This window comes from Apium graveolens, chromosome 4 (genome assembly GCF_009905375.1).
Source record: "Apium graveolens cultivar Ventura chromosome 4, ASM990537v1, whole genome shotgun sequence".
In the NCBI taxonomy this organism is placed as follows: Eukaryota; Viridiplantae; Streptophyta; class Magnoliopsida; order Apiales; family Apiaceae; genus Apium; species Apium graveolens.
Genome location: NC_133650.1, coordinates 181,599,768 through 181,671,856, shown reverse-complemented (window position 1 = coordinate 181,671,856; position 72,089 = coordinate 181,599,768). Strand labels below are relative to the sequence as shown.

Sequence of the window (72,089 nt, the reverse complement as noted above, 5' to 3'; positions counted from 1 at the left end):
GAAGGGATAGTTGCTGGGGAGGATCTCGTGGAGGATCCTGACGAGAATGAAGAGAGGACCGCTGAGGAATTGATGACCGTAGTCAGGGCGACTACCAGAGCAAGAATGGCCGTGAGGGTGGCACTAGAGGATCAAGAGTTACCAAGGGCACAAAGGTTAATGAGGGCAAAAGGGGTGGGGCCTTCCACGGCACCAATTATACCAGTATCAGACCCTCTTCCAGAGGTTCCTGAAGACATCCATGAGGTTCCACCAATTTATGTTCCCTCCCCTGTACAGAGCCCAGTACCTACTGAGGAAATGCCACCTTTATCTCATGCACCATTGTCACCTGATATCGTGCTTGGTTATCCATTTGGATCCCCCGGGCCTGCACCACCTGCACCCCATGGACTGCTAGATGCTACCACTCAGGCTTCTCTTATCGCCGATTATTATATGACTTTGGGTGGCCTGTCTGAGGCCCGTAATGTTAGAAGTGATCTGTTGGACCGACTTACTGCACCAAGAATTGAGGGTGGGGTACTTCCGACAGAACTAGCTTTTAGCATGGAAAGGATTGAGGCTACCACCCGAATTACAGCTAGAGGCCATCTTGAGGGTCAGGTTGATCCAGCTCTACTTGCAACTATCTTAGACCTCATCACCTCTGTGATGGAGCAGGTTATGGATGTCGTGCGTGCCCGCATTTCTTGATCCATGGTAGTGTGTAGAGCCAGAGCGATCAGACAAGGGTTTCATGTAGCACCGCTTTTGGAGGATATGCCTAAGTTATGAATGATTAGTTTTAATGACTAGATGATTATCTATGGTAGTACTTTTGGGATAGAGGCGATCAGATCAAATGATGTAATTCTCTTTAATGTGTTCAGTTGTTGTACCCTCGAACAAATGGTTATGTATATATTCGTTAATTTCAGTTCAGATCAGTTTGTTTGTGATAAGTTCATATTGTTAATTGCACTATTAACACTTAAGAGAGTGTCATAAAGTTTATAGAACTTGAGAATTCATAATTTGCAATCATGCAAGGACTGAACGAGGGAAAGACTTAAACAAAGTAAGTAAGACAAATATCCAGAGATTCTCAAAATTTTTCCAAGCATTATGCCCCCACGAGGAATAAGATTAAGGGCAAAGCTTGAATGTGATAATCAGGGAGGTCGCAATTAAGATATAAGGAACCCAGAACATAATGAAATGGAAAACAAGGATTTTAACGTATAAGATAACTCCAAGTATAGGAGAAGGATGAAACATTTCATACTAAGGAAACAGAAGGTCGAGTAAGGAAAGGAGACCCGAGACGGTACTCCTATGTGGCAATTCATAGACCTGTCTAAAAAGAACTTAGACTATTATCCCCAACCACCACCCTGAGGAGACAGTGCGGTGGGAAATTCTTTCAGGACCTTTAAGTCGCTAAGCTCTCAGAATTCCCAGGAACAAGGAACCCAGTAGAGGCGAGAGCCTGGCTAAAGGAAATATTGGAATCATTTGAGATTCTAAATGAGTGATGAAGCACAAAAGACTGTTTTTGTCACTTACCCTCATAAGAGAGAGACCACCCGCTGGTGAAAGACCAAGAAAGGCACGGAGCCAGAAGATATAATAAACTGATTAAAGTTCAGACAATTATTTTCGGGAAAGTACTTCCCAAGGCTATGGAGGTAGTGTAAAAGCTTTAGAGCCAGAACAAAAGCGGACGAGTATGATGAATTAAGAATCTAAGTTGTAAAAGTTGTAAAGATTCTTTCTGAGGACAAGAATCCCAGAACGACGTGATGTTTGAAGTAAATAACTAGTGGGTTCATGAAATGATTGTAAAAGAAAGGAAAATAAAAAGAAACTGAAGTGGAAAGGAATATAAAGGCGATATAGTTTGAGGAATGATAAGGGAGTGGGGTGTGAGGAAACCCTAAAGAATCATAGTAATAGAAATAGAAAAGTATGTGATCGTCAGGATGAGGATGATTCACTATGAGTTAAAGTTGATGGTTGAAGGCATAAGAGATGTACATATTGTACCCCCTTTAAGTTGGGAGAATTCGAGGAAACCTTGAGATAGTTCGAAGGATAAATAATGAGACGCGGATAGACTGAGGAGACAAGGAAGTAAGAAATTAGGAAAATTGGATGAAGGAAGTGACCTTCAAGAATGTGAAGTGTAAGACCGGTGGCATGATACCCAGGAAGGGAGACGCCAGGAATGAGAGATATCCCAACATTGAGATGACTGTTGAGATAAACAACAAATGTAAATACGGAATTATTAAGAAGAAGTTCACGTTGAACACGACCAATATCTTCCAGAACATCCTTGTTATCATTACCGAATTAGGCAAGAAAAGTGGATAACCGTATTGTCTTTTGGAGGCCATATGGATTGACCTCATTTTGGATAAGGATATTATTATGAAATTAGGCATATACTATGGAGGTGGGAATGATTGAATAAAGACACCCTCATCAGGGATATATGACTTGATTTATCCATGGAAGGATGTATGTACCTTTTTAAAGTTTGAATTAAGGATAGAACCTCGATAACTTGAGATGAATCCTAGGGGAATGCATAAAGGTTGGCATTTCGCCCTTAATAGGGACATCATGAGTTTTGACAGTATGAATTGGAAAGGATTAAGGTAACAACAACCTTTAAGGATCAGTGGAGAAATTTTTCAGAAGTATGTAGACAATGATTCTGGTATTAATAAATGGTATCTTGATATGCTCTGTGCCTAGGGTGTACCTGATGAAGGATTTAAGGATAACCTTAGAGGTTTTACAAGGAGAAAGGTAATATTCAAAGTTCTCAAGAATAGAAATTTTGATGAAGGAAATATGATGTAATTATAATAATGCCAGGTGGGGCACGTGTTGAACCATAAGAAAGTATAGATCGATCCAATGAGGGTCGAGATTGGTGAAAACAAGAAGGACCCAAGATAAGAGACATTCTAAGTTTGATCGAGAGTCAGTCGTGGCAATATTCACATCTAAAGACTAAGGCAATGACTTATGGAAAAATGGTGATTTTTTTTTTCTCACCAAGACTTAAGAGAAGCATTTTCACATAAGCAGTGATTGAAATGAGGTAGAAAATTTAGTTGGAGGTGGTTAAAATGACATTGATTGTAAGGAAATTTTACTATCAGGAAAGGCCAAAGAGGTGGCCAACACTTTAAGTGTAAGAGGACAATTATCGGCGCTCGTGCCAGAGGAATACAGTGATAATGGTTAATTCCGTGAAGGTTGTATTATGGTGTGAAAGATTGACATTCCTTCTGATGACTGTGCGCTACTCAACCGTAATAGTAGTTTGCTAAAGATTTAATTCATGTAATCGCCGTGAGCGGGCTTTCTATCTTAGAAGGTCCTATCTTGAGATAAGCCACAAGCATGTTACGAAAGGACTAAATGAACCTTTGAGCTTCATGTCTCCCAGTAAAGAAATATGGTTAATAATGGTATTAGCCTGCTATCGTTGCTTTGATTGAAACTCTTCTGTAATTTTATCTGCTTCATGTCATGTATTTACGTCAGGATCAGGAGTGTTCTTCACGAATCATGAATAGTGATTATGTTACCTCCTTAGAAGGATTCGATATGATATGAATGGACTCCGTATGGTTAGCTATTAAAACTTCATGGAAAGCGAATGACTACAGTAGGTCAACGGTGGGCCATAGTAATGCAGGAATGATTCTGCGAGTAATGAGCTGATTACTTACAACCGTGAGAGTTGTATTGGAATGGATGTTGAGAGTGAGTACCACTAATCGGGTCATGGTGGTGTATAAGTTATCATTGATAGGCTAATTAAGTCAATTATCTACCTATTGAATACTTATTTATTCTTATCAATAGAGAGTCATATTACTATACGAGGAAGGTTGCGATGCAAGCATAGAATTCTAATAACGATGACGTCTAGAATGAAATCCCATATTCGATTTTCGATGTCGAGGGAGTTTCAAAGGTGATTGTTTATAAGCTCGAGCAAGAGCATGGGTCCATAGAATGATGGACGGAATAGTAAATATTCAGACACGTGAAATACGATGCTATAATACTTGATGTTGATATATATACGTATATGTTTTTTTCTCCTATGACAAACCTCTATAGTTCAGAGGTAGATTCCAAGCCAGATATTTTGTGGCAGTATATTTTATATATATACAATTCTCTTCGATTCGTTATTTTCTCTCCTTTTCATTTCATATAAGCTGAGAAGAACAACCCTTCTAGAAGGGGAGGTATGGCCGAATGACTATCTATCTGTGTGATAGAAGCCTAGTAGGATACCATCTATTGTTTAATTGCTTGTCAATTACTAAAGGCTGGCCACCTTCTGTACTAACTATGCAATATAACAAGTGTTCATGATCATAGTGATCTCTCAATAAATTCTTTTACTTCTATATGAAGGACCAAGCTTTCGAAGATGGAGGTAGCTAGAGATGAAGTGGTACCAAGTATTGTGGTATTCCAATTCTAACGCGTTCATGATACTAAGGTTGACCCGATTATTAAAAGGTTATAGAACGCTAACGAGCAAAAGTGTAATCAGTATAAAATTTGGTACGGAAGATAGTAACGATTACGAACTGGAAAAGAGTGGATATTGAGAAGCAAAAGCTGTAGATCTAGATGAGATAATGAGAGTCTGTACAATAGACTTGAAAGAAATTTGGAATGATCACTTAACGCGGATTGAGTTTTCTTACGATAATCGATCGTATGTCAGTATCGAGGTATCGCCTTATGAGATCCTTGAGGGAAGACAATGTCGATCTCCCTTATGTTAGGATGAAGATTGCAGAGCGCAAGATGCTCGGACCAGCAGTGGTCCAAAGGACCAAGGATATAATAGATCTAATCAGAGGACGGCTGATAGTAGCCAAGATGGACATAAGAAGTATGTTGATTTGACACGAAAGGACAAAGAATAGGAAGTAGGGGACCTAGTGCTATTATAGGTATTCCCTTGGAAAGGATGGATGAGGTTCGGGAAAAAAAAAGAAGGGGAAACTAAGCCCAAGATACATTGGACCTTTTGAGATATTAAGAAGGATTGGAAAGTTAGCTTACGAGCTAGCCTTACCCCCGAACCTACAACAAGTTCATAACGTGTTCCATGTGTCAATGCTAGGGAAGTATCATCGGGATGCCAGACACATAGTGGAGTACGAGCAGGTGGATATGCAACCAGATCTGACTTACGTGGAGAAACCAGTAAAGATTCTGGATAAGAAGGAGCAGGTGCTTCGGAACAAAGTGATCAAGTTAGTCAGAGTGCTATGGCAGAATCATAATGTGGAGGAATCAACTTGGGAACTAGAGAGCGCAATGCTAGAAAAGTACCCCCATTTGTTTTCCAATCTGATTCCGGGACGGAATCCTTTTAAGAAGGGGAGACTGTAATAACCCCAAAATTTTTGAACTTTTTGTAACCCTTATGAATAGTGATTTTGCTGATTATGCTAAATAAAAAAACTTTTCTTTCCACACTATGTAGGGGTTCTTTGATTGATATTCTGAGATTTTATTAGTACTTTATATGGTATATAAGTGTATGTAAAGATCGTCAGAATCCAAATCCGAACACTTTGATTTTTCCCGAAAATCCACCAGATACCGAAAGAATTTAGTATAAGGTAACAGGATAAAAAGGATTTAAATTCAAGGATTTAAGAGAGGATCATAAAAGGAATATAATGTATTGAGAAAGGTTAAGGGAACCCAAGTAATAAGATCCCGGGTATGATCCCTCAAACGATAAACGAGAATGAAAGTTAAGCGAACCGTATAACAGATCAGCGGTCATTAGGCAAGCAATTAATAGTTAATCAAGGAGGTTAGGGATGATGATGTCATCCAAACTAACAAGAAGAGGACAAGTGTGGGAGGGTGACATCACATGATGACCTAAGCATGACATAAGGGAAGGAGGTGTGGTTGATTAATAACCACACAATTTTTCATGGTTAAAAAGGTAATTAATCAAAAACAAAAGCTAGCAACCAAGCAAACAAATCACAAAACACAAAAACACAAAGTTTATTTCACTTTCTTCATCAAAGCTCTCGGCTTTCTTCTTCTTCAAAGAAAGAAAAAGTCCAAATCCTAGATCCAAGCTTTGTTAATTAGCAAGGTAATTATCTAAGGTTCCTTGTGTATAGATATATGTTAGTCCCTTAACAATATAGCAAGAATTACAGAAGGGGGGTCGAATGGAATTCTTGAACCTTTTTCTTGAAATAAAAATGTTCAACTCGATTATGGATATATTTGTTTTGATTGCACAATACGGAATGTAAACCTGAATGAATCAAAACATAAGTAATTAAAAACAAGAGTCTTTAAAAACTTTCTGGTGGATTTAAACAATTCCACCAGAGATATATATAATATACCGAGAGGACTCTGTGTCCAGAAATGCTCACAACTGCTTACAACATAGAACTGCTGAGAATACAAGAAATGCTAAAGATTGTGCTTACAAAGATTTCTCTGTTTGTATGTTTCTCAGCTATCTCAGTTATTTTTCTATTTGCTACTCTCTTGGTTTATATATTACCAAGATTACAAAGTCAAAAGAACTGAATAAATATAAAATCTAACAGTCTTGATCTTTGCTGCTTTTCGTCCTCTATTACCCAGTTAATGGGCTTCCACAGTGTGTTTGTATCCAACTCGACGGCTGTGTATCAGCTTTCACTGTTCAACTGATGTTTGAATCTTGATATGATCATCCGTCGACTTTCAGATCATCCGTCGACTTTCAGATCATCCGTCGATGACTTAATTGATCATCCGTCGACTGCTATGTTAAACATCCGTTGATAGTCATTTGATCATCCGTCGAAGCTTTGTTAATCATCCGTCGGTAGCTATTTTGGCACTTGACTTCATTTCACTTATACAGAATTATAAGACATTGCTTATGTACAGTTAATCAACCTATTCCGCATATCTAGTTAAAGTCAACATGACTTATATGCTACTACAGATTCTATACAAAGGTGCATACATCACTGTGCTACAAACTTATTATTACATAAGCTACTCACTCGATGGATAATAAGTTAATCATCCGTCGGGACTATAATGAGTTATCCGTCGGGACTAAAACTCTTATCCGTCGAGTGCTACATAATTTCACTAAGTAAAATCTACTTAGACATTTTGTTTAAGTGATCATCAAGTACACAACATATTCACAACAATATAGATATCCTATAAGTTTAAGCTTCAATTTCCTTCACAATCTCTTCCTAAAAATCATGGAAGAAGAGGGTGAATAGTGTTTTTCAAGAACTTAAAATTTTGTTCTTAAGTTTTTGTTTAGATTAAGCTTTGGTAAGGACATTCAAGGGTGATTCCAAGCTCCTTAGTTACTTTTACTCACCAAGGAAGGTATAACCTCATACCCTAGCCCTACTTTTGTATATTTAGAGTTTTGTGTTTTGTATGGTTCATAAGATGTTTGGTTATTGTGTATTTAGAGATGGGTTGGTGTTATGATGTGTTTGGAGTTGTAAAATCTTGGTAATTAGTTAAAGAACTTGAGTAAGCTTTTAGTTCATGATTGGGAAGTAGTATAAGTTGATAATATTGAGTTATTGGGGCTGTTATGGTGAAGTATGGATGGAGTTTGGTTGTGATGTTGATTGTGGGTTGATTTGGAGTGGTATAAATTTGGGTAATCACGTAAACATAGCCGTCGTAATGCCCGATTTACCTTAGACTGTTTTTGTTCTTAACATCAGAATCCTTGAACTCACTGTTAGTTTTTGACCATTACCATGTTTAGTTAGTTCATGTTACGAGCTTCGTTTTGATATGTGGTTCGTTTGATTCCGATGTACGGTTTAGGAGAAACGACTGTTTTAAGTAACGGCGTTTCGTGAATGAAACATTTCCCCTTGCCTTACTTTGAAACCTTTGTAAAGGACCTTAAATGACTAATTGGGATATGAAACAATTATGTTAAGTGGATTAGGCAGTTGGTAAGGTACTCATGAAAGAATCGTTTTAAAATTCTTAATGGTTAATTTATTAAAAATGGTGGAGCCGAGGGTACTCGAGCGACTTAAGTGAATCATTAAGCGCATAAGCGAACGTTAGGGGTCTAATTGGTTAAAGTCTAGTTTCTTAAGCGACCGGGGTTTAATTTCGACTTATGTTGTTGTTCATAGGTTATCGGACTCACTCTAAGCTTAAGTCTATCCGGGAACACTCAGGCAAGTTTTCTACCCGTTATACTGTTGTTGTGATGTATACATATGTATATGCATTATCTTGTGATAGATGCATGATGGTTAATTAGCAAATTCTTGCGATATATTGGAGCATGTGATATGGTATATATGCATGCCTGTTTCGTAATCTTGATACATATATCTGTTGATTCAGTTGCATAATACCTATGATAGAGATAAGCAGTAGTTGCGTATACCCTTAGTATACGAGACCCAAAGGTAAACATTTTCTAAACCGGGAGTCGATGTTCCCGAGTATAATATATATATTTATATATATTTATATGAATAGGTTTTAAAACTATTATTCGAATAAGGTTTATTCGATAACTTTATTTTACTTAATGAATATTATTTTGAATATTCATTCGAGGACTTATGACTCCGCTTATTTTATTTAATGAATATTATTTTGAATATTCATTCGAGGACTTTTGACTCCGTTTATTTTATTTAATGAATATTATTGTGAATATTCATTCGAGGACTTAAGACTCCGTTTATTTTATTTAATGAATATTATTTTGAATATTCATTCGAGGGCTTATGACTCCGCTTCTTTTATTAAATTATATTCTTTATTTTATTAAAGAATAATGTTTCGATAATCAAACTTATTTTCAATTATTCAAATAAAGATCGTACTTTCGTATAAGTATATCTTTGGTTATTTATTATTCATTTTAAGTATGAGTTTTAAAACTTCTACTTCAATTATTTTTATAAAGATTATCCTTATGGGAATATTATTTAAATAATAATATTCAGATATTTTCATATATATCGGGACTGATTTATTTTATTAAATCAGCATTACTCCAAACATTCTTAAAAATGTTTTCGAGTCTTCAAAATGATTTTAAAAGTCAGAGCGGATCCCAAAACTCGTTTTCAAATTTAAGATCTTCCTTTCGAAGGGGATTTAAATACTCGCTTAAAAATCTAAGGGATCTGGCTCCGTAATGTATTTTTATATTCGCAACAAGGTTGCTGTTTTGATAAAAAGGGTTTTTGATTACTTACCCAACACTCGGGAAGTAAAATTCTTGGAATGAGTTTAATCCATTAACAGGCATCGCCTGGGAAATATCGGTGAGCTTTCCTTTCCAACTAGATACGACTTCTTGGTGGAGCCGTATCAACAAGTTTCTACTTGGGAAAGGGGGATGAGCTTTACGTTTCAGAGTCATGGATTTCATCTGAACTAGGAGTGGCGTAAGTGGTCGAGTGGCGCCGACCCAACCTTATTATATTGGCCCAAATGGCCTGGAAGTTCCGCTAAGACGGTCCATTCCTTAGGAGTCCAGGGTTCGGTTGACAAGTAAATCTGACTGTTCTCCTTAACATGTACAAAATGGTGGGGTTGCACTACTGCGACTGATCATCGTAAGTGGTCTTCCTGGCGCAGCAAACTCCTGTAATGAGTCCATCATCCAGTTTGGATATTTCTGCAACACTACCCGGAGCATTAGATCGAAAGGCTACGGATGGGTGATTGCTGAAGCATTGACAGGGTCAAACAATTTTAATGATATTTCCCTCAAATGAAGTATCTCGTAACTTCATTTCTTTTAAACAACATTTCAAAGATTGAATCTATTCAAGTCTTATCTTGTAGTCTCATCTATGTGATGAACTTTCGAAACTGTTTATACCTTGAACGGTGGTGGTTCAAGTAGTATTCGGAAAAGATATAAGTATATTGGAGTATCTTTTAACTTCATATATCTAGTTAATGATTATCTTATGCATGACAAAGATTTTCAGAAAAATGTTGAGACAAGGTTAGATATATGAGAACACCTTGCAACGATATTTTTATACAGTTATAAACTGGAACTCTGTGTATATTATGCATGGCAGGGGATTTCAAAGATTTTGAAAAGTATATATATATACTAAATATTTTGCGACTTGGTCGCATTAAGAGGTCAAACTTGGTTCATTTCTTCTTGACCGAGACTTTCATGAGTACTATGAGAATGCTCATATATTGTTAATTATTATATATATTATTTCGGTGGGCTTGTTGCTCACCCTTGCTTTCTTCTTTCATCACACAACAACAGATAGACAAGATGAATATGACCAAGCTCCCAATTAGCGAGCGGATAGAAAACGTTCCGCAGTTTCCTGTAGGCGTTGATACCGCTGTAGCTGAGGTAGGAATTACCAATAGGCTAGGCTTTCAACTTCTGATGTACCAAACTTATGTATCTATATGAATTGTAATATTGTCAAAGAAATGTAAATTTATTCAGAAACCCTTTTGAGGTGTAATGGCTTATAATTGTGGAATAAAATGACTTGTGTTATTTTTGGTATTCATCTCTGAGACTATAACTTGTGGTGTGTGTGTGTGTGTATTGTGGGGTCACAGTACGCAGTAGTTGGTTGTTTATTAAGATTAAGTATTATTAAGGAAAATGGAACTCGTGACAACCCGGATCCCCGACCCCGGATTTGGGGGTGTTACATAAGTGCTCTCTATCTGGAGAACTGAAGTCTATAATTATAGAGGTGCCAATGGAACTCCAAGTCTTGTGGTTGAATTTGATAATAAAATAAGGACAGTTACTCCTCAAACTGTAAGGGATGCATTACAGTTGCCTACTCATACCTCCTACACTAGATTCATGGGAGATATTGAAATGAGAAGGTTCTTTATTGAGAAAGGCTATGACAAGGATTTGAAGAACCTTGTTCAATTGAAAAGGAATGGGCTCCGGAAGGAATGGAATTTCTTCTTTGATTGCATCACAAAGGCCTTCAATAACAAATCTTCTAATTTTGATGCTCTGCCCATCATGACACAAGAGATAGGGTACTCTCTGATCCATAGTTCAAACAATGATTATGGTAGAGTAGTTTTATCTTTTATAGGTGATAGATTAACTGCTGATAGGAATATAGTGTATTATGCTAGATTCTTTCAGTTGATTTTCAATGTTTGTTTTCCTGATACCCCTATCCCCTCTAATCAAATAGTGTCAGTATTTAAATTGATAAAAAAGGCCTTTTCTGATCTCATTTCACAAGATGAAAAGAAGGATGATTCAGCTCCTTTGAGGTTGCCTTTGGTTGCTAGGAACTTGCTCATTACAAGGCTCACTGTGACTTATGGCTTACAAAATAGGTAGAGTGCTAAACTACAGGAAATCACCATCGGTAACCCCCTGTAGTTAACCCAAGCACAACAACCCAAGCACAAGCCCAAATATAAACTCAACCATAAATAGAAGCCACCTCAGGTGTCTCCCAAAAGACACCTGTTATAAAAAGAAATAAAGAATTGGCTAAAGAGGGCTACAAATCCTGATGTAATAAAGCCAAAAGCTGATGCAACACAAGTTCCTCATTCTTCTAAACCTTCAGAATCTGTCAAGAGGAAACTTGTGCTTGCTGGATTAGAATTATATTTAGATGAGGACAATGCTACCTTATCTTCTAAATTTTCAAACCTTTCATCTGATTCTTCTCCAAGACCAGTTGTACTACCTACTGAGAGGGGCACAACTACTGATGTTATTCATAGTGCCAGAAATACTGAAGCTGGTACAAGCCCAAGGCAAAAGAAAAGAAGACTAGTCAAAGCTTACTACAATTAGAACTTGCTCAAGATCAAACAGGAAATTGCTGAGGAGACATAGGGGACATTTACATCAAATTCTGATTTTCAATCAAATCATGATATACTTGTGAATTTATCTGATTCTCCTGTCAAGTAGCAAAGCAAAAGAGCAAGGGAAATCTCTCATGAGCAAGTTGAAGAGAGTGTCAAGAGGCTACAAGGGAAAGGTCTTTTCCCTGGATCAAGCACACAAAAACCTGTATCTCAAAGGGATACATTAGCTACAACTCCTGATCCAATCCCACAAGAACCTGCACCTCAAAATGGTGCAGCAGATATTGAAGAACAAGAGCCTCTAAATGAAAAGTCCATTCAACAATGGAATGATGAAAAAACTGCCAGAATTCATGCAGAAATCTCTCAGATCAAGGATTTCTGTAGGCAATTTGATCCTGAAAGATTCAGTCAGACAACTACTTTTCAAGAAGAGCCTGCTCAGGAGTCTAACAGTGCGATTGTGGAGAAGAGTACGCAAGAACCTGGGTGTCAAAGTCATCCATCAACTCCTAATTCTCTATCCATACAAGAACCATTGCATCAAAATTGCAATGAAGGCTTCAATCCTATTACAGTGACTCTGGTAATAGATGCTGAAGGCAGAATTCACCCATCACCACCATCTACTAATATCTTATCAGTCCCTCCACTGAATGTCTGCACAAAAGCCGAATCTTCATATTCACAAGGTATAAATACTGATTTCACTTTATCATGATTTACTTTAAATACGGATTTTGTCTTATCAATATTTATTTTTCATATTATAAATCTTGTTGGTATGATTATATCTAGACCTTTATTTAAGGACTACCTCTAGTTGTATGACCACAAACCACATTTCTTTAGCCACCTCTTATTTCTGTAGGACTAAATATTTATCAGAGCCTTTTATGTGAGTTGTGTGAAAAGATTTAGAGAAAAACAGAATTACAGAGAGGCGGGATCCTTCTTGGCAAAAGAAGAGGTAGATGAAAGTCAGGATTTAGTAATCCTTGTGAGGAAACTGTAACTATTAAAAGTTATAAGCTGTGTGGTGTGAGGAATAGTGAGACTACTTTAAAAGAATATATAGAGATTAAGTGTTACTTGTTATATTTTACAGGTGCACAGAGTATAAAAGAAACAGTTGCTGAACAACAGTCTATTGACCCTCGGTTTAACTCTGATGTACCAAGTGCTGATGAAATCCCTGCAGGTCTAAGTACTGATACTTTCCTGCATTCCATCCACTCTACTATTCCATCACCTGAAATTCTCCCTGTTGTTGCTGAAGATGTAGTAGCACAATAGTCCATTTATAAAGATCTATCCACTACATGGTCACCACAGCACTCCACAGGTATTGAGGTTCCAGAAGTAAATTCTGAAGCTCCAGTTCATCTTTCTATAATTCTTGAAGATGTGGAGTTAAATGTTGATGGTATGGAAGTTTCTGAAGCAACTGGATCACATACAGCTCCAATTTCTGATTTTATCTTAAATGATGAAGCTGGAGATGAAGTTCAGTAGATAGTTCAAGATCTAGTTGTAAATGAAGAATCTAATAATGGTGAAGAAACCGATACTTCGAATGCTATTATAGATCCTGAGGATGATCTACTCTTCCCTGAAGATATGCCTAAACATGTGAGACAACAAAAGCTGAAGGAGTTAGATGCTAAGAAGAAACATGATTTCTTTGATGAAATCTGGAACAAGAAGTGGAAGGATTATTACTATCCTATTTCAAAGACTTATGATATTGATTATCTGGATACAGATGAGAAGACCATTTAGAATCCTGATATGCTTAATCATATGAAAGCATCTACTCTTTTGGTCAGATCTCTGCATACTGCTCAGGAAGCCACCACTTCTAAAGTCAATCAAATCAAAGAATCTTTCCTAGCTACAAAGCTGACTACTCATCATGAGATACAGAAATAGCTTGGACCAATTCTGGACCGACAGACTCAAAGCCAATCAGGCTAGATTGGAAGCTAAACATACTCAAATGTCTGGACAACTTAGTGAGGTTCAAAATTTAATGGAGCCGATTATTTCTTTACTGCTTGGTGATGATGCCAAAAAGGGGGAGAAGATTGCTAAATCTAAATGCAAACAACTGACTTTGAAAGGAGCTGATGACACAAATCATGATGGAGGAGATAAGGGAGGAAGGAAGGAGATTGTGAAAAGGAGAGGTGAAGATCTAGTTGGAACTAGTGGTTCATCAAAAGCCACTAGAAATCAATCTAGACACAGTGGATGAAGTAGGAAAAGTGAGAGAATAATTTAACAATCAAAGGAACTGACTGTGACTACAACAACTCAACAAACTTTAAAAGTCACAACTGCTGATGATGACCAAGGCATTCTGGAGATAGAAGCTGGTGCAGAAGCAAGTCACTATCTTCAAACTCTGAAAGTTAAAGGCAGGAAGACAACTATTTTCTACAAGGACCCAAAGATTCAAGAATTTGATTCTGAGGTGAGTAGAAGAATCTTTGAGAAAGAAAATCCTGGAGTTGATCTAGAACATTTAAGGCAGATGGAGGAAGAATTAAAGAATTCTAGGAAGACATAAAATATTGATGTTGTTATCTCTCAAGATCCTTATGAAGATAATCCTTCCAATAGACCAACCAAAGGGGTAGTCATAAAGGAGGTAAGTCACGCAGATGCTGAAAGATCTGTTTTGTCTCAAGAAATTTTAAATGCTGACAGGAGTCATAAAGAAAAAGAGAAGATAAGAGAGAAGCCCAAGCCTCCAAAGCCTAAAGCCAAAGTTGTTGCTAAGAAGAAATCAGTATCTAAGACATCTAAACATCAAATACTGATATATCCAGTCTATATAGTAGCTCAAGCTTTTTCTACTGAAGAAAGAGTTGAAAAAGAAGAAGAAGTCAGTCAAGCTCATCAAAGAAGGAAGATTCATGGAGCTGACTGGGCTGAAAAACTGAAGTTAACCTCTGACATTGCTTAAGTTAATGAAGAAGCAAATGTTGTCGTTCAACCAATCAAAATCTCTGACACTACTTATGTTGTTGATTCTTCAAACCTAATTCAAGCCGAGTTATCAAATTCTGATTCTGAAAACTTAAACTCTGATAAGCCAGAACTTACTTTTGAAGAAAAGAAAAAGTTACTATGGGGAAGCAAGAAACCTGTACCTAGAAGAGATTCTTCTGAAACATTAAAGAAGATTTATAGTGGAAGTTCTCATGCTAGAAAACCTGGAATCACAAGTGGTCTGGGAAGTTTAAATGTTGATCCATCTGTAGGTGATGCTTTGATTCTAAGAAAGCATGTGAATCTGACAGAAATTGGAGACAATGTGATGTTGAAGACTTACAGAAGATCATATCAGTACAAATTGTTATTGATCTTGTTGGAGAGAAAATGATTTATTTTTTGGAGTCTGGAAGAAGGTTGAGGTTGACACAAGAACAGTTAAGAGACAAACCATGACAAGAATTAGAACTTGTTGCTATAATTCTCAAGGTAACCAATCCTATAATTACAAGATGGTTTACATTTATAATGAACCTGATATAGTTGAAGCAGAGAGGGATGCCTTACAGATCTAACTACATTCCAAAGTACATTAATCAAACTGAATATGTTGTTGATATGCCTATTGGAGGAGCTAATATAGAAATAAGTTTAGGAAGAAAAGTCATAACTTTTAATCATGATGGAAAGAAGATTGGATTTTTAAAACTGGATGATCTATCTCTTGGAAATTCAAAGCTACATGATCTCAGTGCTGCCATCTATCTGAATGATGAATCAACAGATGAGCTGAAAGAACACAAATAGAGGATGCAATGGTACTTGGGTGTAATGGAAGAAAATCTGCTAAGGAATTTTCTTGAAGAAGCTCCAGACTATGTTAGAGTTCAAAATGAAGAATAAAGTCTGATAATCACTATTTGTAAGATTGTATATGTTTATTTCATTTATGCATTTAGATAGTTTTGACATCATCAATTAGAAACTTGTACATAATTACATGATGCACAAGTTTGGGGAGGTTGTTAGATATAATTGATGATATCAGGAGATAAACTATCAGGATTTATTATCAGGATTTACTAAAGGTGACGTCAGCAGTTTTTGTCTATCAGTACTTGATGATCAGCATTTGATGTCATCAGGACTTAGTCACTTTAATAGATATTCGAGAAGGAAAAGGATTACAGAATTCATGGAAGTGAAGGAATTTATATCAGAAGCAATCATACGTGGATATGTATTAGGTTTCCTTATTATAATATAATAGGATTCCTTATTGATTGTGTAACTGTGCACTATATAAGCACATATTAGGTTTAGACTATATGTATTGTTACAAATTGTTATAACTTTCATATAACCTAGCAGCTCTCAAGGATAATTATTCATCCTTTGAGAGAGTACTTGTGTAACAGTTTATATCAGATTAATATTAAAACTATTGATTCTGTTAAAGCTTATCGAATTGTTTGCATAAACTGTATTCACCCCCCCTTTACAGTTGATTACAGACCTAACATCAAGAATAGCAGCCATATGAAATGGAGCTTCAATATTTATCTCCAAAACTTTAATGCATGTAGAGTGTTGTGGTGATTCAGGAATTGTGGAGTCAATATGAGTGGACTGTTCTATATCTTCATCAACAACAACAATAGGGAGGATAACAAAAGGTGGAATGATAGATTGAGTGGACTGTATGAAAGTATCAGTACTTAGACCTGCAGGGAGATTATCAGCGCTTGGTATATCAGAGTTTATCCGAGGGTCTACAGACTGTTGTTCAGTAGTTATTTCTTTAATACTCTGTACACCTGCAAAATTGTTTATAAAAACACTTAAATCTCTATATTCTTTTAAAGTAGTCTCACTACTCCTCACACCACTCATCTCATAACTTTTAATAGTCAGAGTTTCTTCATAAGGATTAACTAAATCCTGGCACTCATCTACCTCTCCTTTTTCCAGGTACGGATCCTGCCTCACTTTAATTCTATTTTTCTCTAAATCTTTTCTCTCAGTCTCACAAGAAAAGCTCAGAGTTTGTTGTCCTACAAATGTAAGAGGTGGTTGAGAAGAATTGTATGTGATCCTATGACTAGAGGCATTGTAATATCCGGGAAAATTATGTGAATATTATATGTTAAATAAATAAATATTGTGTGTTTTATAAATTTAAAGTAATTGTTGCTATGATATGAGATGTTATAACTGTTATGTGTGTTTCTGTGCGGGCCAGAAATTTTTTTCGATTGATTAAAATATGTTTAAACTGCAATTATATGAACTTATATGCAATCGGGACGCGTATTTATTAGCGTCTTTATTAAGATACCTGTTTTATTTGATTTTATGCGCCTTTGAATGTATTTTATGTGTTTTCGGGATTTTTTGGTAATTTAGGGATCATTTCCGTTTTTCAAAAATCATCGAACCGGGACCCCACCGGGACGACAAACCCCACAAAATCGATGTTTTTATTTTTATAAAATTATTCGTATTTCAAATAACCATTATTTTTGTATTTTTGAATTATTCGCAATTTTCAGGGAATTTTGACATTAATTTTGTATTTTATTTTTTTTTAAATTATTCCCCGTAATTATTATTTTGGGGCCCTAATTATTATAATTAGAGGATAAAAACACCCTTAAATTATTCTGGGGTATTAAAATTTCTGTATATATATAAATACCAGAATTGTTTTATTTTATTTTACTTTAATTTCAGAAATTACTAAAAATAAAACAAAATTCGGAAAATAAGAAATGGGGGTTAGGGTTCGTTCTTGAACAGATTCAATCAATTGATCCATCTGCAGTAATCGTTTGTTGACGAAACTGATATCAAATCAAAGAGCATCTCATGGCCGATCTTTTGGTATAATTATCTCGATTTAAGATTGAATATTTTGCAGAATCGAATTTTGTATAGTTCGTTTTAATTTTTGAATTTTCTGAATCATTGTTGATACGTTGAATGATTTTGAATATAGGTAATGAATTTAGATACCCATAGCTCTATTTTGATATATAGTATGTTTAATTTGGTGGAAGATTCAGTAAAATCGAAGTTTCCGATTGGTTCATCGGAAATTCGTTGATGTTTAACCGGAGATTCTTGTTCTGATTTGATATGACTTGTTTGTTAGAGTATTGAGATATCTGGGCAAGCTAGATGCGATTTGATACTGAAAATCTGTCGATTGGCGTTGATTTGAGTACGCCGGATTTTTCGAGTTCGCCGGCGTTCGGCTGAAACTCGACGGAATCGAGGTTTAGAGTGTCGGTTTCTGTTTTTGTTGATTCAGTCGTGTTGTTGGTTTGATGTAGAGCATAACCCAGCTAAGAAACGGATGAAACAGGGACGATTTTGGCCGGGGAACGACTCACCGGAGTCGGTCAGCCCCGCCGGAAACTGGGTAAATTACCAGAATCCGGTGGGTGTTCAACCCGACCCGGATTTGTTCTTATCTGACCCGTTTCATTTCTGTCCTGACCCGGTTTTGATCTTTATTCCCCAAAACCTAACCATAAAATCTGTTTGTGAAATTTTCTATTTTATTTATTTTCAAAATTCATTTTCAAAATTTTAAAAATCATTTATTTTACTTTCAAAAATCATTTATTTATTATCTAAAAATTATTTTCTTAATTATTTTAAATTCCTAAAATTATTTTCTTTAATTATTTTCAAAAATACAATTTGATTTAATTATTTATAATTCATTTTAGTTAATTATTTATGAATTTAATTAATTGATTAAAAATCAATTAATCAATTAATTTTATTTATAAATAGTTAAATAAATGAAAATTATTAATAATTAATTCAAATAATTCCTAAAAATTATTTTTAGGTTTTAAAAATTATATTTTGGTATTTAAAAATCAATTAATATTATTATTAATTGATTTAAATCTATTTATTTCTTATTTTATTCATAATAATTAAACCGTTCGTCCGTTTAATACGAAACGAACGCGTACAGACTCAGAAAAATATTGCGCTTCCAATAAAAATACTTTTGAGACCTAATTTCTTTTATATTGCAATGTCATTTGGTTTGTGTATCAGTTTAAGTCGGTATTTGATCGGTAAATGCTAATATTGACCTAATTTTCATTCTGAATGCACTGAGACATATCTTTTAATGATTTGACTTATGTGTTACATAAAATATGTGAGTACGTATTATATAAATGCCATGATTACGTGTTACGTGATATACATGCTATCTGTTATAATTTTAAAATGCCATGCTAGTTATAAACGATCGGGTAGATGTCAAGACGTATAGTTACGTCGATTGAGTTTAGTTCTGTCACTTAAGATAGTCCTTTTGTTTATAGAATCGAGTAGCAAGGAGCGCAGTCAAGGGTTAGACGGAGATAGTAGCCAGCAGTTAGAAACAGAGTTAAAGTAAGAGGTTATTGAGCATACCAGGCAAGTAACCCTAACTTCACTTATCGTTCAAGTGATGTTCATTTCGAATTATATTATGCAAGTACCCTAACTTCACTTATTGTTCCAGTGACGTTTATTTTGAATCTTATTATGCAAATATTTATATGTTCACATACCATTCAAGTATTATTTACTCTGAATTTATCCTTTCAATTTCTCTACTATTCTAAGTTCAGAATAGTTAAATATTTTTACATTTCGCTATAACTTACTCTATACAGTGAAGCTTTGAATTGAGACTAGCGAATAACTAATTGTTCTGGTTATTTCGCCATTGGTTGTTGAGAAAACTCCGGACCATGAGAAATGGGGAGTTATGTGGTTAAGGATGTTATTTGATTCGACTCCTTTGACGGAAAATGGTTTTATGGGTTGGATGGTTGCGTAAGAGACCGTGGCGGCGGTCCAGTGTGAGCTATGTGTTATACAGGATATAACACCTTGCTAGGCCAATATGTGCCTTGGGTACCTTTTGTTTAGTTGGATATGCTTCGGCATACCGGTGTTGCTCCGCGGCTGATCACCGGCGGCAACACACCGTCGTTCGAGGATTCCAATCCCAAAACATAATATATTGCAAATGTTGTTTATTATCAAATTTATATCAGTTTTGATACTGTTCAGTTATTGTAGTTGGTTTTGTTCATCAGATATACTGTTGTTATTCCAAATCATAAGCTATTTACTACTTGCTGAGCATTTCTTTCGCTCATACTTGTTTCTTATCTTGATTCTTTCAGCTAGGCCAGGGCAAGCTTAAGTTCCAGGTCTGACCAGAGGTTATGTGTTTGTAAATAGTTGGTGTGTTTCCAGATAGACAGTTTGAGATACTTAATTAGTCTAGAGGTTTGTAATAAAATTTGAATAAGTTGTAAAACTAATTAGACTATGGTTTGTAATAACACTTGATTTGTAGTAGTGTCTGTTCCATACTATAACCTGTGATCGATCCAGTGCAGGTAAAGGGGTCGTATTTATTATATTATTCCGCTGTGATTATTTTATTTTAGTTTATTGGCGAGTAACCCCCAAATCTAGACCCCGGGTTTGGAGGGCATCACAGGTTGGTATCAGAGCTACAGGTTATGGTCACTGAAACAGGCGTAGGATTGTCATAGATGAGTCATAGGAAGATCACATAAGATAGGCGCGTGTAGTTTAGCTTTTATAGGATTAAATTTAGGATATTGGGCTGGGTTATAGTTAAGTTGTTTAGGTTTCCTGTTTTGCGTTTAGCTTTAGGCCTTGTGTCATTGCCCTGCTATTTTGTTGGTTTAGTTAAGATTTCGAGCAAGGATTTAAAAGGTTTGGATAATTCGGAGTAAATTTTCTTTATGTTATTATTCTCGAGATAATAAGCAGGATTATGTGATAATTATGTCGCTTGTGTTAATATGGTAGCAAGTTTATGATATTTTGAGAAGAGATAGTGTTTGCCAACTTTAATATGCTAAGGAATTGCTACATATTTGACACAATGCTTGACAGATTATTATATATATTGCTTGTTTCTTACCAGAATAATGGCACCAAAGAGAAGAAATAATTTAGGAGAGGATCGTACCGAGAGTCGTACAGATCCAGCGATTATCCAGATGTTGGGACTGATGCAGCAGCAGATGTTACATCTTACGCAGCAGCAACAACAGCAACAACAGCAACAACAGCAGCAAGCAGCAGCACCACCTGCAGTGACTTTTAAGCAGTTTCAAGCAGTGAAGCCACCTGAGTTCAAGGGAAGTGTTGATCCTGTGGAAGCCAATGCATGGCTCAAGGAAATGGAAAAGGCTTTTGAATTAGTCGGAGCAGGAACTGAGCAGAAGACCAAGTTTGCAAGCTACTTTCTGAAGGGCGAGGCGAACTATTGGTGGGAATCCACGCGAGCCTTGGAAGAAGGTGAGTTTATAACTTGGGAGAGATTCATAGAGTTGTTCCTGGAAAAGTATTTCCCGAGGTATATGAAGAATCAAATGGAGATTAAGTTCTTGAATCTGAACCAGGGTGATCTTACTGTGGCTGAGTACGAGGCTAAGTTTACTGAGTTAGCAAGGTTCGTGCCAGACCAGGTTGATACAGATGAAAAGAAAGCCAGAAGATTTGAACAGGAATTGAAGTTTTGGATTCAGAACAGAGTGGCCATGTTTGAGTTGACTTCATATGTGGCAATGGTTCAGAAGGCAATGGTGATTGAGAGTAGGAGTGATATGTCTCAGAAAGGAAATGATGGGAAGAAAAGGAAAATGGAAACCTCAGAGGGAGGTCAGCAGTCAAGTAATTTTCAGGGCCGTTTCAACAAAAGGCCAGGATTTCAGGGTAATAGGAATGTGGGATTCAAGAGACCACAATCAGGAAATGGAGGACAAGGCAACCGTTTTCAGAATTCAAATCAACAGAGACCCAATCGTCCACCTGCATCAGAGTGCAAATTTTGTGGTAGAAGGCATTTTGGGATTTGTAAGGCTAATGTGTTGTGTTATAAGTGCAATCAGAAGGGACACTATGCTAATGAGTGTCGAAGTCAGACTACAGCTCAGAGATCAGGGACAGTGTGCTTTAAATGTGGAAAGATGGGGCATATTGCCAGGGACTGCCAGACAATTGAACCAACTGCTAATGTGCCAAGGATTGAAGGACCACCAACAAAGGACCAGCCAAAGGCTAGGACATTCAATATGACTATGAAGGATGCTGTTCAGAGTTCAGACGTGGTGGCAGGTACGCTTCCAGTCAACTCCATAGATGCTAAAGTTTTATTTGATTCTGGAGCTACAAGATCATTTATTTCTCAAAGTTTTGTCGATAAACTGCATTGTGAAGTTAAGTTGTTAGAACAAGCATTAATGATAGAGTTAGCTAATAAGGATCAAGTTTCCGTCGACCGAGTGTGCCCGAAGTGCGATATTAAGATAGGAGGACATCATTTCTATGCCGACTTAATACCTTTTAAGTTGGGAGAATTTGATGTTATTTTAGGAATGGATTGGTTGTCAGAAAATAATGCTCAGATTGATTGTAAGAATAGGAAATTAAGACTTCAAACTTTGGATAGTAAGAAGAAGATAATATTTCGAGGAAATAGGCAAGAGAAGAAGTTCTTAGCGATCGCTCAAGTGAAAAAGTTATTGCGTCAGAATTGTGAAGCATATTTGGCCCATGTGGTAGACACCAGTAAAGAAGTTCCAGCACTAGAAGCGATTCCAGTTGTCAACGAATTTTCAGATGTTTTCCCAGACGATCTACCAGGATTACCTCCCGACAGAGAAATTGAATTTGCGATTGGTCTAGCACCCGGAACAGAACCAGTTTCTAAAGCCCCGTACCGGATGGCACCAGCGGAAATGAAAGAATTGGCATCTCAGCTGCAAGATCTTTTGGAGAAAGGAGTTATAAGACCCAGTGTATCCCCATGGGGCGCACCAGTACTGTTTGTCAAAAAGAAGGATGGGAGTATGCGGTTGTGTATCGACTATCGAGAACTGAATAAGCTAACCATTAAGAACAAGTATCCGTTACCAAGGATCGATGATTTGTTTGACCAATTGAGAGGCGCTGTATGGTTTTCTAAGATTGATTTAAGATCCGGATATCATCAACTAAAGATCAAGCCTGAAGACATTCCGAAGACCGCATTTAGAACCAGATATGGGCATTATGAGTTTCTAGTGATGGCATTTGGATTAACCAACGCACCAGCAGCTTTCATGGATCTGATGAATCGAGTATTTAAAAAGTATTTGGATAAATTCGTGATCGTGTTTATAGACGACATCTTGATCTATTCTAAAACAGAAGAAGAGCATGTAGAGCATTTGAGGATAGTTCTGGAGATACTGCGACATGAGAAGTTATACGCAAAGTTTTCCAAGTGTGAATTTTGGTTAAAAGAAGTACGATTTCTTGGGCACGTGATTAGTAATAAAGGAGTGGAAGTGGATCCAGCAAAGATTGAAGCCGTGATCAACTGGGAGAGGCCAAAAACACCAACGGAAGTAAGAAGTTTCATGGGACTGGCAGGTTACTATAGAAGATTCGTGCAAGATTTTGCAAAGATAGCTACGCCATTGACAAAGCTCACCAGGAAGAATCAGAAATTTGAATGGGATGAGAAATGCGAAGAAAGTTTCCAGGAATTAAAGAATAGATTAGTATCTTCTCCAGTGCTAGTCTTGCCAGATGAACAAGGAAATTTTGTAATTTACAGTGATGCGTCGTACAAAGGATTAGGATGTGTTTTGATGGAGCATGACAAGGTGATAGCCTACACTTCAAGACAGTTGAAATCACATGAAGAGAAGTATCCAACGCATGATCTGGAATTGGCAGCTATAGTATTTGCATTGAAGATTTGGAGGCATTATCTTTATGGGGAAAAGTGCGAGATCTACACGGACCACAAGAGTTTGAAATATATTTTTACCCAGAAAGAATTAAACATGAGACAACGAAGATGGTTAGAACTAATCAAGGACTATGACTGTACTATTAACTATCATCCAGGCAAAGCAAATGTGGTGGCCGACGCGCTGAGCAGAAAAGAAAGGTTGAACATGATAACTTCATCTGAGGAATTAATCAGGGAATTTGAGAAGCTGGAAATAGAGGTTAGTATTCCAAGTATGTCTACAGAGGTGTTGTGTGCAATGTCTTTTCAACCAGAATTATTAGAGAAAATAAGAAGATGTCAGGAAGAAGTAATGAGCCATGAACGAGACAGTTTGACAGGAGAAGAAATAGGGAGTCAAAAGGATGATAAAGGGATATTAAGATTTTCTTCCAGAATATGGATACCCAACATAGCCGAGCTGAAAGATGAAATTCTTCGAGACGCTCACAACTCCAGATACTCAATTCATCCCGGAAGTACGAAGATGTATAGAGACTTAAGAGAAAACTTTTGGTGGCCAAGCATGAAGAAAGAAATTGCAGAATGGGTAAGTAAGTGTTACACTTGCCAGCGAGTCAAAGCGGAACATCAAAGGCCCAGTGGACTGATACAACCATTGGACATTCCAGAATGGAAATGGGAGCATATAGCGATGGATTTCGTAGTTGGATTACCGAGGACCAGGGCAAATCATGTTGCTATTTGGGTTATTATCGACAGATTGACGAAGTCAGCGCATTTTCTTCCTATCAACGAGAGATTCTCAATGGATAAATTGGTACGGTTATATCTTAAAGAAATTGTGACAAGACACGGAGTTCCAGTATCCATAGTTTCAGACAGAGATCCTCGATTTAATTCAAGATTTTGGAGAAGTTTTCAAGATTGTCTCGGAACGAAGCTGAACATGAGTACCGCGTATCATCCGCAGACAGACGGTCAAAGTGAAAGAACGATTCAGACTATTGAAGATATGCTAAGGGTATGTACACTAGATTTTGAAGGGAGTTGGGATGAGCATTTGCCATTAGTTGAATTCTCCTACAATAACAGTTATCATGCCAGTATTGGAATGCCGCCTTACGAAGCATTATACGGGAGAAGATGCAGATCTCCAATATGTTGGGAAGAAGTTGGTGAAAGAAAGATTTTGGGTCCAGAATTGATTCAACAGACGAAGGAGAAAATAGAACTCATTCGGAAAAGACTAACAGCAGCTCAAGATCGTCAACGCAAATATGCTGATCCTACCAGAAAAGATATGGAATTTGAAGTTGGTGAAGCAGTGCTATTAAAGGTCTCACCTTGGAAAGGTTTATCAAGATTTGGGAAGAAAGGAAAACTGAGTCCACGTTATGTTGGCCCTTTTGAGATTTTGAAGCGTGTGGGAAAGGTTGCTTACGAATTAGCGTTACCACCTCACATGCAGCATATTCACAACGTGTTCCACGTGTCAATGTTGAAGCGTTATTTGCCTGATTTGAATCATGTGATAGAATACGAGCCAATCGAGATTCAGCAAGATTTGTCTTTTGTAGAGCAACCAGTGCAGATTTTAGATAAGAAAGAAAGAGTGCTTAGGAATAAGTCTGTATCTTTAGTGCGAGTCTTATGGAGGAATCCCAAGGTTGAAGAGTCGACTTGGGAATTGGAAAGCGAAATGCGATCCAAGTATCCTCATTTGTTTTCCTAGGCTGATTCTGAGGACATAATCCTGTTAAGGGGGGAAGGATGTAATATCCGGGAAAATTATGTGAATATTATATGTTAAATAAATAAATATTGTGTGTTTTATAAATTTAAAGTAATTGTTGCTATGATATGAGATGTTATAACTGTTATGTGTGTTTCTGTGCGGGCCAGAAATTTTTTTCGATTGATTAAAATATGTTTAAACTGCAATTATATGAACTTATATGCAATCGGGACGCGTATTTATTAGCGTCTTTATTAAGATACCTGTTTTATTTGATTTTATGCGCCTTTGAATGTATTTTATGTGTTTTCGGGATTTTTTGGTAATTTAGGGATCGTTTCCGTTTTTCAAAAATCATCGAACCGGGACCCCACCGGGACGACAAACCCCACAAAATCGATGTTTTTATTTTTATAAAATTATTCGTATTTCAAATAACCATTATTTTTGTATTTTTGAATTATTCGCAATTTTCAGGGAATTTTGACATTAATTTTGTATTTTATTTTTTTTAAAATTATTCCCCGTAATTATTATTTTGGGGCCCTAATTATTATAATTAGAGGATAAAAACACCCTTAAATTATTCTGGGGTATTAAAATTTCTGTATATATATAAATACCAGAATTGTTTTATTTTATTTTACTTTAATTTCAGAAATTACTAAAAATAAAACAAAATTCGGAAAATAAGAAATGGGGGTTAGGGTTCGTTCTTGAACAGATTCAATCAATTGATCCATCTGCAGTAATCGTTTGTTGACGAAACTGATATCAAATCAAAGAGCATCTCATAGCCGATCTTTTGGTATAATTATCTCGATTTAAGATTGAATATTTTGCAGAATCGAATTTTGTATAGTTCGTTTTAATTTTTGAATTTTCTGAATCATTGTTGATACGTTGAATGATTTTGAATATAGGTAATGAATTTAGATACCCATAGCTCTATTTTGATATATAGTATGTTTAATTTGGTGGAAGATTCAGTAAAATCGAAGTTTCCGATTGGTTCATCGGAAATTCGTTGATGTTTAACTGGAGATTCTTGTTCTGATTTCATATGACTTGTTTGTTAGAGTATTGAGATATCTGGGCAAGCTAGATGCGATTTGATACTGAAAATCTGTCGATTGGCGTTGATTTGAGTATGCTGGATTTTTCGAGTTCGCCGGCGTTCGGCTGAAACTCGGCGGAATCGAGGTTTAGAGTGTCGGTTTCTGTTTTTGTTGATTCAGTCGTGTTGTTGGTTTGATGTAGAGCATAACCCAGCTAAGAAACGGATGAAACAGGGACGATTTTGGCCGGGGAACGACTCACCGGAGTCGGTCAGCCCCGCCGGAAACTGGGTAAATTACCAGAATCCGGTGGGTGTTCAACCCGACCCGGATTTGTTCTTATCTGACCCGTTTCATTTCTGTCCTGACCCGGTTTTGATCTTTATTCCCCAAAACCTAACCATAAAATCTGTTTGTGAAATTTTCTATTTTATTTATTTTCAAAATTCATTTTCAAAATTTTAAAAATCATTTATTTTACTTTCAAAAATCATTTATTTATTATCTAAAAATTATTTTCTTAATTATTTTAAATTCCTAAAATTATTTTCTTTAATTATTTTCAAAAATACAATTTGATTTAATTATTTATAATTCATTTTAGTTAATTATTTATGAATTTAATTAATTGATTAAAAATCAATTAATCAATTAATTTTATTTATAAATAGTTAAATAAATGAAAATTATTAATAATTAATTCAAATAATTCCTAAAAATTATTTTTAGGTTTTAAAAATTATATTTTGGTATTTAAAAATCAATTAATATTATTTTTAATTGATTTAAATCTATTTATTTCTTATTTTATTCATAATAATTAAACCGTTCGTCCGTTTAATACGAAACGAACGCGTACATACTCAGAAAAATATTGCGCTTCCAATAAAAATACTTTTGAGACCTAATTTCTTTTATATTGCAATGTCATTTGATTTGTGTATCAGTTTAAGTCGGTATTTGATCGGTAAATGCTAATATTGACCTAATTTTCATTCTGAATGCACTGAGACGTATCTTTTAATGATTTGACTTATGTGTTACATAAAATATGTGAGTACGTATTATATAAATGCCATGATTACGTGTTACGTGATATACATGCTATCTATTATAATTTTAAAATGCCATGCTAGTTATAAACGATCGGGTAGATGTCAAGACGTATAGTTACGTCGATTGAGTTTAGTTCTGTCACTTAAGATAGTCCTTTTGTTTATAGAATCGAGTAGCAAGGAGCGCAGTCAAGGGTTAGACGGAGATAGTAGCCAGCAGTTAGAAACAGAGTTAAAGTAAGAGGTTATTGAGCATACCAGGCAAGTAACCCTAACTTCACTTATCGTTCAAGTGATGTTCATTTCGAATTATATTATGCAAGTACCCTAACTTCACTTATTGTTCCAGTGACGTTTATTTTGAATCTTATTATGCAAATATTTATATGTTCACATACCATTCAAGTGTTATTGACTCTGAATTTATCCTTTCAATTTCTCTACTATTCTAAGTTCAGAATAGTTAAATATTTTTACATTTCGCTATAACTTACTCTATACAGTGAAGTTTTGAATTGAGACTAGCGAATAACTAATTGTTCTGGTTATTTCGCCATTGGTTGTTGAGAAAACTCCGGACCATGAGAAATGGGGAGTTATGTGGTTAAGGATGTCATTTGATTCGACTCCTTTGACGGAAAATGGTTTTATGGGTTGGATGGTTGCGTAAGAGACCGTGGCGGCGGTCCAGTGTGAGCTATGTGTTATACAGGATATAACACCTTGCTAGGCCAATATGTGCCTTGGGTACCTTTTGTTTAGTTGGATATGCTTCGGCATACCGGTGTTGCTCCGCGGCTGATCACCGGCGGCAACACACCGTCGTTCGAGGATTCCAATCCCAAAACATAATATATTGCAAATGTTGTTTATTATCAAATTTATATCAGTTTTGATACTGTTCAGTTATTGTAGTTGGTTTTGTTCATCAGATATACTGTTGTTATTCCAAATCATAAGCTATTTACTACTTGCTGAGCATTTCTTTCGCTCATACTTGTTTCTTATCTTGATTCTTTCAGCTAGGCCAGGGCAAGCTTAAGTTCCAGGTCTGACCAGAGGTTATGTGTTTGTAAATAGTTGGTGTGTTTCCAGGTAGACAGTTTGAGATACTTAATTAGTCTAGAGGTTTGTAATAAAATTTGAATAAGTTGTAAAACTAATTAGACTATGGTTTGTAATAACACTTGATTTGTAGTAGTGTCTGTTCCATACTATAACCTGTGATCGATCCAGTGCAGGTAAAGGGGTCGTATTTATTATATTATTCCGCTGTGATTATTTTATTTTAGTTTATTGGCGAGTGACCCCCAAATCTAGACCCCGGGTTTGGAGGGTGTCACAGGCATTCCTTTGTAAAGGTCTAATCACAGTCATGTCATCAAGATTTATGCTAGAAATTAATGCTGATAATACAAAATCAATATTTAAATTAAATACTGATAAAGATAGATCGGTTTTTATACCTTGTATTGCTGAAGGATCAGCTTCTGAGTAGACATCCAAAGGTTGAACTGAGAGAAGTTCAGCTGATGTAGGTGTTGGGTGAACCCTTCCTTCAGGATCAACAACTAAGATAACTGGATCAGGAGTCAAGCCTTCACTACCACTTTGAGGTAATGGTTCTTGTGGGGATGGACATTCAGGAGTTGCTGGATGACTTTGACATTCAGGTTTTTGTGGACTCCTCTTCTCAGATTTAGTATTTGACTCCTGTGCAGCTCCAAATTCGAAACCAGCTCTATGCTTAGAGGTAGCTCTCTCAATAGACTTGCAAAAATTTTTGATTTTGGCAGCTTCAGCATTTATCTTGGAAGTTTCTTTATTATGCCATTCTTGAATGGACTTTTCAGTAAGAGGCTCAATTTTTTCAATGTCTGCTGCACTACTTTGAAGTGCAGGTTCTTGTGGGGACAAGATCAGGATTTGCAGTAGTTAATGTATCCCTTTGAGATACAAGTTCTTGTGTGCTTGATCCAGGAAACAATCCTTGTTTCTATAGCCACTTGACAGACTACTCTACTTGCTCATGAGTGATTTCTCTCACTCTTATCCTCTTCATTGGAGATTGAATAACCATTATAGGTGCGTCACTATTTGACTGTTGCTGAGCATCAGTATTTGCACCCTATGAATCCTCAACAATTTATTTCTTAATCTGCATCAGATTTTAAGCAATATAGCCTTTGAACAACTTCTTCTTCTTTGTTATTGGGCTCAAACCAGCTTGAACAGCATCACAAGTTTGAACATCATCACCCGTTTGAACAGCATCACCAGTGGCTGTGCCCTCATTAGTTGATAAAACAAATGGACTTGAAATAGAATCGGCTTTTAAATTCTTTAACTTTGATGATATAGGAGCATTGTCTTCATCACTTGATTCTACATCAGCTAGCACAAGCTTTCTCTTAAAAAATTCTGAAGGTTTAGAAGAATGAGAAGCTTGTACAGAATCATTTTTCTGTGCTACATCAGCATTTGCTCTTTGACCAGAAGGCCTAGCAAATTGAATAATAATTTCCTGTGGATTCTCAATTGAAACAATAACTCTAGCAGCCAACTCTGTAAGTTTCTTCATTTTTATAACATGTGTCTTTTGGGAGGCACCTGAGGTAGATTGTATTTGTGTTTGTGTTTCGGTTGCAGTGCTGGGGTGAGCTAAAGGTGGGTTACCAACTATTATTTCATGCAGCTTAGCACTCGGTTAGTTTTGCAGACCATAAGTCTCAGGAAGCCTTGCAATAGCAAGTCCTGGCAATCACTGGAAACCTTAAAGTTGCAAGAACAACTTTCTGAATCTTTATAAATAAGATCATAGAAATCTCTCTTGGTGAGCTTAAACACTGACACAACTTGATTATCAGGGATTGGGCTATCAGGGAAACATACATTGAAAATTAACTGATAAAATCTAGCATAATATACTATATTCCTATCAGCTTTTAATCTATCCCCCTATAAAACATAAAAAAGCTCTACCAAAATCATAATTTGTACTATGAATTAGAGAGTACCCAATTTGTTATATCATGATTGGAAGGGCATCAAAGTTTGTGCATTTGTTGTTGAAAGCCTTGTAATGGAATCAAAGAAGAAGTTCAACTCCTTCCTCAGCCCATTCCTCTTCAGTTGGCCTAGATTCTTCATGTCTTTATCATAGCCAATCTCAGTGAAGAATCTTCTCATTTCAGCATCTCCCATAAATATTGCATAAGAATTAGGAGCAGGGAGATGAAGAGCATCACGAACAGTTTGAGGAGTGACAACCCTCCTCTGGTTGTCAAATTCAAAAATGATGCTTGGAGTTCCTGCCTTTCCTCCTTCATCATATAGACCAGTTCTCCATAAAGCTAGAACCTAGTCTCCAAGAACAGCTGTTGGAGCTGTGAGAGCATACCTAGCCTCACTCGACCTTAAATAATCTTAAAAAATATGGAAATCAAGATTTATTCCATGTTGTCCAAGATTGCAGCATAGTTGTTTGTGTTGAATTTGGCATCGCCATGACTGAAAGGTGTAGAAGTAGTAGGTAAAGACATGATTTTCTGTAAGTAATTTGCTTAAAAACTTATTAGGGTTTCAGAGTTTAGGATCAAGAGAGAAAAAGAATAAGAGTGTAAGAAGATTATCAAATACTGATAAAGTGATAATTAAAAATCAAAATTTTATTTTGTTTACCACTCTACTCCAATACTCAGAAACGTTTCACCTTTGTGATACGTGGCATAAGTTTATTGACTGAAAAGTAATCATGGATGCATGCAATTATGACAGTTAATATGTGCACAGTTACCAAAAGTATTGTTTGGTAAATTACTCAATCGCTTTTCCCTATCCTCACGCATGCAATAACATCTGCAAACAATTAAATTTTCCCACTAAACTACTACTTCAACACAATAATTAAAAATACCGACCAAAAATATTTTTTGAATAAATTCAAAATATCATCATGAATTAAAAAGTCAATCAGGACTTGACCAATATCAGTATTTATTTAACTACTGTCAGGACTTATTAGTCAACTTAACTTTGACCAATATCAGAACTTATCTATCAGAGTTTATCATGCAACTACCATCATAGTTTAACTATTAAGATTTAAACTTGACTTAAAAATTTAATACCAAATAGCATGAATACATGGCATCAGTGTTTATCACAGTTATGAGATTTGAAGAAATACTGATACATAAGTAAAAGATACCACACTCTGATCACGTTTGCCTATTACAAATTATTTTTCATCCTTCAGAGTTTGAGAAATGTCTTGTAATCATTCCCAATTCATTTATCAGTCTTGTAAAAGTTTCTTCACAAAGTGGTTTGGTGAAGATATCTGCTATTTGTTGATCTGTAGGCAGAAAGTGCAATTCTACTGTACCTTCCATTACATTTTCCTTATGAAATGGTACCTTATGTTAATGTGATTAGTCATAGAATGTTGCATTGGGTTTCTTATCATTGCAATAGCAGTTTGATTATCACAATATATAGGAATTTTAGAATATTCTAACCCATAATCCAATAACTGATTCTTCATCCAAAGTATTTGAGCACAACAACTTCCTACTACAATGTACTCAGTTCAACAGTTGATGTGGAAATTAACTTTTGTTTCTTGCTAAACCAAGAAACCAATCCGCCACCAAGAAACTGGCAGCTTCCTGAGGTGCTTTTCATGTCTATTTTGCATCTTGCAAAATTTGCATATGAATATCCAATTAGCTTAAAATTTGAATCTTTAGGATACCATAATCCAAGATTCATGGTGCCTTTGAGATATCTAAAATTTCTTTTCCCAACTAATAGATGTGGTTCCTTTGGATCAGCTTGGAACCTTGCTCAGAAATAGGTACCATACATGGTATCAGGTCTACTAGCAGTCAAATATAGGAGTGAGCTAATCATACCTCTGTAGTTAGTTATATCTAATGATGAACCAGTATTTAAATTTAATTTGGTTGCAATGGCCATGTGAGTTGTTGCAGCTGAACTGTCTTGCATTCCAAATCTTTTGAGTGAATTCTGGGTATATTTTGCTTGATTTATGAAGATTCCTTCATCTGTCTACTTTACTTGTAATCCCAGAAAATAACTCAATTCTCCCATCATACTCATTTGATATCTAGACTGCATTATCTTTGCAAACCTCTCACAAAGTTTATCATTAGTAGAACCAAAAATGATATCATCAACATATATCTGTACTAATAACAAGTCATTACCATGGTACTTATAAAATAGAGTTTTATCAATTGTACCTCTTTTGAAACCAATTTCCAACTGAAATTGAGCAAGTATTTCATACTAGGCTCTTGGAGCTTTCTTTAGTCCATATAGTGCTTTATCCAGCTTACAAACATGATCTGGATATTTTAGATCAATGAACCCTGGAGGTTGTTCGACATAAAATTCCTCTTCAAGTTCACCATTTAGAAATGCACTCTTTACATCCATTTGGAACACCTTGAATTTCATGTAAGTAGCATAGGCCCGAAAAATATTGATTGCCTCAAGTCTTGCAACTGGAGCAAAAGTCTCATCATAATCAATGTCTTCTTACTGTGAATAACCATTTGCAACCAGCCTTGATTTATTCCTTGTAATAATGCCTTCACTATCAGTTTTATTTCTGAACACCCACTTTGTACCAACTACTGATCTGTTCTTTAGTCTTAGTACAAGAGTCAAGACTTTGTTCCTTTCAAATTTATTCATTTTCTCCTACATTGTTGTGATCCAATCACCATCTTGAAGAGCTTCTTCAACTTTCTTAGGTTATGTTTGAGATAGAAAAAAATGATAGTGACATTCATTCTCAGTGGCTCTTCTAGTCTTCACACCAATATCAGGATTTCTAATTATTAAGTCAGGTGTATGTGACTTAGTCCATTTTCTTGCAAAAGGAAGTTGACTTCTTGAAGTAGAACCTCCCCTTGATCAAGAAGTCTCTTGTTTCATTTTTACTTATACTACTATTATCTCTTGATGCTCCCCCTGAATAAGTATTTCCAGTATCCTCAGTATTTGCTTCATCGGTATTTGTGGAATCAGAGTCTGATGGAGTATCTCTAATTTTTCTTGATTTGAATCACTTGACCCTTGATGTGAATTATGTTCCTCCCCCTCAACATGTGCTTCAGTATTTGCAGAGTTCCCACTGACATGTGGCTCATCAGAGTTTAGAGTGATGTCAGGATTTGCTGTATCAGGATTTGTCAAATTATCAGGATTTGACTGGCTGTCGGGATTTAACTGTTCAGCATATTACTTTATTTTTAAATCTCAATTCTTCATGGTCATCTGTATCCTCTAGACTTGTAATCTTCTTATCATTAAAAGACACATGAATAGATTCCATGACCACCCTTGTTCTCATATTATAAACTCTGAAAGCTTTTATTGACAGTGGATATCCAATAAAAATGCCTTCATCGGCTTTTAGATCAAATTTTTTAAGCTGTTCAGGATGAGTTTTGAGAATAAAACATTTGCAGCCAAAAATATGAAAGTACTTCAAATTTGGCTTCTTTTCTTTTACCATCTCAAAAGATGTTTTTCCATGCTTGTTGATCAATGTTGCATTTTGTGTGAAGCAAGCAGTTTGCACAGCCTCAACCCAGAAGTAGGTAGGAAATTTTGCTTCCTCAAGCATGGTTCTTGTAGCTTCTATGAGAGTTCTGTTATTTATTTCAACAACTCCATTTTGTTGTGGAGTTCCAGAGGCAGAAAATTCATGTTTGATCCCCTTGTACTTGCAGAATTAATCTATAGTGTTGTTCTTGAATTCAGTTCCATTATCACTTCTAATGATCTTGACTTTGTGAGTTGATCCTTTTCCAATTCTCCTACATGATCAAGAAGAATGGATGGTGTCTCATCCTTGGTCTGCAGAAAATACACCCATATGTATCTTGTATACTCATCAACAATAACAAGTGCATACGTCTTCTTTGAAATAGATATTATGTTGACTGGTCCAAAAAGATCAATATGAAGAAAGTGATATGGTTCAAGAATTGAGGATTTAGTTTTACTCTTGAAAGATGTTTTACTTTGTTTGGCTTTCTGGCATGAATCACATAAGCCATCAGGAGTAAATACTGGATTAGGACATCCTCTCACAAGATATTTCTTCACAAGTATTGATGTTGTTAAAATTGAGATGAGAAAGTCTTTTATGCCAGTTCCTAAGTAGACATGTTTCAGAATTATCAGAATTTGTGGAGACTCGGGCTTTATATAAGTTACCATGTGTAATATCCGGGACATGACGTGTAATTATTTTATCAATAAATGATTTTTATGTAATTAATATGTGAATTTTGGTGAATTATCTGCTGATTGATAATAATATTTAGATGTATATATGTGATAAAATGTGAGTGTGTTAATTTTATTATGTCCAGAATAAAATATAGATAATTAAGGTATTTTTCTGGTAATTTTTGAAGTATTATCTGATTTTATGTTGATTAATGAATTTATTAATTATTTTTTGAAAAATTAGAAAATTATTTTATAAAGATGGGAATCATCCAACCTCAACCGTTTTTACGTTTTTACAACCCAAGACTCTTCCAAAAACTCCTTCATAACCTAATCTGGTAATTCCGGACATTTTTCGTGTTTTGACTTTTTCAATCCGGATTACGGTTTGACCCGTGCGCATCCCGGCGCATAATTTTCGATACGATAACTGTTTCGATATATCAACAAAACCCGTATCCTCGAAGGACGGGATAATATTACATTATTTTAGTATAAAGTGTTTTATAAAAAGCCCGGTTGGGATAATTATCCAATACAGGTATTAAATCGGATCATTTTTGCAGTTACTTGGCGGCTAAGTAACTAATTTAACGATCCAAAATGATCCAACACGAACCAATATTTCATAAATATATATAGCCCTTTTATTATTTCATTTTATTCGTAATAATCATAACCGGTCAGTAAACAATAAGAAATAAAGAGAAAAACCCTAAAAACGATACGTTCTTGAGAATCAAACGTACGATCGAACGCGTTATCGAACTCCGATTCGGGCGTGCAGCATATCAAAACGAAGCTTTCGAAAAACTCTACCTTAATCTACCATCTATTTTTGCCCAGAAATCAAGGTATTTCTCTAATTTAATTATTTTAATTCGAATTAATTATGGATTAAATTATGAATTTTTGTTCTTGATGTTTTTGATATGATTTGATGGCATAATCATGTAGATCTTTTCTTCCTGGTCATTTTGGTAAATTATATGTCAAAAAATGAGTTCAATAACATGTAGAAAAGTTAGTTTGATTTTTGAGTTTGAATGTTCTTGGTGTTCTTGAGTAATTCACCGGAAAAATATATATATTTTGGCCGGATTTTAGATCCGTTAAACCGGGGTACATACAACTTGCATGAAGGGATAGATCGTAAATTAGAGAATCAATTGGTATAGACGAATTGAAAGAACGGTTCTTGGAAGGCTTTGATCGGGAAAGTCACTGTGGCGGCGGCGGAAATTTAAGATGAAATTTCCAGTCGAACTGTGTGTTGCTTGCCTGAAATACTCGCACGACTGCGTTCCTGGAAACACATAAAATATACGTTGTTATTTTGAGCACTTTCTGGACTATTTTCAGGCCGCCAGAAAAGCTCCATGGCGGTGGCCATGGAGTTCCGGTCGGCAACGAGGAAGATGACAGGGGAGGGGGAAAATTGCAATTTCCACCCCCTGCCCATTTGCTGAAATTTCATTTTTATATTTCAGTTTCAAAATTTTGCAAAAAAAAGATTGTTGTTTTACAATTTTTCAAAATGTATAATCCTGTTTATTAAATTTCCAGAAATTAGATTTTTATTATTTTAAAATTTCAAAAATTCCTTAATTATTTCTGAAAATTATTTTTAATTTAAAAATAAATCTTAATTATTTAATTAATTAATTTTAGTTGATAATTAATTATTTAATTAGTCAATTAATTTAAATATTAATTAACTTAATTAACTGAATTAGTTATTAATTAATTTTAATTGATTATTTAATTGGATTTAATTATTTAAAATTGATTTAAAAATTTCGAAAAATAGTTTTGAACTTTAAAATATCATTCTAAATTATTTTCAAAGCTCGATAATTAGTATTAAATTATTTTAAAGTCGGATTCGGGCATTCGAACCCTATTATTTAATTATAATATGATTCGGAGTCCCGTTTTAATTCCGAAAAATGTTCAAAACTTCGTCTTAAATACCTGGAACGTCATTTTAACCCCGAATCTTCTTTGATTAATTATTTTTAATTAAATATCTTATGTGTTACGTGTTATATGTGATCTGATTGATGCATAATATGATTGTACGTGCATTTTTGACTATTTTTGCTGTAACTTTTAATCCGTATGTTGGATTTGGGTGAAACGAAGGGTAGATAGAAGCTTCTATTGAATAGAATGAGTTGAGAAATAGTGTTGATGAATATATGTGATGTTTAATAGAGGAAGCGAGACGTAGAAAAGGAAAGCAAGTGGTTGGTGAGTGGGAACCAATTGACAAGTGTTAGTGAAGTAAAAGCGAATTGATAAGGCAAGTGTCCTTGAACTTTCTTGTAGTATACTTGTGAATACTTTTGAACTCTTTTGATTATGTTGCAATTATTCCCAGTAATTCATATTCTATATTGCAAGTACCTTGAAGTACTTAACCCTAACCCTGATTCTTATTGATCTTGAGCCATAAGCCTTGTTCTTTGTAAACTATTAATTATTGAACTCTCAAATACAAACCACACCTATACGATACTACTTCCCAAACACAAATATACCACACATTGATTCTTGATACTGAATTGCCTGATATACCAACCTTGTTGCTTTGTTCAACAAGTGACCACTCCTTGTAACCCTTGAACCCTGGGTCTTCTACTTTTGATTTCTCCTTTGAGTGAAAGCTAATTCTTATGTTTCCATTGTTATACATACTTGGAAATCTTGAATCACCTTACACTTTGAAATAAAGATTGTTCATGATTCAGTTATTGATTTACATTGTTTATCATATTGTTATTCTGGAATTGGATTGTTTTCAAATACGGACCAAATTCTTGGTCGGACCAGATTCGTGGTCAAAGTAGGCCAATATGTGCCTTGGATTCAATATATAGAGCAAAGCTGGGAGCCTTGCTCAGGGTTAGTATATGACTGATCAGCAGCCTAACCTTGGTTTTTAAAATAAAAGTGAATATCCAATTCTAATCATTGTTTATCAGTAAACTTGATTTCTTATATCATTTCAGTTGATCATTGTTATTCTCAGTTACTGTCATTGTGACTTGCTGAGCTAGTTAGCTCACTCTTGCAAAACTGTTTATATTCTTTTCCAGTGAAAAAGGAAACTGGTGGTAGCGAGGATCCCCAGACAAGTATGCAAGCTAGGTATCCAGGTTAATTTGGAATAGACTAGCAGAGGATGTTTGGCTTGGTTGTGTTTATAGTTTGTAATAAAGTTGAAACTTCAGATGTAAGATAAATAAACTGGGTTTTGGAACGTTTATGTAATAAATAAGATTTTGGTTTGTGGACATACTTTAAACTGCATCGATCCGTGGATTATGGTAAGTAGGGTCATTTTATATACATATTAATATATTCATAACAGGTTTAAAATGGTGTGTGTGTGTGTTGTGGGCCCCAAACTTCTGACCCGAGTTTGGAGGGCGCTACAGTTTGGTATCAGAGCTACGGTTTAAAGTCACTGCCACAAGCCTAGATTGTCAGGAATGGGTAGAGGGTTAAGATTAATATTAGGAAATAAATAAGTAGAGCGTCGAAAGGGTGAGTGCCACTAAATAGTAGGTTTTAGTATGATTCGTGCTGAGATTCGAGATTCTTATTTAGCAACGTGATTTTTATATAGCAGCGATGGCAGATTCCTTTATTTCGATATTATCCGATTACTCGAAGCCTTTCGTCGGAGGACCGTCATTTGATCCACGTCCTGCTCTTCGCCCCATAAAACCTGTTGCGACGGATGCACCAATGCGAACTATTCTACCTCCAAGTATGAGACCACCTATTCGAGGACCTCCACCTGCTAATTCTGACTCTACTGGACATTCGGTTGTGGGTGCATCTTAAGATTTTGTTGATTCCATTATAAATCAGATTCTCTTCTTCCCTACTTGTGAATTTTCCTATCTAAACATTGTTTCTTTTCTCGATAATTCTATTGGACGATTGGGGCAAACAATGCATATGCGTTGACTATTTGTCTATGTGACAAAAGGGTCTGGTGGGACGCCACCAAATTATGTGGTGTGAACTATGCGGTACTAAGACTGGCCATCTTATGTACTTGTATGGTTGCTCTCAGTCGTACCTACATCTTCATCACTATTCCTTCTCATTCAATTTCCTTGGTTTTAAAATTTCATTTGGTATTCCATGATAATGAATGTCTTCAGTAATCTCTAGTATGAGGCTCTTCTTTTGGAACGAGAAGCCCTGTTAGCACAGGTCCGGGGATTTTAATACGTTATCAGGACTATAAATGTCGACAGGAATGTGAGGAAATTTCGGAATGAGATTCAGAGAACCTGGAGAGTACTTGAAACTAGACGACGGAGATGATATGACAGCTTATATGTGTATAATAACGTGGGATAAGTAAGATCAGACTTCTGGTAGGAATATAAATAAACAAGACTTGCTGATTAATGGATAGACCTATTGTACCTTTACCTTCAATAAAATGTTTTGTGCTTGTACCACCAGACTTTGATATAGACCAATGTCTTTCCTTTTTCAACATTGTCAATACTTTACTATACCTGTTTTATCCTACTGCACCAGATATGAACTTTTGTGATAACATGTACCCTTTTCCTTAACTGTTTACATTCTGTCAAGAAGCATGCAATTTACTTAGTTCAATGATTGAAAATGTTTTCAAAAAGAGATATTTCTATTTTACAAAAATCTTTTCAGAAAAAGGGATTTGATTTAAAGGCTAAATAAGTTATTTGCTTCTTTACTAGAAAATGCCTCCCAGAAGAAAAAACCATGCTACCAACAAAAATGAAGAAACCAACAACAACAACAAAACCCAAGACAGCAATAACCAGAATGTGAACCCAAATCCCATAGACCCAGTTGTAGCCCAGATTCTTCAGATCCTGGCCCAACAGACAGTCCATCTGACTAAACAGTAACAGAGGCAGACTAACCTTCAGGTAACCTTTAAGACCTTTCAGGCGGTGAATCCACCAAAGTTTAAGGGTTCTGTAGATCCGATTAAGGCAAGGGTCTGGTTCAAGGAGATTGAGAAGGCATTTGCCTTAGTCAAGGTAAAAGAGGAGCAAAAAGCAAGTTACTATATGAAGAATGAAGCCACCTACTGGTGGGAAACTGTTAAAGTATTGGAAGGTACTGATGATGTTGTGTGGGAGAGATTCAAGGAGTTGTTTCTCGAGAAGTATTTCCCTCAATTTGTTTAGGACCAAATGGAATTGAAATTTCTGGAGTTAAAGCAGGGGAGTATATCAGTGACAGATTATGAAAGCAAGTTTGAAGAGTTGTCCAGGTTTGTGCCATCCTATGTGGACACTGATAGGAAGAAGGCTAAGAGGTTTCAGCAAGGACTCAAGCCATGGATCCGTGGGAAGATGGCCATATTTGAATTGGACACGTATGCAGGAGTTGTGCAGAAAGCTATGATTGCGGAGACAGAAAGTGAAATGTTCCTAAAAGAAAAGGAAGGTAAGAAGAGGAAGTTTGAAGGGAATGAAGGACAGTCTCAAGCAGGGAAGTTTCCAAATTTTAATCAGAGGAAGGGAAAGTTCCAGCCCGGAAGTAATTTTAACAGACAGAATATAGGCAACGGAGGCCAAGATAGCCGCCCAGCCATGGGGAACCAACCAACCCAGCAGAGGCCAGCTCTACCAGATTGTCAAGTCTGTGGAAAGAAGCATTGAGGAGTTTGTAACAAGTTGAATGTGGTTTGCTACAGATGCAACCAGAGGGGGCACTATTTAAGGGAGTGTCGTAACCAGCCAGCCAGAGAACCAGCTAACAGGGATCAGCCTACCAGGAATCAGGCAGGAAAAGTTCTAGCAATTGGGTATACCTGTTTCAAGTGCGGAAAGCTAGGACACATAGAAAGGGATTGCAAGGCACCAGTTCCAGTCCATAATACACTGTGAATCATGGGAGCTACTCCAATAGTGAATGAACCTCCAAGAGCTAGAGTTTATGATATGTCTGTGAAGGATGCTATCGTGGATACTGATGTTGTGGCAGGTACGCTTACTGTGAACTCCTTATATGCTAAAGTGCTAGTAGATTCAGGAGCAACTCGATCATTTATTTCTCAAGGTGTTGTTGATAAGTTAAATTGTCCGGTTGAATTGTTAAGTGAGATTATGACGGTAGAATTAGCAAATCAGAAGCGTGTATCTGTTAACCAAGTGTGTAAGAACTGTGAGATTGAGATTACTGGCCATAAGTTTGATGCTGACTTGATACTATTTAAGTTAGGAGAGTTTGACGTTATTTTAGGAATGGATTGGCTATCTAAGCACGATGCTCAGATAGACTGTCATAATAAGAAAGTAATACTGAAGACACCAGATGAGAAAGCGGTGACGTTTAAAGTTCAGAAGCATGTAAAGAAGTTCTTGATGATGATTCAAGCTAAGAAACTATTACGACAAGGATACGAGCATTTCATTGCCTACGTGATAGACAAAAGTCAGGAGCCAGTAAAATTGGAAGATATTCCTGTAGTAAATGAACTTCCAGACATATTTCCAGATGAACTACCAGGACTTCCTCCGGATTGGGAAATTGAGTTTTTAATCGACTTAGCACCTGGAACAGAACCAGTATCGAAGGCCCCATACAGAATGGCGCCAATTGAAATGAAGGAGCTAGCAAAGCAATTGCAAGAATTATTAGAAAAAGGAGTGATTCGACCCAGCATATCCCCATGGGGTGCACCGGTGCTATTTGTTAAGAAGAAAGACGGAAGCATGAGGCTATGCATCGACTTTCGAGAACTTAATAAGCTTACGATCAAGAACAAATATCCATTACCACGAATCGATGATTTGTTTGACCAGCTGAAAGGAGCCAAGTACTTCTCTAAGATTGATTTGAGATATGGATATCACCAATTGAAAATCAAACCTGAAGATATACCAAAGACAGCTTTCAGAACAAGGTACTGTCATTATGAATTCTTAGTGCTGTCTTTTGGATTGACCAATGCCCCAGCAGCATTTATGGACTTGATGAACAGAATTTTCAAGGAGTATTTGGACAAGTTTGTAATTGTGTTTATCGATGATATTTTGATCTACTCTAAGTCAACGGAAGATCACGCGGAACATCTAAGGACAACTTTGGAGATTTTGAGGAAGAAGAAGTTGTATGCAAAGTTTTTAAAGTGCGAATTTTGGTTACAAGAAGTCCAATTTTTAGGATACGTAGTAAGTAATGAAGGAATCAAAGTGGACTCAGCAAAGATTGAAGCTATTATGAATTGGGAAAGGCCTAAAACACCAACGGAGGTGAGAAGTTTCTTGGGATTAGCGGGATATTATCGAAGATTTGTTCAAGATTTCTCGAAGATTGCGACACCTTTGACAAAGCTTACCAGGAAGAGTGAGAAGTTATATGGAACGAGAAATGCGAAGAAAGTTTTCAAGAATTAAAGAAGAGATTGATCACGGCACCTATTTTGTCACTTCCAGATGATCAAAGGAATTTTGTTATTTATAGTGATGCTTCTCATAAGGGATTAGGTTGTCTTTTGATGCAGCATGATAAAGTTATTGCATATGCGTCGAGACAACTGAAACCTCATGAGCAGAAGTATCCTACTCATGACTTGGAACTAGCGGAAATAGTATTCGCCTTGAAAATTTGGAGACATTACTTATATGGAGAAAAGTGCGAAATTTATACTGATCACAAAAGTTTGAAGTACATATTCATGCAAAAGGAGCTCAACATGAGACAAAGAAGATGGTTGGAGTTGATCAAGGATTATGATTGCACGATTAACTATCATCCAGGAAAAGCGAATGTGGTGGCAGATGCGTTAAGCAGAAAGGAAAGACTAAACATGCTGACGATACCTGAAGAATTATACAGGGAATTTCAGAAGTTGGAATTGGAGGTCAGAATTTGCAAGCCTAGTGAAATAAAGATGTATAGCATGACGTTTCAGCCAGAATTACTAAAGAAAATAAGAAAATGCCAAGAGGAAATAATGGATCAGGATATCAATCATTTGGTTGGTGAAGAGCTATGCACTCAAAAGGACGATCAGAGTATTCTTAGATTTTCATCTAGAATTTTCATACCACCAGTGGTAGAACTGAAGAATGAAATTCTACACGAAGCTCACAATTCAAAGTATTCCATTCATCCGGGAAGTACCAAGATGTACAGAGATTTAAAAGAAAATTATTGGTGGCCAGACATGAAGAGAGAAATTGTGGAATGGGTTAACAAATGTTACACGTGTCAGAGAGTTAAGGCGGGCACCAGAGACCGAGTGGATTATTACAGCCACTAGAGATTCCAGAGTGGAAGTGGGAGCACATTGCTATGGATTTTATAGTTGGCTTACCGAGGACAAAAGCGAACCACGATGCTATTTGGGTTATAGTGGACGGACTAACCAAATCAGCGCATTTCTTACCTATCAATGAAAGATTTTCAGTGGATAAGTTGGTTCACATGTATTTGAAGGAAATAGTATGTGATATCCCGTATTTTTCAGAATTATTATAACTTTTATTTTAATATAATTATGTGCTTTTCTAATTTAAAAGGAATAAAATAGTGGATATTTTATTCCTGTTTGACGAGTTGGTGTTATTAAATGATAATGTGCTAATTGTTAAGTGTTATATCGATCCTTATTAATTTCTGAAAATATTTATTTAAATGTATTATTTTTTTAAAAGATTATTGAAAGCCGATCTTATTGATATCGGTAATTTGAATTATTTTGTAATATCCAGGAAATATCATGCAATTATTTTTATTAATAAATAATTTTTTTGTGATTATTATGGGAGTTTTGGTGAATTCTCTGATGATTGATATTTATATTTGGGTGTTTATATGTGATATAGTGTAATCATTTTAATTTAATATGTCCAGAATAAAGTATAGATAATTATGGCATTTTTATGGTAATTTTTGGATTGTTATATGATTATATAAGGATTTATAGATTTAATAATTATTTTCTGAGTAATTATAAAACTATTTTATAAAATCGGGAATCGTCCAACTTAAATCATTTTTGCATTTTTACAACCAGAAACTCTTCGGAAAACTCCATTCTAACCTAATTTGGATATTCTGAACATTTTCCATGTTTTAACTTTTTCGATCCGGATTACGGTTTGACCTGTGCGCGTCCCGGCGCAAAATTTTCGATACGATAATCATTTCGGTAGATCAATAAAACCCGTATTCTCGAGAGAAGAGATATTTTTACATTATTTTCTCATAGGGTGTTTTATAAGAAGCTGGATTTTTATAATTATCCAAATCTGGTATTAAATTGTATCATTTTTATAGTTACTTAGAGGCTAAGTAATCTATTTTGGATCCGATATATCAGTGTAAATTCAGTATTAAATTCCAGAATGTTTCAAAAATCATGAAACTTATATTTTATTAGTATTTGAATATTTCGAGAATTTTAAAATTATTTTGGAAATTTTTCGGGTTTTATTTACCCGCACATTTGTTCGTTAAATCGTAAAATGCGGGTCTGATGCGCGATCCAAAAATATTTTAAAAATTTTGAAAATTTTATTTTATTAGTTTTTAAATATTCCAAGAATTTTAGAAGTATTTCGGCAATTTTTTGAGTTAATTTCAGTCGCAAATTTGTTCGTTAAATCACGAAATGCGGGTTTGACGATAGATTCAAAAATGTATTAAAAATATGAATTTTATATTTTACTAGTTTTTGAATATTTTGGGAATTTTAAAATTATTTCTTTAATTTTTAAAATATTTTCAACCGTAAATCGGTTCGTGAAATCGCAAAATACGGGGAAAACCGAGCTACCCGAACAGGTGTGCTACGTGGCTATTAATTTCGGATTTTTCTGGAGATATTTTTCGGACATCAAATATTCTCTTCAGGGTGATCAGAATTTATTTTGGGTAACGATTCCGAAATTCCGCCTTCGTACTTGTGTATATTATAGCATATTAGTGTTGATATATTTATTTCATAATTTTTAGAAGTTTTTGTAGAAGTCGCTTTTGGCCGTATTTTCGTTTCTGGCGTGTTTATACGTGTTGTGTGTTTTAAATTTATTGATTTAATTAGAGTATAGTTGGATTGTGTTGGTTTGTGATTGATTTTGAGGGGTATGACCCCGGGAAAATTCCGTTTTACAAAGACGTTATTTCGAAATTTTTTCTAAAATATTTATTTCGAATTCAAATTATTATCTTTTATTATTTTCGAAACTCATAATTTAATTCAATTATTTATAATTTGTTTTGATTAATTAGTTATTTTTTTGATTAATTGATTAATTCATTTAATCAATTAATTTTATTTATAAATAGTTGAATGAAGTGTAGTTATTTACAATTGAGCCAAATGATATTCTAAAATTATTTTGAGCTTTTAAAATTATATATAGGTATTAAATATTTAATTAATATTATTATTAATTGAATTATTCTTATTTTATTTCTAGAAAATAGACCGTTCGTCCGATTAATACGAAATGAACGCGTCTAGACTCAGAAAAATATTCTACTTTCATTAAAAATACTTTCGAGACCCAAATTTTTTTGTTTCGAAAGGTCCCTTGTTTTACAAATCGTTCTGAGTCGATTTTTGATCGAAATATCATATTTTTGATCGGATTTCAGTTTTAAACATACTGAGTCGAATGTTTTGACGAACCGAGTCATATGTGGGTCAAGAGTCCTGTGTTTGCCTCTTTTATTTATGTATGGGCTATCGTATGGGTAGACAATAGGGTTTTGATGCGCAGTTCGTCGAGTTATTATCGTTTAGGCGATTAAATTTGTATCTTTTAATTATAGATACGAGTCTTTCAAGACGATCAGGACCAGATGAAATGGATTAAGACTAGAGTTGAATAGTATGGAATATTGGGTAGCAGCACTGCATGAGCAACAGACCAAAGAATTAGTGGAATAAAGACGGTGATGTCTTGAGACAAAATATCAGAATAGATGCGTGTCTGCGAGTGTGACTAACTAATAAAAACCCAAAGGCAAGTATCCCTATCATCACTTATTGTTCAAGTGATATTTATTTTAAATCTTTTGATGCAAGTATTGTTTTCCCTATTCTCACTTTAGAATCGATAAATGTTTTACATATCGTTGAATTAAATAATTATGTTTATGCAAATACTCATCTGCTATTCTATGTTCAGAATAGTCAAGTGATTTTACTTATCCAATTATTGGATTATAAATGTTTTGGACTTCGAGAAAAATGATTTGGTTGCGAGTTTCCTGCCCAAGTGAATGGGCGAATAAAATTATTTCGGGTGTCGATTATTATGACCCCATTTCAATAAAAGGTTTTAAGATTGGATCATAACTGCGTAAGTGACCGGGACGGACGGTCCAGCGGAGGGCTATTTCTAAGTTCCATATGGAATATTATGACACAATTTTTGCCACAGGCCGGTATATTGCCTTTTGTTTGAGTACTCGTGTTTTTTGGGGTCACGTTTCTACGAATCATGACCTTGTGCTATCACACGGGCTGATCAGCATGTGATAGTACGTCCGTCGGAGGATGATCCCAATCTAAATTATCATATCATTTTTGATATTCATAGAATAAATGATTTATCAACTATTCTGTTTTGGATTAACGGTGAAATGTGGTTTTGATTCAGTTTCTGATTTATGCTGATACTTACATTGTTGTTAAATATCAAAGGTGGTATTAGTATAGATGATTGATGTTGACTTCAGTATGGAATGTTGTGAGCATCAAAGTTCGTATTGATATCTAATTTGATATGACAACAAAATAAGTATTAAATTCAAAGAGTTCGGTTTTGAGTAAAGTTTATGATTCAATCCATAATCATTGTTTCTTGTTATTATTGTTTATGATATTTCCGTAAACACTGTTTTACGAGTTTGATTCTCATCAAGATTCAAAGTATTGCTGAAGCATTTCGCTAAAAAATATCAAAATGGTTTTGAATACAATTAAGGAATCAATTCTGGGATTCCTCAACTAAAATTTTATGATTCAGCAATTATAATTTTAAATGTTCAGCTCTAATGCAGATGTCGGTTTTATATCAAAATGACCCTATATTCGTTATAATGATCTTGCTGAGCATTTTTTTCGCTGATACTTGCCTGTTTTCAAATTTAACCTCCAGTGAGGATTAGCTTGCGCTGTTTAGCTGCGTAATTCAAGGAAGCAAAGAAGAAGCTCTTGGAAGGTGGTTGGTCCAGGGTTTGCGGGCTAGTGTAAGTTTTATTGTGTAAAGTTATTTATATTATACTATATTATAGTTATGTATTTTATTTGGGCCTAGTATACTTCATTTCGAAGTTATACTAGTGGGTTTAGTTTTGAGTTGGAATTTATTAAAAAGAGTTTTAAAAGAAAGTGAACAATTTATTGATGGAATTTGGAATTCTTGTTTCTAGAACTGTAACCTTAAAAGATCTTGGATTAGTTTGATATCATAAATGATAAATATCTTCTGCTGGCATTTGTTTATTGATTAAACAGATTAATTTGGATTGAGGTTTTATAGTGACGACCAAATCCTCTGACCCTGGATTTGGGGGCATTACAGGTTGGTATCAGAGCTGAGTTTATAGTAAACTAGAAACGAGAGTGTGTATAGCTATGTGAGGACGTTTGAGCTCATATTGAGTTCCTGTTGGACTATTGGATATAGTACCAATGATTAAGTTAAGATAGGCGCATTCGTTCGAGATGGTTGTGTTCAGCTGGATGGAAATCCTGGCAGTTGCAAACTTCTATCGTGGAATCTTCCGAGGCTACTACAATTCGCCGATGATGCAGATTATCGATATCCTTAGAACGTGAAGAAGTGTCTAGAATTGGATGATGAGTCAACATAAGAGTTCAAATAAAAGATAAGTATTAAGACCTTGGACATACCTTCTCTTTCTATAACTCCCTTTTGACATCTCTCAAAAACAAGTAATTGTTAGAGGATATATTCCCTAACACTCATTTTCAATCATATATGTGTTTTAAATGTGCCAGAGGCTGTCATGATGCCTATTTTTTTCAGGTTTTGATAGCTCTGCCAAGTTATGATAATTTAACTTCCATTTTTCTTATATGGCGGATAGTTTATTGGTAATGTGACACCGCTTGCTCATTTGGTGTCAGAATTTTGTTCTCTGGATTCTATTCCTTCAGAAATATCAGCTTTGAAATCTTTTCAGTTTTATTCATTTGATTTTGAATTCCTTCGATATTCTTTTACTCTGACTGAGATGAACAACCCTAATTATAAGAGGACACAAGGTATACCTGTCTGTGTGATAGGAGTTGGATGGGACGCCATCACTTGTGTGTGTTGTTAATACATGGTTAACAACCTTTAGTAGTGTCCTGATTTGGACATGCAATGCCAAGTTCATTTGATCATATTGATCTCTCAGTTATTCTTTCATTTCAACAACACTTTTTGACAAATTCATATTTTGTTCCTGTTATGATATAAAATTCTTTTCTCTTTGAAATTCCATGATTTTATCATCTGAAATATTCGAAGGTATGCCAATCAAGTTGGGCTGAGTTATCTTGGTCAAGTGAAATAAGATTATATGATGGGATTACCAATAGCGACAATGAATTACAATGCGATTATAATATCATTGGCGTATAACGAAGCCAGTCTGTTTCCTTACTTCTCTTTCTATTTATCTCTCTCTTTCTTTTTCTTTCTCTCTATCTTTTTTCTTTCTCTCGATCAGTAAAAGTGATTCTATTGAGAAATTGGTCAAATGACATGTGGAAAACAATGATGCAGAGTGAAGCTCCCGTGATAATTGTGTGATATAAGGAATTGCGATGTTATTTGGAATTTTGAGAAAAAGTTAAGTAGGCAGTATTGGAAAGTTGGTCAGAAGATCCCTAGTGTTCTCTTCTGCTGATTCCGAGGACCGAATCCTTATAAGGGGGATAGATTGTGATATCACGTATTTTTCAGAATTATTATAACTTTTATTTTAATATAATTATGTGCTTTTATAATTTAAAAGGAATAAAATGGTGTATATTTTATTCCTGTTTGACGAGTTGGTGTTATTAAATGGTAATGTGCTAATTGTTAAGTGTTATATCGATCCTTATTAATTTCTTAAAATATTTATTTAAATGTATTATTTTTTTTAAAAGATTATTGAAAGTCGATCTTATTGATATCGGTAATTTGAATTGTTTTGTAATATCCAGGAAATATCATGCAATTATTTTTATTAATAAATAATTTTTTGTGATTATTATGGGAGTTTTGGTGAATTATTTGATGATTGATATTTATATTTGGGTGTTTATATGTGATATAGTGTAAGCATTTTATTTTAATATGTCCAAAATAAAGTATAGATAATTATGGCATTTTTCTGGTAATTTTTGGATTATTATATGATTTTATAAGGATTTATAGATTTAATAATTATTTTTTGAGTAATTATAAAACTATTTTATAAAACCGGGAATCGTCCAACTTCAATTGTTTTTGCATTTTTACAACCCGAAACTGTTCGAAAAACTCCTTCCTAACCTAATTTGGATATTCTCAACATTTTCCGTTTTTTAACTTTTTCGATCCGGATTACGGTTTAACCTGTGCACGTCCCGACGCAAAATTTTCGATACGATAATCATTTCGGTAGATCAATAAAACCCGTATTCTCGGGAGACGAGATATTTTTACATTATTTTCTCATAGGGTGTTTTATAAGAAGCTGAGTTTTTATAATTATCCAAATCTAGTATTAAATTGTATCGTTTTTATAGTTACCTAGAGGTTAAGTAATCTATTTTGGATCCGATATATCAGTGTAAATTCAGTATTAAATTCCAGAATGTTTCAAAAATCATGAAACTTATATTTTATTAGTATTTGAATATTTCAAGAATTTTAAAATTGTTTCGAAAATTTTTCGGGTTTTATTTACCCGCACATTTGTTTGTTAAATCGTAAAATGTGGGTCTGATGCGCGATCCAAAAATATTTTAAAAATTTTGGAAAATTTATTTTATTAGTTTTTAAATATTCCAAGAATTTTAGAAGTATTTCGGCAATTTTTCGAGTTAATTTTACTCGCAAATTTGTTCGTTAAATTACGAAATGCGGGTTTGACGTTAGATTCAAAAATGTATTAAAAAATATGAAATTTATATTTTACTAGTTTTTGAATATTTTGGGAATTTTAAAATTATTTCGGTAATTTTTGAATTATTTTCAATCGTAAGTCGGTTCGTGAAATCGCAAAACGCGGGGAAAACCGAGCTACCCGAACAGGTGTGCTGCGTGGCTATTAATTTCGGATTTTTCTGGAGATATTTTTCGGACATCAGATATTCTCTTCAGGGTGATCAGAATTTATTTTGGGTAACGATTCCGAAATTCCGCCTTCGTACTTGTGTATATTATAGCATATTAATGTTGATATATTTATTTCATAATTTTTAGAAGTTTTTGTAGAAGTCGCTTTCGGCCGTATTTTCGTTTCTGGCGTGTTTATACGTGTTGTGTGTTTTAAATTTATTGATTTAATTAGAGTATAGTTGGATTGTGTTGGTTTGTGATTGATTTTGAGGGGTATGACCCCGGGAAAATTCCGTTTTACAAAGACGTTATTTCGAAATTTTTTCTAAAATATTTATTTCGATTTCAAATTATTATCTTTTATTATTTTCGAAACTCATAATTTAATTCAATTATTTATAATTTGTTTTGATTAATTAGTTATTTTTTTGATTAATTGATTAATTCATTTAATCAATTAATTTTATTTATAAATAGTTGAATGAAGTGTAGTTATTTACAATTGAGCCAAATGATATTCTAAAATTATTTTGAGCTTTTAAAATTATATATAGGTATTAAATATTTAATTAATGTTATTAATTGAATTATTCTTATTTTATTTCTAGAAAATAGACCGTTCGTCCGATTAATACGAAATGAACGCGTCTAGACTCAGAAAAATATTCTACTTTCATTAAAAATACTTTCGAGACCCAAATTTTTTTGTTTCGAAAGGTCGCTTGTTTTACAAATCGTTCTGAGTCGATTTTTGATCAAAAAATCATATTTTTGACCCGAATTCAGTTTTAAACATACCGAGTCTAATGTTTTGACGAACCGAGTCATATGTGAGTCAAGAGTCCTGTGTTTGCCTGTTTTATTTATGTGTGGGCTATCGTATGGGTAGACAATAGTGTTTTGATGCGCAGTTCGTCGAGTTATTATCGTTTAGGCGATTAAATTTGTATCTTTTAATTATAGATACGAGTCTTTCAAGAAGATCAGGACCAGATGAAATAAATGAAGACTAGAGTTAAATAGTATGGAATATTGGGTTGCAGCACTGCATGAGCAGCAGACCAAAGAATTAGTAGAATAAAGACGGTGATGTCTTGAGACAAAATGTCAGAATAGATGCGTTTTTGCGAGTGTGACTAACTAATAAAAACCCAAAGGCAAGTATCCCTATCATCACTTATTGTTCAAGTGATATTTATTTTAAATCTTTTGATGCAAGTATTGTTTTCCCTATTCTCATATTAGAATCGATAATTTTTTTACATATCGTTGAATTAAATAATTATGTTTATGCAAATACTCATCTGCTATTCTATGTTCAGAATAGTCAAGTGATTTTACTTATCCAATTATTGGATTATAAATGTTTTGGACTTCGAGAAAAATGATTTGGTTGCGAGTTTCCTGCCCAAGTGAATGGGCGAATAAAATTATTTCAGGTGTCAATTATTATGACCCCATTTCAATAAAAGGTTTTAAGATTGGATCATAATTGCGTAAGTGACCGGGACAGACGGTCCAGCGGAGGGCAATTTCTAAGTTCCATATGGAATATTATGACATAATTTTTGCCACAGGCAGGTATATTGCCTTTTGTTTGAGTACTCGTGTTTTTTGGAGTCACATTTCTACGAATCATGACCTTGTGCTATGACACGGGCTGATCAGCATGTGATAGTACGTCCGTCGGAGGATGATCCCAATCTAAATTATCATATCATTTTTGATATTCATAGAATAAATGATTTATCAACTGTTCTATTTTGGATTAACGATGAAATACGGTTTTGATTCAGTTTCTGATTTATGCTGATACTTACGTTGTTGTTAAATATCAAAGGTGGTATTAGCATAGATGATTGATGTTGACTTCAGTATGGAATGTTGTGAGCATCAAAGTTCGTATTGATATCTAATTTGATATGACAACAAAATAAGTATTAAATTCAAAGAGTTCGATTTTGACTAAAGTTTATGATTCAATCCATAATCATTGTTTCTTGTTATTATTGTTTACGATATTTCTGTAAATACTGTTTTACGAGTTTGATTCTCGTCAAGATTCAAAGTATTGCTGAAGCATTTCGCTAAAAAATACCAAAATGGTTTTGAATACAATTAAGGAATCAATTCTGGGATTCCTCAACTAAAATTTTATGATTCAACAATTATAATTTTAAATGTTCAGCTCTAATGCAGATGTCAGTTTTATATCAAAATGACCCTATATTCGTTATAATGATCTTGCTGAGCATTTTTTTCGCTGATACTTGCCTGTTTTCAAATTTAACCTCCAGTGAGGATTAGCTTGCGCTGTTTAGCTGCGTAATTCAAGGAAGCAAAGAAGAAGCTGTTGGAAGGTGGTTGGTCTAGGGTTTGCGGGCTAGTGTAAGTTTTATTGTGTAAAGTTGTTTATATTATACTATATTATAGTTATGTATTTTATTTGGGCCTAATATACTTTATTTCGAAGTTATACTAGTGGGTTTAATTTTGAGTTGGAATTTATTAAAAAGATTTTTAAAAGAAAGTGAAAAAATTTATTAATGGAATTTGGAATTCTTGTTTCTAGAACTGTAACCTTAAAAGATCTTGGATTAGTTTGGGGTCATAAATGATAAATATCTTCTGCTGGCATTTATTTATTGATTAAACAGATTAATTTGGATTGAGGTTTTATAGTGACGACCAAATCCTCTGACCCCGGATTTGGGGGCGTTACAGGTTGGTATCAGAGTTGAGGTTATAGTAAACTACAAACGAGAGTGTGTAGGAGTGTGTATAGCTATGTGAGGATGTTTGAGCTCATATCGAGTTCTTGTTGGACTATTGGATATAGTACCAATGACTAAGTTAAGATAGGCGCATTCGTTCGAGATGGTTGTGTTCAGCTGGATGGAACTCCTGGCAGTTGCAAACTTCTATCGTGGAATCTTCCAAGGCTACTACAATTCGCCGACGATGGAGATTATCGATATCCTTAGAACGTGAAGAAGTGTCTAGAATTGGATGACGAGTCAACATAAGAGTTCAAATAAAAGATAAGTATTAAGACCTTGGATATACCTTCTCTTTCTATAACTCCCTTTTGACATCTCTCAAAAACAAGTAATTGTTAGAGGATATATTCCCTAACACTCATTTTCAAACATATATGTGTTTTAAATGTGCCAGAGGCTGTCATAAAGCCTATTTTTTTCAGGTTTTGATAGCTCTGCCAAGTTACGATAATTTAACTTCCACTTTTCTTATATGGTGGATAGTTTATTGGTGATGTGACACCGCTTGCTCATTTGGTGTCAGAATTTTGTTCTCTGGATTCTATTCCTTCAGAAATATCAGCTTTGAAATCTTTTCAGTTTTATTCATTTGATTTTGAATTCCTTTGATATTCTTTTATTCTGACTGAGATGAACAACCCTAATTATAAGAGGACACAAGGTATACCTGTATGTGTGATAGGAGTTGGATAGGACGCCATCACTTGTGTGTGTTGTTAATACATGGTTAACAACCTTTAGTAGTGTCTTGATTTGGACACGCAATGCCAAGTTCATTTGATCATATTGATCTCTCAGTTATTCTTTCATTTTAACAACACTTTTTGACAAATTCAGATTTTGTTCCTGTTATGATATAAAATTCTTTTCTCTTTAAAATTCCATGATTTTATCATCTGAAATATTCGAAGGTATGCCAATCAAGTTGGGCTGAGTTATCTTGGTCAAGTGAAATAAGATTATGTGATGGGATTACCAATAGCGACAGTGAATTACAATGCGATTATAATATCAGTGGTGTATAATGAAGCCAGTCTATTTCCTTACTTCTCTTTCTATTTATCTCTCTCTCTTTCTTTTTCTTTCTCTCTATCTTTCTTCTTTCTCTCGATCAGTAAAAGTGATTCTATTGAAAAATTGGTCAAATGACATGTGGAAGGAACAATGATGCAGAGTGAAGCTCCCGTGATAATTGTGTGATATAAGGAATTGCGATGTTATTTAGAATTTTGAGAAAAAGTTAAGTAGACAGTATTGGAAAGTTGGTCGGAAGGTCCCTAGTGTTCTCTTCTGCTGATTCCGAGGACGGAATCCTTATAAGGGGGATAGATTGTGATATCCCATATTTTTCAGAATTATTATAACTTTTATTTTAATATAATTATGTGCTTTTATAATTTAAAAGGAATAAAATGGTGGATATTTTATTCCTGTTTGACGAGTTGGTGTTATTAAATGGTAATGTGCTAATTGTTAAGTGTTCAAGTTATTAAGTTCTAGGGGACTTTGTGCCTAGTGACCTAAGGCTTTTATAGTCTGGGATCCGCTAACCTAATGCTCGCTACATGGGTATTATTGCATAGTCTTTTGGGACCTCATTCATTGCACGGTCAAGTAAGAATCTTTGTTATGTGTTCAATAATAGCATGAATCCTTGTATAACTCTAGTAGAAAGGAGGTGTTGTGAGTCATTATGCGTTATGGTTATTCTAAGGGTATTGATTGCATTATCATTTAGTTGCACTCACGTAGTTGCATTCATGCATTAGGTTTGTTTTGTTGTTTTGAGTCCGTTTATGCTTGAGGACAAGCATCGATTCAAGTTTGGGGGTGTGATAGGTGGATTTTATAACTACTTGGAACACTTCATTATAGGTTTAATTTGGTATTTTGGACTAAAGTTATTGGTATTTTTGATGTATTTTTGTGTTATTGCATTTAAGGCATCAGTTATATGAAGAAAGGAGTTTTTCAAGGAAATATGCTGAAACGAGATCAGAATTGGAATCCTAGGATATTCTCAATTTGTAGAGAATCTCGTTAGCTTCGCGTGGGCAGTTGAATCGCCTAATTCTGACGAGCAGAACTCAAGATATGGCCAAAAGAAGATTTGTCAGAAAAATTCCAAAATGTCATCGCGGCCAAGCCAGAAGGCAGCGCGCCCGAGCTGCTGAAACACTATTTCACCGCGGCCGCACCCGAAGGCCGCGCGCCCGCGCCCGGTTTCTACCCCAGAATCCTGATTTTAGTCGAAATTGAAGATTCTGAGAGTCCTGGTAATCCTGGAGCCTATATATACCCATAAAAAGACGTTTTTAACAACAAGGAGACCTAGGAGAGCAATAAGAAGACCTAGAGAGCACGAGAAGGCTACAGAGAAGAAGACTTTTGTTTTCTTTGATTTAGGCGATACTTGGATGCTTGTTTTCGATTTGTTCTTGAACCCTAGTACTCTTATATTATTTATTATCATGCTTTCATTGGAACCCGTGGTGACGATGAGTTCATTTATGAACTAATCGTTATCGTGGGATTTTAACGGATTTACTTATGGATTTCTTTAGTTAATTTGTTTTGATACCTTAGTGTGTGGTAATTGTATGATAACCTAGTATTGGTCGTGCTTATTCGTCTTATGTGCGTAGCTAACATATAAGATAGTGTGTTAATCTCTATTGAAGCGACAGTGAATATAGAGGTTTAGAACTTGCCATGCTAGCATAGGTTCATGTGATATTGTTATGCATGATTTGTAGGTAATTTTAACCATCTTACTTGCCCTATGTAATTACGATAGATAACTTGCACATTAAACCGTTATTTTTTCAATTCTTATAGACATATAAGGACTAAGCATAATTGGTGTCTATTCAACTTCTATCTCTTTTGTGGATGTCTGGTAGTAGGGTATTCGTACAACGACAGTTGGCATTTACTATTTTCGTGTTATCTGATTAGTGTCATCACTATTACATGCTAAGGTTAAGAACAATTACTTTGAATGAAGTAGTAATGAAGTTAGAATCCCATGTTTGTCTCATATAAGTAATTCAACCTCAATTCTCTTAGTTAATGTTATTTAGTATAATCTCTTAGTTTAATCAAAATCTAATTTGTTATTTATCTTAGCATTGAGCGATAACCATACATTGTTGCATAGGTGCATAAATTGAACTTAACCTAAACCAGTCTATGTGGGAACGAATCTGATTTATATCTTATACTACTTGCGAACGCATACACTTGCGTAAATTTTAGCGCGTGTTTTCGCCCTAACATATTCACTTTGCTTAAGCTTGGAGAATCTTTGGCAAAGATTCTCATTTTTAGAACCAAATATGATATCATCTACATAGATCTGAACTAGGATTATATCCTCACCATGTTTCTTGTAGAAGAGAGTCTTGTCTAGAGTACCTCTAGTAAAACCATGTTTGAGTAGGAATTCTGACAGTGTATCATACCAAGCTCTAGGTGCCAGTTTTAGTCCATATAGAGCCTTGAGTAATTTGTACACAAAATTTGGAAATTCTGGATCTTCAAAGCCAGATGGCTATTGCACATAAACTTCTTCTCTAGCTCACCATTCAGGAAAGCACTCTTGACATCCATTTGATACACTTTAAAGTTTGAATGTGCAGCAAATTTTAGAAATATCCTTATTGCTTCAAGCCTTGCAACTGGAGAAAAAGTTTCATCATAGTCAATTCCTTCTTATTATGAGTAGCCTTTTGCAACCAACCTTGCTTTGTTTCTGGTAACTACACCATTTTCATCCATCTTGTTTCTGAACACCCATTTTGTTCCAATAATGCTTCTATTCTTAGGTGCAGGAACTAACTTCCAAACTTTGTTTCTTTCAAACTGAGTAAGTTCCTTTTGAATAGAAGATATCCAATCAGGATCCATTAGAGCTTCTTCATTTTTCTTGGGTTCTATCTGAGACAGAAAGCATGCATGTAGACACTCATTAGCAGTTGCACTTCTAGTCCTCACACCAGCAATAGGATCACCAATAATTGTTTCTCTAGTGTGACTTCTATCCCACTTCCTTGTATGAGTTTGTTGACTTGTGCCTTCATCATTCTCTTCATTATTAGTATGACTGCTAGATCATTCTTCTCTTTCTCCCCCAAAGTTTGTGTTATCAAATTCAGGTGTTTGAGATGAGCTTCCATTCCCATGATTTTCGTGTTCAATAATCTCTTCATTCAAATTCTGTTGTGCATCAACTTCATCTTCACCATCAGAATCACTATCAATGTTGAGGTTTTCAAATACAAGGGCTTCAGCTTCATTTTCATCAAGGCATTCCAAGCCTGGATACTTGTCATCATCAAAAGTCACATATGTGTTTTCCATAATCTTCTTTTAATCTATCACATAAACTTTGTAGGCTGTTCTTTCCAATGAATATCCCGGAAAAATTGCTTTAAAGACTTTTGAGTCAAATTTTCCCACATATTCAGAGTTGTCTTTCAAAATGTAACACTTGCTTCCAAACACATGAAGATGCTTTACAGTAGGCTTTCTTTTAGACAAGATTGAGTAAGGTGATTTGCCATGTGCCTTGTTAATGAGATATATGTTCTGAATGTAACATGCAGTGTTAACAGCCTCTTCCCAGAAACTTGTTGGCAACTTGGCATCTTGCATCATTGTTCTAGTAGCTTCAACTAATGTTCTGTTCTTTCTTTCAACTACTCCATTTTGTTGAGGTGTTCTAGCAGCTGAGAGTTCTTGAACAATGCCTTTACTTTTGCAGAATTCACTCAATATTGCATTTCTAAATTCTGTTCCATTATCACTTCTCAATCTTTTTACACAATTGTGATCTTTAGCCTATTTTTCTATCTTCTTGATGTGCTCAATTATGATGTGTGGAGTTTCATCTTTAGAGTGCATGAACTCTACCCAAGTGTATCTTGAGAAATCATCCACCATCATAAGTGCATATTTGTTTCTTGAAATTGATAAGATATTTACTGGCCCAAACAAGTCCATGTGAATAAGTTGTAATGGTGCACTTATAGAATTCACAGTTTCTTACTTGTGACTTGATCTTTTCATTTTTTCCTTTCTGACAAGCTTTACAAACTTCAACTTGAGCAAACTCCAGTTTAGGCATATCTCTTACTAACTCCTTTTTGACCAAGGTGTTAATTGTCATGAAATTCAAGTGAGACAATTTCTTATGCCACAACTTGCTTTGTTCTTCTGATTCCTTAGTGTAGAAGCAAAAAATTACATCCTTATTTGTTGAGTCTAAGTCTGCAACAAACAAGCTTCCTTTCCTTTCTCCTTTCAGAGCAACTTCACCAGTTTTCTTGCTGATAAAAGTGCATTCTTCTTTGATGAATAAAACTTCAAAGCCTTTATCTGCAAATTGGCTAACACTGAGAAGATTCACTTCAAGACCAGCTACCAGTGCTACATCATCAATGACAACATTTTCAGAAACAATCTTGCCATATCCCATTGTGAATCCTTTGTTGTTGTCTCCAAAGGTCACCAAAAGGCCGGCTTTCTCCTCAAACTGTGATAGCAGGGCTTTATCACCTGTTATATGCCTGGAACATCCACTATCTATGATCCAGATGACTTTCTTTACTTTACCCTGCACATAATGAGTTTTAAGTGTGTTTAGCAACCCAAGCAGTGTTGGGTACTTTCTTCTTGTTAACCGATTTAGCAGAAGTAGAATAAGTAGTTTCAGATAAAATAGAGTTCATTGACTGTTGAGCATTTTCCCTTTCTGTTGTAGACCCAATTCTTGTTTCTTTGAGGTCTACTCTCAGTTTATGACAACTTTTCCTCACTTTCAAGTTGTAAGGAATATAGTCAAACTTGTCACAGGAGTAAAGATCATTTGCATTTGCTTCATTGTATTTGAAGGCTCCTTCAGTTGGCTTGCTAACTGCCTTTTTACAAAGGTGAGTTAGGTGATTCATAGAGCCATATTTTTCACATTTCTTTCTTGGAGCATCTGCAACATAAGCAAAATTGTTGCTTTTGTTTATCCGTATTTTCCCATTTCTATTTTTCTTTTTCTTTCTTGCATCTTTAGTTTTGGTTTTTTTAACAGGTGTCTTGGGCCTTTATTTTTCCATGAGCTTCTCTTCAGTATTGGAAGGCTGAGTTGATTCTGCAGTTTTCTTCTCTTTGTCGTCATCAACAATTTCTTGCTTGATAATCAATTCTTCTTCACTAAAATTGACTTCACATGCCTTGAACATAGGTGAGGCAACTTTTTTTAGCATTACTGGAATATTTTCATTTTATGTTGCTTTTCCCTTATCACCTATGTCTTTCTTTTTGTTGTTCAAGGCATTATAGTCAAGACCAATAGCAATGTTTGCACATGGTTTGTTTTTCTCATGATACTGTCCAATTAACTCAGATGCATTCTTGAAGGATTTCAACTTAACTTCATTCTTTTCAAGCTTCTCCCTTAGCACTGCTTCAATTTCATTTGCACACTTGAGCTTGTTTTTAAGATAAGCGTTCTCTTGTTTTAGAGCATCAAGCTCCACCAACAATAATTCAGTTTCTTGCTTCTCACTTTCAAGCTTCTCATTTATCTTTGTCAGTCTTCTCACTTCTTCATTAGCAGCAACCATGCTTGTGTGAATGTGAAACATTTCTGTGCTCATCTTCTCTACAGTTTCCTTATATTGACTCACATTTAAATCAATGGTGGTAAGAGTTGGTACCTGTGATTTAGATGAGGATGATTCTCCTTGCTCCAAGGCCATGAGTGCATAATTTCCAAATTCTTCATCTTCATCATTTTCGGAGTCATCCGAACTTTTTTCCTCTGCAATATAATCTTTGCTTTGCTGTTTCTTTAGAAGAGTTTCATATTTTGCTTCTAGTTCAAGATAAGCTTTTTCTTTCTTTGCTTTCTTGGGTTTCCTACATTCTGTAGCAAAATGGCTTAGTTCATCACAATTGAAGCACCATATCTTAGATCTGTCAACAGATCCAGTTTTGTAACCATTCTTGCTGTCAGAAGTGTACTTCCCTTTTCCTTTCCAGCTACTGTCTTTGTTGAAAGACTATCCTTTACCCTTGAAGTATCTTGGCTTCTTTACTCTAATGTTAGAAAATTTTCTAGCCAAATAGGCCATTGACTGATCTAGCTCATCTAGTTCATCAAGAGTGTAGAACTCATCTTCTTCCAATTCCAGAATGACTTGTTCCTGTGAATCATTTGTTCTTTGCTCACTTGTTGAGGCAACTGGAGTTTGAGATCTTGGCTCATCATTTGATGTTTGGCTTTCATTGATAATTAAAGCACTTGAGCCATCTACAACATGTCATTGACCAGATCTCAATGATTTACTTTGAATCATTTCTAGTTCATATGTTTTGAGAATTCCATATAGAACTTTTAGTGTTATTCTGCTCAAGTCTCTCCCTTCCCTAATTGCTGAGATTTTCTGTTTCAAATGATCAGGGAGAGTAAGCAAGAACTTCAAGTTCATCTCTTCAGCTTCACAGTATTTGTCATGGAGCTGCAAGTCATTTATCAGCTTGTTGAACCTTTCAAACAAATCTATTATACTTTTTTTTGGCTTGGCCATGAAACCCTCATACTGTGAAATCAGTATCCTTCTTTGATTTGATCTAACTTCCTCAGTTCCTTCACAGAGTATTTCAATCTTTTCTCATATTTGCTTGGTAGTGTCACAGTTGACAATGAATGTTATTGTACATCACATTGTCAAGTGACTCAATCAATATCAATTGCAAGCCATTATCCAGGGAAATTTTCTCCTTTTCAGGCTCAGAATACTCAGAAGGATCTTTTGGAGCATAATGAGCTGGAGTAACCATATCACCATCTGTTGATTCTTCAACTCTAACCATAGGAGTGAAGGGCCCATTTTTGAGAATCTGAATATAGAGTGGATTGGCCATCCTGATAAACAGCAACATTTTCTTTTTCCAAAGAGTGTAGTTAGCTTTGTCAAAGGTAGGAATTTTGATGCTACTGATTTTCTGTGTATTCATTCTTCCAAGATCTTGAATCTGTTTACTTTCAGATTTAGCTCTGATACCACTTGTTAGGAAATGAATAACACACAGAGGGGGGTGAATGTGGTTTACTATTTTTAAGTTTTTCTTGAATCTTTTATGGTTGAACAAAGTAAATTAAATTTTGTAGTGAAAGTGGGTTCATGCAGAAATTAAACTTGCAAGAATAAAGAACATGAATCTTCAAAACTCACTTAATTTTATATTAAAATTAAGAATGTTTTGCTACAAAATTTCTAGGTTCTTTGTTGATAAAGAGCTTAGCTACTTCTTGAGAGTGTTACAAGATTTTATATCTGAATTGTTACTCTTGACTAAAGGACCAGTGTTAACTTTATAATTCAGTTAATTGCTGGTTTACACAGTGTACAATAAGATATGCTATTAGCTTTAGTAAACAGTCACTTGTCAATTTCATTTATAGAAAAGTATATCTTCTATTTCTGGCTTAGTATATCTTAGCATTATGTGTTTACTTTGATTTTCCTTTTCAGTTAATCTTCACCATTGATCTTGCACATCCTTCAAGCTGCTTTTTGTAGACTTGTCAATCCAGCTGTTTGGATTGTTTGTTGATTGTTAATCTTGGATATTGAACTGATCTTCAATTTTTTGTACTTTGAGATTTTACCTCGAGACTCCATTTGGTCTATAGAGAACTTGACATCTCGATAAGTATATTGGCTTATCGAGATCTCTAATACTCCATAGTAAATTTGATTTGTAGAGGTCTCTGAATCCTCTATAAGAGAATTTGGCTTGTAAAGATCTCTAGTCTTCATATCTTCACTTTGACTTATCGCTATCTCTGAGTTCTCTAGTGGCTTATTAACTTATCGATAACTCAGAGTTCTCTAGTCAATTTTGACTTGTCCATAACTCAGAGTTCTCTAGTGAATTTTAACTTATCGATATCTCTGAGTTCTCTAGTGGAATTTGATTTATCGATAACTCAAATTTCTCTAATGAATGTTGACTCGCCATTGATCTTGCACATCCTTCAAGCTGCTTTTTGTAGACTTGTCAATCCAGCTGTTTGGATTGTTTGTTGATTGTTAATCTTGGATATTGAACTAATCTGCAATTTTGTACTTTGAGATTTTACCTCGAGATCTCCATTTGCTCTATAGAGAACTTGACATCTCGATAAGTATATTGGCTTATCGAGATCTCTAATACTCCATAGTAAATTTGACTTGTAGAGGTCTCTGAGTTCTCTATAAGAGAATTTGGCTTGTAGAGATCTCTAGTCTTCATATCTTCACTTTGACTTATCGATATCTATGAGTTCTCTAGTGGCTTATTAACTTATCGATAACTTAGAGTTCTCTAGTCAATTTTGACTTGTCGATAACTCAGAGTTCTCTAGTGAATTTTAGCTTATCGATATCTCTGAGTTCTCTAGTGGAATTTGACTTATCGATAACTCAAATTTCTCTAATGAATGTTGACTTGTCGATAACTCTGAGTTCTCTAGTGAAGAAATGACTTGTCGATATCTCCAATCTTCATGTCTTCAATTTAACTTGTCGATATCTATGTGAGTTATCTAGTACCTTTCCTGACTTCTCGATAAGTCATTTGGAATTCTCGAGTGACTTCTCTATAACACTGAATCTGTAACTTGTAGAGATCTTGACTTAGAATATTTTTCCTAAAACATATTTATTCAACTCCAGGCTGCTTCATAATTCTTCTGAGCCATGATCTTCTTGATCTTCTTCCAGATATAATTCTTAGGCTTGACACTGTTTATAGAAAAAAACTCAAGTCCGCTCCTTCGACATTTTTATAGACTTTAAGTGTTACAAGTACAAAATACAAATTAAGATAACAATACAACTTACTTAGACTTGATAAATTGTCTTAATTTTGTTAAAGTACAGGCATGTCTTGCATAACAGCCTGCAATGTGCCTCTGATTATGACTCTGTTAAGGGGGTTTTGTTTAAGAAGTTTCGGTATGATTATAAGACCAACGACCTCTTCATGAATTGAAATATTGTCTCTATAATTTTGCTGAGACTCTCTGGCAGATTTTCGATAGAACCTCTGGTTTGATTAATACGGTTCTGGAGAACAACCCGCAACTCGTAAGCCACTTATTGAGTCTTTGAGATTATGTTGTAGAACTTTTTACCCTCTCAATTTTCAAGAGTTGCTAGAGCTTTTTTTGAGTATACTATGGATAAATGGATGCTTGTGTTTAAAAACTACCTGACGTTCAAGTTTCCCGCCCTTGAAGATTCCAGTACCGAGGGAGTTGAGCTTGTTAATGGCTTGCGGGCAGCTATTTGTGATAATATAATGCATTATATGGAAAAGGAGGAGGACTTGTTTAAAAAGTATTTGAGTGGATTTGTTGATGCTGTTTGGAGTCTGCTTGTGGTTGCATTTGCATCATCTAGTCGGGATAGCCTCACTGTCACATCCATCAAGTTCTTAACTACTGTGAGCAGAAGTGTTCACCATGCATTGTTTGCCAGAGATGATATTCTGCAGCAGATATGTTAGAGTATTGTTATACCAAATATAATGTTGAGAGATGAGGATGAAGAATTGTTTGACATGAATTATGTTGAGTACATACGCAGAAATGGAGGGAAGTGATCGACACAAGGAGAAGGATTGCATGTGAACTTCTAAAAGGTATTGCTTCCCAGTACAAAGAAAAGGTGTCTGAAATGGTTTCAAATTTAATACAGGCTTGCTTGACCTCTTTTGCGCAGAATCCAGCTACCAATTGGAAGCACAAGGAATGCACCATCTATTTGGTTGTCTCACCACAAAAAAGGCCGGAGGTAATTCAGTGTCGACTGACCTTGTTGAAGTGGAGAATTTTTGTGCATCAGTCATTGTTCCAGAATTACGTAGTCAGGATATTAATGGATTCCCGATGTTAAAGGCTGGAGCATTAAAATATTTCACTATGTTCAGGAATCAGATCTCAAAACCTACTGTAATGACCGTTTTCCTTATGTTAGGTTTCTCAATTCCGATTCCAATGTAGTTCATTCTTATGCTTCCAGTTGTGTTGAGAAACTTCTTCTGGTAAAGGATGGTGGAGCTAAAACAAGATATACTTCAGTAGATATCGGTCCATATCTTTTGGAGTTGATGCGCAACCTTTTTAATGCCTTGGAACAGCAAGAGTCTGAGGAAAACCAAATGTAATGAAGTGTATAATGCGGGTCCTCAGCGCCACAGACATTTCTAATGAGGTTGCTTCACACTGCATTACGGGGATGACATTGGTTCTTAACAGGGTTTGTGAGAACCCCAAAAATCCCGTCTTTAATCACTATCTTTTTGAAGCTGCGGATGTTCTTGTAAGGAGGGCCTGTGAAAGAAACTCTTCTCTGGTGCCAACCTTTGAAGGCGGTCTATTTCCCAGCCTATAGATGATCTCGACCAAAGATGTAGCTGAGTTCTTTCCATATGCATTCCAACTGTTGTCTCAGCTCGTGGAGTTGAACAATTCTCCCATTCCACCGCACTACATGCAGATCTTTAATATTCTCTTGTTGCCCGACTCTTGGAATAAACCTGAAAATGTCCCAGCTCTTGTGCGTTTACTTCAGTCTTTCCTTCAAAAAGCACCTTATGAGGTTAACGGAGAAGGGAGATTGAATCAGGTTCCTGAAATATGTAAGAAGCTTGTCACAGCTCCTAGATCACACAAAGAAGGGTTTTATGTGCTGAATACAATTATTGAGAACCTTGGATACGATGTGATTGCACCCTACATGGGCTATATATGGACTTGTTTGTTTTTTAGGCTCGAGAATAACAGAACAGCCAAGTTTACCAAGTCTTTTGTGATATTTATGTCTCTTTTTCTTGTCAAACATGGTCCTCAAAACCTTGTAGCTTCAGTTGATGCTGTTCAGACTGGTATATTTATTACAATTATAGACCATATTTGGATAGAATTGTTTACGAACCGAGCCGAGCCGAATTTTGATCGAACCGAGTTGAACTTTAATTTTTTTTCTGACGAACCGAACCAAGCCGAACCGAGCTTTCTTAACGAACAGAAAACCATGTTCGAGCCCGAGCTCGTTAACAAACAAGTCGAACACGAGCTTTTATCGAACAAAATCGAGCCGAGCCGGACACGAGCTTTCTCCATCAAAATGAGCTGAGCCGAAATAAAAATTCTGGTCAAAACACCGGTTGACTGTTAAAATAACAAACCAAATATATTTATTTTTTTTACAAAATTTTGTAATATCATTAAAATATATAGATCTTAATATCCCTATGGTTGGATCATTCAAAAATATTTTAGAAAATTGAAATATTATTATGAGACTAAACAGTAATTACAAGTACCCTTTAAACCATTGGTCAATTGCCAAAATAATAAACAAACTAAATGTAATTTTTTTTAAATTTTTTGTCATATCACTAATATATATAGATCTTAACATCTGTACGGTTGGATCATTTATAAATATTTTTAAAAAGTAAAAATATTAATACAATACTAAACACTAGCTACAAGTATATGTCAAAATACCGGTTGACTGTTAAAATAACAAACCAATTTCATTTATTTTTTTTCTAAAAAATTTTGTCATATCACTAAAATATTTAGATCTTGGCATCCGTTCGGTTAGGTTATTCATAAATATTTCAAAAAAATTGAAACATTAATACGAGACTAAACATTAGTTACAAGTACATGTCAAAACACCAGTTGACTATTAAAATAACAAACCAAATATATTTATTTTTTTCTAAAAATTTTGTCATATCACTAAAATATATAGATCTTAACATCCGTAAGGTTGGATCATTTATAAATATTTTTTAAAAAAATCAAAACATTAATATGAGACTAAACACTAGTTACAAGTATATGTCAAAACACCGGTTGACTGTTAAAATAACAAACAAAATACATTTATTTTTTTCTAAAATTTTTGTCATACCACTTAAATATATAAATATTAACATCCGTACGGTTGTATCATTCATAAATATTTTTTAAAAAAATAAAATATTAATATGAAACTAAACAATAGTTACAAGTACTGTTCAAACCATTGGTTGATTGTCAAAATAACAAATAAAATAAATTTATTTTTTTCTAAAAGTTTTATCATATCACTAAAATATATAGATCTTAACATCCGTACGGTTGTATCATTCATAAATATTTTTAAAAAGTTGAAACATTAATATGAGACTAAAGACTAGTTACAACTACTGTTCAAACCGTTGGTTGAATGTTAAAATAACAAACAAAATAAATTTATTTTTTTTTCGTAAAATTTTTTCTTATCACTAAAATATATAGATCTTGATATCTGTATAATTATCATTCATAAATATTTTTAAAAAAATTGAAACATTAATATGGGATTAAATAGAAGTATTACTCAAACTACGGGTTACTATACAAATAGCAAATCAAATATATTTAGATCTTGACATATGTACAGTTATCATTCATAAATATTTTTAAAAAAATCGAAACATCAATATGGGACTAAATATAAGTACTAGTCAAACTACGGGTTACTGTACAAATAGCAAACCAAATATATTTATTTATTTAATTTTTTTATTATATCACCTAAATATATAGATCTTAACATCCGTACGGTTGGATCACTTATAGATAATTTTTAAAAAATTGAAACACCAAGCAGGAAATAAATACTAATTACAAGTAGAAGTCAAATCACTTGTTAATCATTAAAATATCAAATTAAAAAATTTATTTTTAATATTTGATTTTTTTTCAAATTACTAAAATATATACTTTGACATTCATATGGTTCAATAATTGAAAAAATTTATAAAAAATATGAATAAAATTCATAATAATCAAATATATAAAAACTAAAATAATTTTTTTTGATTTTTATTCGAGCCGAGATCGAGCCAAGCCGAGTTCGAGCCGAACATGCCAAAAGCTCGGCTCGAGCTCATTTTTTTAACGAACACATTTTTGTGTTCGAGTTCGAGCTCGATCGCTTAACGAACTGAACCAAACCGAATCCTTAACGAACTGAACCAAAATGAGCCCTTAACGAGTCGAGGTCGAACTTATTCGCGAATGACTCTGTTCACGAACAGCTCTGGATTTTTATCTACCCTGAAGGCTGAAGCTTACAACAGGGTCTATTGAGCTCAAATCGACTACTTTTGCTTTAACTAGACTCGGCGGACTAGGTCCAAGAAGAAGTGCTCGTTTATGTGCGACTTGCTCTACCCAACGGGCTCTAAAATTTGTAAGGGTCACATTTTTTTAGATATATAAATATATTACGTATTTTATTTGCAAAAAAAGAAGTATAATATCTTTTTCAATAAAAAAAGATATAAATAGAAGTCAAGCTAAATAAATTATTAGTAGATGTTAAATGATTATAAATAATTATCTTGAGTTATAGTAAAAATGTTATATTAATTTTAACTATTTAAATAAGTGATTAAATTTTAGAAAAAATTTACTAAGCAAAGTATTTAATAAAAATATTAATTATTTTGATAACTAGTTTAGACTACTACTAATCTTAACTATAAAATACTATAAATATTAGTTTTCTTTTTGACAACTTGTGCAATATATTAGTTTTAATAATTCAATTTCTAGGTTATGAATTTATTTTAAATTTAATATTTACATATTCAATGAAAAAAGTTATTTAAGATTTTATTAATTAATATTTATATATAAATTTAAATAAGTTTACATATAAATTATGTTTTATGTGATAATTTGTTTTTTAATAATTATATCTTACTATTTATGTAGTTGTAAGATTTTTTTTGCAGCTCTAATTTATTATAAAATTTTATAAAAATAAATGTAAATTATTATTATTATTATAATTATATAAAAATATACTTATTTCTCTTACATTTGTTTGACAAAAATCTGAGACACCATTCGGAGTTGAATGTGAATCCCCAGTGTTTCTGGAGCCATGAGCTGGCAGGCTTTGGGGTAAGATGCTGGGCAGCATTGTTAGTTACCCTTCTTTCACGGCCACAACAGGACAGAGTTGGAGAGACGGTTGGTTACAATGCCACATTTGTTCATCTGTACAATGCTGGAAACAAAGAGGATGATCTTTCGAAAGATATCAAAGATCCATAACAGTATCTGCTGGCTCTTTTGGCAAATGATTTGCCAAAACGTTGAACAGCCTAATCACATATGATTATTAGCTTTTGTCTATGCAACATGATAACTCCGATGAGCGGGCGGTTCCGTCCGACGGCGTTCCTGGATCTTCTGTGCGGGGGTGAGGTGTAGCTGTTGGTTGGGCGCCTGCAAAACAACACCGGAACGGGGGTTTGGCTCCCACGGCGCCTCCGGTGTGAGAATGAGAACAGGCTTTGGAGAAGATGAAGGGATATATGTTTATGTAATTTAGAGGATGCTGTGTGTGTGTTTATATGTGACGGCTACTGTATGTTTTTGAGTATATGAGAGTGTGTGAGTGTAAGAGTAAAAATATTTTCCCACCCCTAAACCCTTCAGTCTTGAGGGTATATATAGCCCCAAGGTAGGGTTTAGGGGTAGTTACCTCTAAATCTGGGTCGTTGGATCTTGGGAGCGGAGGACGCCTGGCTTGGGCGGATTGCTTACACGTGTCCAGGGGAGGACCACCTCTAGAGTGTCCTAACGGCCTCTGACACGCGCCGTGCTTGTCTGGGGTGTTGGTTGTTGATAGCTGTCATAGTCACGTGCCAACGTACCCCTCCTTGACGGGTTGTGGGGTGTGATATGTTTGCTGAGACCCCCCTTATGGTTGCTGAGATCCGGATCCGGGTATGCAGGTGGATCCGGATCCGGGTACGCAGGTCGATCCGGATCCGGTCAACAGGATAGACCCGGGCCTGGGAGAGGGGGGTCTTAGTAGTTCAGTCGAGCCTGGTATCTTTTAGATCCAGGTTGGATCCTAGCTGGTCTCTTATACCCTATCATTTGCCCCCACTCCCTTATGCAGATTTTTTGGATGAGGGAGTAGAGTAGAATTATATAGTTGGCTTTGGAGGAAAATTTCCGCTCCTGGTTGCCCCCCAATCCGGATTTGGTGTAGTAGATGCCGATCCGGATTAGAGTAGAATAGTTGCTTCTAGAAAATTTTTGCTCCTGGTTGCCCCCCAATCCGGATTTGGTGTAGTAGATGCCAATTCGGATTAGAGTAGAATAGGATTTAAGGCAAGTTGTTTGCTTCGGAAATGTATCTGGTTTGCAATGATCCGGATTATGGCTATTGATCCGGGTCTTGGGCTGCGGAATTCGAAAGGTTTTGGAATTTCAAACGGTTTTGCTGCTCTTCCCCCCTTCGAATTTGAATTTTGGGCAGTTACTTCCTAGAAACCTGCCCCATAATTATTATGGGTTTTAATTGAGCTTTTAAATATGCGTATATAAATGTATATATACGTTTTTTGGTAACCGCTCCTAGGCCCAATTGCAGCTTGCCACGTGGCAGGGGTGGTTGTCCTTCCCCAGCCCCTATAAAAAGCTGCTCTCTTCCCCCTTTTATTCTCTATTCGCATATATATATATAAAAAAGAGAAAACCAACAGTCTCCATTTTCTTCTTCCGTTGCTAAGCATTTTCGAAGTTATTCTCGGGATTTTGAAGTCTTGGATCTTGTTCTTCGCTTTCGCTGTTCTCCGTTTTTCTGCCGTGCCACAAATCTGTAAGTCTTTATTTTCTTTTCTCCTCTTTTTCTTTTCGATTTCTCGTAGTTTTTCTTCATTTTCATGCATACATCGATTTGGTTTCTTCTTCGCTAATCGGTAGTATAAATCAATAGTTTCGTTGTGTTTTGCCTTTGATATGGCCTTTTGGTTGCTATGTATGTTCAGATCTGTGTGTTTTTTGGTTTTTGTTTTAATTTCTTGCGAAAATTGGGTTTTTGGGTTCGGTTTTTATGGGTTTTTTCCATGGCTGTTCTTGGTGTTCTTGGCTAGAATATATGTATATATGTGTAAAAAGGGGCGATTTTGCTTTGTGATTCTTGGGTTAACTGTTTATGGGTTAGGGTTTTGATATTAACCCGGGTTGGGTTGTTTGTCGTTGGGATCCGGGTTTATGGGGTTTGTTTTAAGTTTTTTTGTTGCTATGGATCCGGATCTGGGTTTTTGCATCAAGGTCCGGGTCCATGGTGGTTTGCTTTTTGTGGATTGTAGTTAACATGATCCGGATCGTTGATGTTTTTTCGGGTTGGACTTGCATTAGTGGTCCAGATCATTAGGTTATGCTAAAACTAACATAACGCACCTGATCCGGACCACCTAGTAAGACAAATAAAATCTGTAGGGTCCAGGCTAACTGACCTTCATTTTAATAGGTATATGGTCTGGATCAAGGAGCGAGCTAGGAAAGTATACAACTGTTATCCCAACTTTTCTGACGAGGAGAGTGATCCGGATTCGTCTGGTAGAGAACAGATCCGGGGCGAGATGGTTAGAAAGGGGTCCGGGTCCGTGGGAACAATTACGAGCTTCCGGTTCAAGAGGCTTCCAGAGAACTCTGTTATTTTCACCCTGGATGGCCGCTGGTCCGATATTAAATATCACTTTGTTAGAAAGCCACCCGGGTTTGAAGATAGCATATACTATACCCGAGTCAGATATGAGAGGCACGAGGATGGCCACCCGGGCGTTTATGATCAGGGCGCCCTGGAGGCAGCTTTTGCTTCATTTGGGATCAGCCGGGATCATTACCAGCTGAAGGATTTTTATGCTGAAGCTGACCCGGGTGATATGGACAAGGCAATTCGGGCTGCTTTTCAATTGACTCCTGATATCGCTTGGAGGTGGCCCGAGCCGTATGAGAGGATCTTCCATCGTCCTGCGGATGGTTTTATTCCGGTCTGGATGGAGCATTTAAGGTCTGGGTGGAGCCCACGCTGCCATATTTTTCTCAAGCACCTGTGCAAGTATGTCTATAGGATATCCCCCATGCAGATAACCCCAAATGGAATAAAGTCTATGACTTGGTTCATAGCTTGTTGCAACAAGGCCGGGCTCATGCCTACCTTCAAGTTGTTCCACCAGATATTTTATCTTTCTAGGTCAAGCCAGAAACCTTTTTACGAGCTGAGATTTCGGGCAGCAGAGTGCGGATTTGGCCCGGGTAGGTCCAAACCGGTTATGCACCAGACTTCTTTGAAACATTGGAATGGGGAGATATTGATGTTGAAGGGATACGATTTGGAGTATCTTCCATATTTCACAGCTGGGGAGGTTAAGACGAAGTTCAACCCGGAGGTCTTAGAGGGGGAGGCTGTAGATCAAATTAGAAAATTTTATGGTAGTCTCGGGTTCCAGCCAACCCGGGATACGTTTATGAACCATAAACTCCTGTTCCAACTTGGCTGTAAATTTTTCTTTAATCTGTTCTGTTAGTGATCCGGGTTCCCATCCATACTCGGAAATCCGGATTACGTTCCTCTTTCTTTTAGCTTATTTTAGGAAACTCTGTTTGGTATTTGATCCGGTCTCTCTGCTTTCTCTGATGATCCGGATCAACGTATATTTTGCTTTTTTACTTGTCGCTAATTTGCATAAATCATCTTCCCATGATCCGGGCGTGCTGCAGTATTTTACTCCCGGATTTGGTAGTATTTGCATTTTTATCAATCCTGTGCTGATAGTTTTCCTTTTCCATTTTTCAGGTTTGCCGCATTACAACCCTGCATCCCGGGCCATAATGTCCTCTTCAGCTTATGCAGCAGCTTTTAACTCGTTGGGGTTGGCATACAAGACAACCAAGGGGGCCCCTGGTACCGGATCCGGATCTGCGGATATAGAAGGCGGTGCCGAATCTTCTGCCCCCCGGAATGTTGCTGATCCGTGTAATGTTCCCTTGGCTAAGGACCCGGACGTCCAGGAAATCTCTGATGAGGAACCTCCTTCGAAGAAGAGGAAATCCGCCCCGGGAAAGCCTCCTCGCGGAAAAACTGTTGTTGCTGACCGGGTCATATGCGACTCGGAGGGGAAGGGACCGGATGGGGCTCCTATCCGGATAGGGACAAAGAGCCTTATTGATCTGGCCGGGTTCATGTCCAGTATCCCCTCCGAAGAAGATTGGGAGGAGGTTGAGGGCTACAATATGGCTGCTGCCTTGACG

The 72,089-nt window shown here is 35.4% G+C and overlaps 1 pseudogene; it reads left to right on the top strand.

Annotated features, from left to right (window-relative positions):
• The first annotated feature begins 40,052 nt into the window (after nt 1–40,052).
• On the top strand, nt 40,053–68,090 carry LOC141719200 (exportin-2-like; annotated as a pseudogene).
• The last annotated feature ends 3,999 nt before the right edge of the window (nt 68,091–72,089 follow it).